Raw genomic sequence first — 72,089 nt, forward strand, 5'->3', positions numbered from 1 at the left:
TAAATTTAAAATAAACCAAATAACTAGATTTAATATTTATCTATTAATTAACTTTTAATTAATTTATTAAATCTTGTAAGGATTATCTAATTAAATTAAACAATTAATTTAATCCTAATCCATATCCCTTCTAGATTTCGAAAATATGGGGATAGGATAATTTCCTTATTTTTCTCAATTATCCAATAAGGCAACTATTATCCAAAGCAAAGAAACCCTAAAAGGGACTAGCAAATTTCGAAATTTTAAGGGAGGAGGCAAGGGTTTCCAAAACCCTAACCCTAATTTCGATTAGGGTTTATGGAGGCTAGGGTTTTTCGAAAACCCTTTGAACCAAAAACCCTAAAATCAAAAATTTTGGCCTTTAGGGTTTAATAGCTATAAACCCTAATTTGCAATTCAACTATTATAGCAATTCAATTTAAAACAAACAATGGCTCTGATACCACTGATGGGTTTTAGGTAAAACAAATAACCTAGAAAAACAATTCCTAAGTTCACATGCAACCTACTTTGGATCTATGTTTTAACTATTGAACATATAACTTTGAATTGCAAACAAGAACCCTAGAGGAGAGAGGCTAATTTCGAAATTAACAAACTAGGGTTTCAGAATTACATACCTTTCAATTGTTATAGCAAACAATTGTTAATCCTCTTGAACTTGATCTTCTTGGAAGCATAGCACCACAAATGCAATGCCTCTAATGGAATCACACCCAAGAACTAGCAAGAAGGAAACGTGAAGAAGAGAGAGGCTAGGGTATGCAAAATTCGGCCTAGGGTTTCTTCCAAGGTAGGAGTGCCCGAATTTAGGAGCTGGGAGGCTCCTTATATAGCTGAGGGATCTAGGGTTTAGGGAAAACCCTAATACTCCTTTGCGTGGGGCCTAAGCTAATCCAAAGGCCTTATCCAAAGCCCCTTGGACGAAAGCCTTAGGGTTTCCCCTATAGATTTCGTCCACCTCCTTCCAAGGAGGTTCTGGAGCCTTCCACTCAACTATTAGATAATTGCAAACTAGTCCCTACACTTTATAATTAATATTTTTAACCCCAAAATTAATTCTGATTAATTTCTGGCTAACTATTAATTAAACATAATGATTTCTAATTAATATATTAATCTTTTAACATATTAATAAATCATTTATATTAATTTATTAATCTTATAAATTAATATCTCTCCTTTCATAATTTCCTTGTCCAGTTGCTAGGTTGAGGGCAACCCAAAAGGACTGTGCTGCTATCAATTCAAGTACATACCAATTATAGTTATGGGCTTAGACACCTAATCCAACAAACCCGTCACTATTCATCATCATCTTCATAAACTTTCACCACCATCATCACCTTATGTCAACCTTATATCAACCTTATTCCAACCTCCAAACAACCTCAAAATACTCTCTAAACACCCTCCAAATACCCTCCTTAAACCTCCTCAAAAAACCCTTTTTAAATCACCTCAACTATCACCATCTTGCTGTTTTCGAGACCAGAATTTGCAAGTGAGAAAATAAAAAACCGGGAACAACACAGCAAAGATAAGACTAGGGAGATTTTCACCACAAATTCTTTAGAACCTTACCTACATCTAGGAATTTTCGTGGACGATTTTGACCACGGGAAACCCCAGAGAGACGCGAGAGAGAATTGGCTATCCAGAGAGATTTTCCGAAAACTGAAGGTTTTTGATCTGTGAATGCAAGGATCTGCGCGAACACGACCCGTTCTGTTTTTTCCTAAATCAACACGACCCGTGTTCAGGATTTTGACCTTGAAAACCTTCTAAAACCTCCTACACGACCCGTGTCACTTGTGCCTTATTCTACACGACCCGTGTTCAGGATACTCATCAAGAAAACCCTCCAAAACGCTCCTAAAGCTTCCTACACGACCCGTGTTACTTGTGCCTTATCTTACACGACCCATGTGCATGTTTTTACCCAAAAATACCTCAAATACAAATACATAAACTCATGTATTTTGTACTTTTATGTAAACACCTGTTTTACATAAAAACCGAGCTTTGAATGAACTTTTTGTTACTTATCAAATACCGGATTGATCTTTGAACAAATATCGACCAGTCGTTCCAAGAGTCCCAATATCGACCAGTCGTTCAAAGAGTCCCAATATCGACCAGTCGTTCCAAGAGTCCCAATATCGACCAGTCATTCCAAGAGTCCAAATATCGACCAGTCGTTCCATCAGTCCAGTTCAGTCAATTTATTGACGAACCTACTTGATATATATTTATATACTTATATACTTTATTATAGTTTTATGTCATTTAAATACAGTCATTTATATTACTTATAGCTTTACGTCATTTAAATACAGTCATTTATATTATTTATAGCTTTACGTCATTTAAATACAGTCATTTATATTATTATAGCTTTCAGTCATTTATAGCTTTCATATTTATATTTATTCTGCAATTATTATTCTTTATATATATCTACATCTTATATCTTAAACTTATATATCTGTCACACAGTAACTGGTAACCGATCCTTTTGTTGTGGTGATCAGATTTTTATATTTCCAACAATCGGTATCTGAGCTGATATAAAAGGAATAATATCCAACAATTGGTATCAGAGCTTGTGTGATTTACCTTGAAATTTTTGTCGAAAAACTTTTGGTTGGCATTTATAAACCTTCCATAAGCTTTTCTTTAAATATTTCATTTTAATATCACTTGTTCAGAATCCTTTCAAAAAAATTAACAAAAAAAAAACCAAGAAAAGCAAAGAGCATTGATGGCAATCCGTGAACCATGCGTGGAATATTGGCCAACTTCTGATGACGAAACTGACAATGAACCAACACAATCAAACTTCTGCTTCGTAGTTGGTGTTGATATACCTTCAAGAGCTCCCAACGTCATAGAACAGGTATGGTCTATGATCTCTGAACTTGGTTTTTCTAAAACAATTTTTGAGTCCCACATAACCAAGATTGAGAAAAGTCTGGAAGCAGATCTCAAAACATATCATGACACAATGGTCAATAATGATATTTTCAAATCTGAGTTACAAACCTTGCAACTCAAATTTGGAGAATCAACAAGAACAAAAAGCAAATTGGAAAGAGACGTTGAAAGAAAATCAGAAGATTATAATCACGTCTTGTAAAAATTAAATCAGACCCTAATTCAGAAAAGGGATTTGGAACAAAAAAATCACTCAGTCATTTCTTCTGAAATAAAAGATGTTTTAGAAATGGAAATCCTTCAGTTGAAACAAGACTTTCAAGAATCAACTGACAAATACAATATTTTAAATGAAAAACTGACTGATTCTTTAAAACAAATCAATTCTCTTGAAACTGAGAATAAAAGACTGATATGGAATATGGATTCTATCAAAGTTGCTAGAAAACTAAGCGATGATATTTTCACCAAGGCAAACACCTTAGGAAATGGCAAAATTGATACGAATTACAGACCAGGAATTGGAAGAGAATCCTTTGAAATAGAACAAGCAAAACAGGAAAACATGACGAATTGTGAAAACTCTGAATCCACTCTACCAGATCTTTTCACATCTGTTAATGAGGAAGATTCAGATGACGAAACAATTATCAACTATAGCCCAGATGATACTGCTTTCACTGTTTCCAAAAAGTCTTTCAAAAGAGTTGTAAATTCTGAAACAGACTCTGCTAGTTCTTTAACTCACCAAATCAAACATACCGACGGAACCACCAAACTCAAAAACTTTTTGAATGGAGAAAATTCCTCTTATGTGGATGGTAGTACTTCTGTACCAACTGCTTTTCCTACAATGAGTTCATCAATTGTTGGAAAAACTAGTCCGGGACAAAAATACTCCAAGAAACAACAAATAAGCAAAAAATCCATTCAAGTCAACAAAACCCCACTTTTCAAATCAAAAGCTTTTGAAAACAAACCAAAGAAACCAGTGCAACCCTAGTTTGTACCACATAAACAGGTTTCCAAACAAAAACCAAAACCTTTTCTAAAACCTTTTGAAAACCGCTTTCAATATATTACTTTTAATCATTCAAGGAACTTTCAAAAACCATCACATCAGAAAGTTTCAAACCATCATCATCAAAAATCTTTTCAAAACCGCCATTCACATACCAGATATGAAGAAAACTTTTCAAACAAACCTTCACATCTAGGATATCTTTCACCAAATCACAGATCTTATCAACCCATAGGTTTTCAAAAAAAAATCACATTTTGGGTAAACTTGATAAATCAAATCAAACCTCAACCATTCCATCCTCATAAACCAAACTCTTATAACAACACGAAGTTAAATGCTAATAGAATTTCATTAAGCAAAATAACAACTGACAAACCAGGACCCATTCAGATTTGGGTACCTAAACCTTCTGTCTGATTGCAGGTACTTAATGCTGGAGAACCCAATGATGATACATGGTATATTGATAGTGGCTGCTCCAAGCATATGACAGGAAACCGGAACTACTTACGTGACTTCAAACCAATCAAGATGTTACCTTCGGCAACAACATGACAGCAAAAATCAAGGGTTATGGAAACATAACAAATGGTAATTTTACCATAAAGAAAGTTGCCATTGTTGATGACCTGAAACACAACCTCATCAGTGTTTCTCAACTGTGTGATAACAATCTTGAAGTTCTATTCACCAAACAACGAAGCTTGATCATGGACGCCAAAACCAAAGATGTTATAGTTGATTCTGACGGTGTCGGAAATATGTATCCACTTGACATGGATCTTATCTATGGTAAACCCATTATATGTATGCTATCTAAAGCCCCAACAGATATTAGTTGGTTATGGCACCGCCGCCTTTCCCATCTAAACTTTGGGTACATCAACAAATTGATCGGCGATGATCTTGTTCGAGGGCTACCACTTCTGAAGCTCGATAACGAAACTCTTTGTGCCGCATGTGAAAAAGGAAAACTTTCCAAATCAACTCACAAAAGCATCTCAGAATCTAGTGTATCCGAACCACTAGAATTGTTGCACATAGACCTTTGTGGCCCTGCCAAAACCCAAACCATACAAGGGAAGAAGTACATTCTTGTTGTCATTGATGGTTTCTCGCGCTTTACTTGGGTCTTTTTCTTAAGACTAAAATCAGAAGCACCTGAAGATATGATCAACTTCATCAAACAAATCGAACTGAAGCTCAAAAGACCTGTTCGAAGAATCCGAAGTGATAATGGTTTAGAGTTCAAAAACAAGACTCTAGATTCATTTCTCAAAGACAAAGGAATTGAACATAACTTCTCAGCCCCATACACTCCACAACAGAACGGTGTTGTCGAAAGAAGGAACAGAACTCTATGTGAAGCTGCAAGATCAATGCTTATCTTCGCTGATCTGCCACATTACTTTTGGGCAGAAGCAATAGCCACAACTTGCTACACTCAAAATCGTTCCTTAATCCATAAACATCTTCATAAAACACCATATGAAGTCATTAACAACCGAAAACCAAACATCAAATTTTTCCATATTTTTGGTTGTCGATGCTTCATAAAGAACAATAAAGATCACCTTTCAAAATTTGAATCAAGGTCGGACGAAGGAATTTTCCTTGGTTACTCGTTTTCCTCAGCTTCTTATCGAGTACTGAACAAACATACCAGAGTAATTGAAGTAAGTACCGATGTTCATTTCGATGAATTTTATGTCAGGAAATTGGATCGTGAACATTTTGGTTCTAAAATGATTGATAATATTTTTCAAAATCCAATTCAACAAACACCTTCTCCTGACATAGACATTGAAATCGATCTTGATTTACTTTTTGAACAACCAAAAACCGCTTACAATTATGAACTTCTAACTACTTCAATTGATCCTACAGGAACACCCACTGAAGGAACTCCACAAACAAACCAAAATGATGCAGATCAATTCGAGGGGGAACCACCAACACATACTTCCTCTTTGGAACAAAAACCAAATCCTCCTTTGAACACCGCATCCTCAAATACCCAAAACAATCCCGATGCATCATTTATGGGGGAACCTTCAAACCTATTCCAATATGAAACCCCCGGAGAAGAACAATGGGATACTGAAACTCCAATTATTATAGCGGAAGAGAATCACTTAATAAAGTGGACCAGAAATCATCCTACAGACCAAATCATCGGAGATCCCAACTCAGGCATTCAGACTAGAGCCGCATCCACAAATGAATGTTTATTTGGAGCCTTCTTATCCATGACTGAACCCAAAACCATACATTCTGCTATAAAAGATCCAGACTGGGTAAAAGCTATGCAAGAAGAGCTAGCAGAATTTGAAAGAAACGACGTATGGAATCTTGTTCCTACTCCACCCGATGTTACTGTTATAGGTTCAAGATGGGTATACAGAAACAAGACTGACGATCAAGGAATCATTTGTCGAAACAAGGCACGTCTTGTAGTCAAAGGATATTCACAACAAGAGGGAATCGACTACGATGAAACGTATGCTCCAGTTGCCCGAATTGAAGCAATTCACATCTTTCTTGCATATGCTGCGCATAAGAACTTCAAAGTATTCCAAATGGATGTTAAATGTGCATTCCTACACGGAGAGATAGATCGCGAAGTATACATCCAACAACCACCAGGTTTCGAAGATCCCAAATTTCCATATTACAGCTTTAAATTGCAGAAAGCTGTCTATGGCTTGAAACAAGCACCCCGAGCCTGGTATGCCACATTGTCAACCTTTCTCGAAGAATCAGGTTTTAAAAGAGGTTCAATCGATCAAACCTTCTTTCGTAAAATCTTTAATAAACATCTATTAATCGTACAAATATATGTTTATGACATTATTTTCGGTTCTACTGATGAATCTTTGAGTGTTAAGTTTGTAGATCTAATGAAGAGCAAATTTGAAATGAGCATGATTGGGGAGATGACTACTTTTCTCGGACTTCAAATCAAACAGTCAACTGATGGCATTTTCATCAACCAAGAGAATTATGTCAAAAACCTACTCACTCGCTTTTCAATGAACAAATCCAATACCGCAAAAACCCCAATGGCCTTTGGATACAAAATTGATGCAGACTTAAATGGCAAACCCGTTGACCAGAAAAGATATCGTGGAATGATTGGATCACTCTTATACCTAATTGCCAGCAGACCTGACATCATGTTTTCTACATGTGTGTGTGCCAGATACCAAGCAAATCCTATGGAATCCCATGTAGTTGCTGTGAAACGCATCTTCAAATACCTTAAAGGCACTCCCAAACTCGGCCTTTGGTATCCAGCTAAATCCGATTTTCAGCAGAACGCTTTCACCGACTCAGACTACGGAGGATGCAAGCTAGATATGAAGAGTACATCTGGTAGCTGTCAATTCCTAGGAGGTAGACTAGTGAGTTGGACTTCAAAGAAACAGACTTGTGTGTCCACATCAACAACAGAAGCTGAATACGTCGCTGCCGCCAGCTGTTGTTCACAAGTCATATGGATGCAAACTCAACTGCGTGACTATGGCTTCAAAATCTCACAAATTCCCATATTTTGTGACTCGACCAATGCAATTGCCATTTCTCACAATCCCGTTCACCATTCCATGACAAAGCACATCGACATTCGATATCACTTTATCAAAGACAACATTCAAAAGGGTCATATCGAACTACACTTCATCAACTCCGAAGATCAAATTGCCGATGTTTTCACTAAGGCTCTCGATGAAACAAAGTTTCAATACTTCCTAGGCCGTCTAGGAATGTTAAATCCAGATAACATCCATCCTTAAACTTTTACTTTTTGTTTGTACAAAAGTGTGTTTACTTTCATTCAAAAAGAAAATTCAAAAACAATTAAAAATTGCTTTCTTTTCAAAAAAAACCAAAAACATTCAAATAACCAATATTTCCAAAAACATCCTTCTACTAAGTATAATACTCACAAAAATCGATATTTAAATATTAACACTTCTACTAAGTATAATACAGTGGTGGTTGACCGTGACAAAATAAACATATAATTTACAAAAAATTATATATATTCTCATAAATATTAACACTTCTACTAAGTATAATACTCACAAAAATCGATATTTAAGATTATTAAGTGATAAATGTGTTACCTAAATGGATGGTAACCGACGACGGTGGGAGATTGAAGACGGATCCAAGATGACAGTGGTGGTTGACCGTGAAATTCCGCAACACTGAGCAACTAAGTAATGATGTCAATTTCATAAAAGAAAGGTCCTAGGCTATAGGCATCATGAAATCAGGAAATTCTATCATACAATTATTGAATAGCCCTAGCCTATCACTAGCATGTTGTTCTAACATATCACAATATAAATAACAGTGTGGTATTTTCGGGTCTACTTACTGGCTCCGACTGATCGTACACCTTGCATCCTCCTCGATTATTTTGAAAACCATTTGATTTTTTTTAAATCTTTTTCCTTAGTTTGTGACTGGATTCACATGAGTGTTCCTCCAATTCACTCAAACCAAGGCTCTGATACCAACTTGTAACATCCATAAAATTCATGAAAAATTTTAAACTTTTAAAACAACCATTAATCATCAATGTTTACAAAATAGTTTTCAAACACATGTCTAATATCAGAGTTTGCCCAAAATCTCAAAAACAACACAAGGAGGTGCACGATCACGCCTTCGCCTTCCCGCGATCATCTGAGGTACATAAAACATAGTCCAAAACTGTAAGCCCAACGCTTAGTGAATTCTCCTAAAATACCAATACATAAACAAATAACACATATATGATAATAGCATGCAATGGGTCCACAACTAACATACTGGATTACCTATGAGCCCACATCATAAGTCTGGCTTGCCCTTGGCCCACAGCTTATGTTTGGCTTGCTCCTTGGCCTGGTCAGTCCTTAGATTGAATACCACTAAGCTCTCAGTACAAGTCTGGCATGCCCTACCAGTCCCTTAGCTCGTATCTGGAATGCTCATGAGCCCTCGGTATGAGTCTGGCATGCCCTACCCGGCCCTCAGCTCATATCTGGACTTCTCCAGGGTTTGTTGGCCACCGAACGGAGCAGTGAAACCTCAACACAACCCACACAATATGTCGACATATATAACAGATAATATCATGTACAAATAATCAGACAGTATCACAGGTAGTCCTACCGATCTACCAGACTAGCATATCGAAACTAGCATGCATATATATTCCATACTTAGCATATCAACGGATATCATGTTATCAAACCAATGGGCCGGCCTTGGTGCCTTCGACCCGTAAGTACAGTGAGGAAGACTCGCCTCACAAGCTGAACGTAACTGATAAGTTCCGACTCCGAATCTCACCTCTCTACTCAATGCCTACATCCACCAAGTGACCAATTCCATCAAAATCCTAAAATACCCAAAATATCCTCAAAGTCAAACTTGATCAAACTTGGTCAAACATAAAGTCAACTAGTCAAAATCAATAAACCCACTGAGTCAACCCAACCGAGTCAACCTAACCGAGTTAACTCAACATGGGCTGACCCATGCAAGTACGTGGGGCTTAATCTCGCAGACTTCAAATCCTCATTAAGTGCTTAATGGCTTAAGCATTTAACCTCATACTTCAGATCCAAGGTCCACAGGCATACTAGGGTCATAAAGTTTCCAACTTTATGACCTTACACGTCCATAAAGTCCTTAATACAAGGTCTTAGCCCATTAAGACCTTCTACAAGATGCATGGAGCCAAACTAGCTAAAGGGACCTCATTTTTATGGCTTAGAACCCTTCCTAGAGCCTAGAAGGACAACTCAAATCATCTGAAAACCAAACATGCATGAAATGGGACTTTTGGGACAAGAAGAACAACATAATATTACCAAAATGAGATCCAAGCAAACAAAGCATCAATGTGAAGACTTTTTACCTTCTTGATCTTCTCAAGAAGGTAATGATCCAAGATCCACAAGCTTGCTTCTACTTCTATGCTCCTTGATGCAACACCTTCTTCCTTAAGCACACCAAAACACACTTTTTAGCTCAAACACACTCTTTGGGGACTAGGGTTTGCAAAGGACGACTCAAAGGCTTGGAGGCTGAAAAGATGGGGGAAATGAGGCATAAGGATGCTTAAATACCCCTCAAACCCTAAAACTTAGGGTTTCATCTGGACATGAGTACGCCTAGTGTACATATGTGTACCGCCAGCGTACTAGGGCGCGCTCTAGTACGCTTAGTGTACCCACATGTACGCTTAGCGTACTCCTTTTTCTTTAAAATTATCATCCTTTCACTAGGGATTCTCATGGATAATTGCTTCCAATCCAAGGACCAAAATGACATAATTTAAAACCAAGGGATGAATTCAAAATACCTGAAAACCGGGGTGTTACATATATTATATCATATCTTAATATTTTAAGCCTTAATTATGCTCAGTATTAGGACAAAAGATACTTAATTTGTTATATTTTGTGTTGTAGCAGTAAAAGACATGCTTGGATCAGAAAAGAAGCAAATTGGAAGCTGGAAGCTATGAATTTGGATCAATACTAAAAGAAGAATAAAAGTTGAAGAAACACGACGTGGTCACATGAAGATTTCTGATGGAATAATGCCTTGCCGGATACGCAAAATTTGCCACCAACCACGGTGTGGTGGTCATAACCACGCTGTGGTGCACCTATTTTTGAAAACTATTGCTAAGATCAGATTTTCTCTCAAAAAGGGGGGATGCCAGAAGTTATTATCGACCCTTAGAGACCAGAGACGTACATTGAAGGCTGAGAAGTGCAGAATTCGATTACTAGCTTGATTTTTAAGAGATCTAAGGCAACACTACTCCTTTTTACATGTTTTACTTTGTTTTGATCATGACTATCAAAGTGAATCTTGTTTTTACATGTTTGTTTGTTGAAGTTATGGGCTAAACACCCTAACTTTCGTTTAGACTAGATTGCTTGCTTATTATGAGTTGAATTATGGACTCGATAATGCTAAGTTGATTATTTGTTATGTTAACTTATTAAAGAACCTATCTATGTTTATGATAGCTACTTTTCTATTTATTGTTGAGTTTAATTAAGTTTGCATGACCTATCATTCTTAATTGTCTTGATTCTTATGATCTTGCGATTTGCAAATTGTAGGACTAGTGTTTTGACCAAAAACTTGGGGTTAAATAAAAAAGTGGGTAAGGGAATGTAGGAGCTAATATATGAAGACCAATCATATATTATATTGATTTAATTAACCTAATAAGATCAATCCATTATAAGTCTCACATAACTCGAACCGAACACTAGTAAATTTGTTAGTTTATCCGCTTGATCACCGTATGAATGAACTTATTTGCTAAAGGATTATGTTAGTGAACATTAATTTAGTCACCTTAGGAATCGGTAATCAACGAAACATTAATCCATTAAACTTCCATTATATCAACCATAAAAGCAAGTATATCGAATCTAAACGAAAGTATCTTAATTATCTTGGTAAAAAAAATCGTCTTTTGTTTTCCTAGTTTTTCTTGTGTTTGCTAGTTATTTTCTTTTTAATTATTAATTAAGTGTATAAGTTTCTAGTCTTGCAAAACTAGAGAAAAGCCACCCTTTTTTTATTAATAGTAATTTATGTAACTTAGTAGATCAAATTAGCTAAATACTTGTGTTCCCTGTGTTCGATACCCGACTATTTGTGCTATTCTATTTCCCCTTAGGTGTAATAGTTAGTTAAGTTAGTTGGTTAAAACTGGTATATAAATTACGTATCAAGTTTTTGGCGTCGTTGTTGGGGTATGGTTCCAATAATTAGTTAGTTTATTTTCTAATTTTGTTATCAACCCTTTGTTTGGAATTTATTGCATATAAAGTTTCTTGTTTTTCAAATTTTCTGATTTTTACAGCTCACCACGGTGTGGTTCTACTCAACCACGACGCGGTGCTCGTTCAGTAAGTTTTTCGTTTTTATTCTTTTTACATTTTATTTTCTTTTTATTGCAGTTGATATATGACAAGAGGATCAAATTTTCCATTAACACCACCGCTTGAAGATCCGGAGTCAACGTCCCATAAAAAGAAGGGGAAAATGTAGGAGAATCATGCAATAAACTTGTACATGAAACCAAGTTTGAAAGCTTTGAGAAGACTCCTAAGAAAAAGGAAGCTGGTTACGAGCCCAAAACAGAATCAGAAAAAGGAAGTCAACCCGAAAGCGAGCCCAAAAACAACATGGAGGACATTGTTGGATGACGATGGAGGAATACAAGAGATGGATGCGTGATGATAACGGACCAGGTCTTGTGCAACCTGCAATTATTGCAACAGCCAGTTTTAAATTGAAAGGATGCTTACAAGCACATTGATGAAGTTAATGATATCGACGACTACTTCAACATCCCCAACGTATCACGCAAGACAGTGTTACTATGAATGCTCCCTGTTAATTTTAAGGGCGCGGAAAAAGACTGGCTAAAAGCACTTCCACCGGGAGCAATAACAACTTGGAAAAAATGCGTGAAGAGTTCATACAATAATTTTGTCCACCATCGAAGGTTTCAAAATTGAAAAAGGCTATCGCAAATTTTGAGCAAAACGTAGGAGAATCATTATACGAGGCATGGGAGCGCTATAAGGGATTACTTAGAAATTGTCCCCAAAACGATCTAAATGTGCAACAAGAAGTATCAATCTTCTACGATGAGGTAAACGTGACAACTAGGCAACTCCTTGATTCTCAAGGGTTACTCACAAAGAAAGCACCAGCCGTAATCAATGAGCTAATCGAAGAATTCTCCAAACACTTAAGAGAATATCACAACCCTCGACAAGACATAAAAAGGGGAATCGTGAATGCAACTTCAAATGACATGGCAGCAGTTGTGGAAAAGTTGGAAAACATGGATCGAAGAATGACAAGAATGGACCAAACCACCCATGAAATATGAGTGGGGTGTGAAAATTGTAACGGACCGCATTTGACTTAGGACTGTGACCTTGATGAAAATGGCAACCGAAAGGCCTAAGCTTGCTATTCGAGCGGTGATCGTTATGACGAAGACTGGAGAAAACCCAAAAAGAAATGGTTACCTTATGATGAATACAAGAAAGCCAAGGAAGAAAAATATGAACAAAAGGAAGAGTGTTCTATCAAAAAGAGGAACCGGCTCCCGAGAAGAAACCCAATTTTGAAGCAATTCTTGCTCGCTTTGCATCTGCATCCAAAATGAGAAATGACGATACCGAAGCAGTACTATGAAATCAGCAAGCCACAATCAAGAATATCAAGCAAAAAATCGGGTAACTCTCGAAGCAATTTAATGAAAGATTACCAGGCACATTACCGGGCAACACCGAACAAAACCCAAGAGGAGCCCACATCCAGGCCATAACAACAAGGAGTGGAAAAATTGTTACCCATTTTACTCCTATCACTAACACCAACCTGGATTTTACGCAGGAAAAAGAAGAAAAGAGCCAAGAAAAACACATTGAACAGTCGCCACGACGTAGTTAAGAGACCACGGCGTGGTCATCTACTGAAAACAAGAAGAGTGAACTCGTTAAACCATATCAGCCACCGATGCCATTTCCAATTCGAGCAAAGAATTATAAGCAGACCGAAGACTACCAAAAGTTCCTAGAACACATTAAATCCTTTCAGATCAATATCCCATTCATTGAAGCCTTAGATCAAATTCCAAAATAAGCAAAATTTCTAAAGGATCTCCTCATAAACCGAAAGAAGATGGGGGAGGTGTCTAAATTTGTATTGAACTAAACCTACTCAACTGCCATGTTAAACATGTTTCCAAAGAAGATGGGTGATCTGGGGAGTTTAATACTTCCATGCCAATTCGACAATTTAGCCACAAGCTACATTCTAGCCGACTCGGGAGCAAGTGTTAACTTAATGCCATATTCATTTTTCAAGAAGCTTGATCTCCCGGAACGAAGACGAATTCGCATGGCCATTCACTTAGAAAACAAAACGGTGACCTTTCCAAGAGGAATTTATGAAGATTTATTAGTTAAAATTAACAAGTTTGTTTTTCCCGCATGTTTCATTGTTCTAAATATGGAGGAACACAACCAAGTACCAATTATTCTTGGAAGGCCCTTTTTGAGCACCACCCGAGATTTGGTGGACATAAGAGAGTCCAAACTCACTCTTCGAGTTGGAGAAGATTTCGTAACTTTTGGGGTTAATAGAACAATACTGTTGGATTAGGTGTCTAAGCCCATAACTATTTTGGTATGTACTTGACCCAATTATGAGCATGGTCCTTTTGGGTTGCCTTCACCTTAGCAACTAATAGGATGAATTATGGAGAAAGAGGATTTATTATGATTTATTAATGTATTATAAGAATAATATATTAATTGAGAAATCATATTATTTAATTAGTATTGATCAGAAATTAATTTGGAATTAATTTGGTGATCAAAAGAGACTGATTAAATTAACAGGGACTGATTATGTAAATCAGTAATATTTATAGTTTGGGCTCATGGACCTTATTGGTATAGGGTGGACGAAATCTCTATGAGAGTCCATAAAGATTTCGTACAAGGCTTGTCCATTAAGGAGTCCATATGTTGCTTAGGGCCTAAGCAAGGGAATTAGGGTTTCCAAGTTGATAACCCTAGAAGCCTCAACTATAAAAGGACCCCATTAGCTCCCAAAAACGTGGCCAATGATTTTGGAGAGTACTAGACGTTTTTGAAGGCTATTCCTCTCTCTCATATTCTTCCTTGTTGCTAGTGGTGTTTGTGACTCCATTAGAGGTGCAACACTTGGGGCACTAAGCTTTCAAGAGTCAAGGACTTTGTGGATTGTTCTTGTTAGTACTACATAACAAGTAAGGTAAGATTCCAAACCCTTATTTACATATGAATTTCGTTCTTAGACATGTTAGATTAGGGTTTATGCTTTGGAAGATTGTCTGCATGTATAACTTGAGAAAAACCTAGATCCAAAGCATTAGGGTTGCATGTACACCATAGGAATGATGTTATGCTCATAACCCATCAAATACAACATTCAAGAATAAGTGATGATATGAACTTTTCGGTAGATATTTTCAAGGAAATTTTGGAAAAAAGAACTAGAGGATTGGAAAGAGAATGAAGTTGAAGGATGCATGGTTCTAAAAGAAACAGACCTTGATGTTGAACACGATTTAAAAGAACTCGACGAACTGCTAGAGGAAAGTGAGTACAAAGAATTGATAAAGAATTTTGAATAATCACCACGTCGTGTTCAAGATACCATGCGGTGGTAATCTGAGAAACCGCGACCAGTCGCTTAAAATGGACACACCACGACGTGTCACATAGAAAACCGCGCCCTGGTTAATCAACTGATGGCAAAACTCGAATTGAAAATTTTACATGAGCATCTGGAGTACGCCTTTTTGGAAGAAAATAAACAAAAGGCAGTCATCATAGCAGCTGGTCCCACAATAAAGGAAAAAGAAAGCCTAGTTGAAGTGCTCAAGAAACGCAAAAATTCCATCGCATGGAAAATCACGGATACCAAGTGTATTAGTTCGTATTATTGTTCACATAAAATTAATTTGGAAGAAGGAGAAAAACCTGTAGTGCATCGTTAATGAAGATTGAGCCCGAACATGCAAGAAGTGGTCAAGAAGGAGGTCGCCAAACTTTTGGATGCCAGAATCATTTACTCGATCTAAGATAGCCAATGGGTGAGTCTGGTGCATGTAGTACCCAAGAAATCAGGCATGACGGTGGTGACGAACAAAAAGAACGAACTAATTCCTACAAGAACGGTAACTGGTTGGCGAGTGTGCATCGATTATCGCAAGTTAAACGATTCCACTTGCAAAGTCCACTTTCCTTTGCCCTTTATTGATAATATTCTTGAAAGATTATCCGGTCACCTTTATTACTGTTTTCTAGATGGTTTTTCAGGATATTTTCAGATTCCTATTGATCATCAAGACCAAGAAAAAACCAAATTCACTTGTCCTAGCAGGACTTTCGCTTATAGTAGGATACCATTCGGATTATGCAATGCACTAGCCACCTTACAACGATGCATGAAGGTCATTTTCTATGATATGGTAGAGAAGTTCATGGAAGTTTCATGGACGACTTTTTTTGGGTCTTCTTTTTATGATTGTTTATCTAACCTCGATTTAATGCTTGCTAGGAGTGAAAAGACCAAGTTGGTCTTAAATTGGGAGAAGTGTCATTTCATGGTAAAAGAAGGAATTGTGTCGGGCCATAAGGTTTCCAAATCGAGGATAGAGGTGGATCATGCAAAGGTCGACACCATAGCTAATTTACCACCTCTAACAAATGTGAAAAGGGGTTAGAAGCTTTCTAGGTCATGCGGGATTTTACCGTCGGTTCATAAAAGATTTTTCAAAAATAAGTAGTCCATTAACTCAACTTCTTTTAAAAGATGCCACATATGATTTTTCTATGGAATGCCTTGAAGCTTTTGAAACATTAAAAGAAAAATTAACAAATACCCCAATCATGATTTCCCCGAATTGGAATCTCCCATTTGAGCTCATGTGCGATGCTAGTGATTTTGTTGTAGGTGAAGTCCTTGGACAAAGGGTTGATAGCACTTTCAACGCATATATTATGCAAGAAAAACCTTAAACCCGACACAAGAAAACTACACCACAACAAAAAAGGAACTTTTGGCCATTGTTTACGCATTCGATAAATTTCGCCCTTATCTAGTATTGTCCAAAACTATTGTTTTTATTGACCACTATGCTCTTAAGTATTTATTTGCCAAGCAAGATGCTAAGCCAAGGTTGATCCGATGGGTACTCCTCTTGCAAGAATTTGATATCGAGATTAGGGACAAAAAAGGTATGGAAAATGTGACGTCCGATCACCTCTTGAGATTGGAAAACCCGAAAATGGAAGAATTGGAAGAAAAAAAAATTGGAGATGACTTCCCCTAAGAATATCTAATGGTGCTCACGGGGGAAGAACCATTCTATGCGGACATGGTCAACTATTTAGACGATGGGTACTTCCAAAAGGTTTAACCCATCAAAAAAAGAAGAAATTGTTTTCGTAAATCAAATATTATTATTGGGATGAACCTTATCTTTTTAGAAGTTGTGCGGATGGAATTATTAGAAGATGCGTATTCGGGAGGGAAAGTTTAGAAATTCTAAAGCATTGTCATAGCGGGCCCACTGGAGGACATCTAGGAGCGCAATACACGACGAAAAAGATATTCGATGCAAGATTCTATTGGCCCACAATTTTCAAGGAGACCACCAACTATGTCAAAGAATGTGATTCGTGCCAAATATCGGACAATATTTATTCCCGAAACGAGATGCCCCATAATAGCATCCAAGTTTGTGAAGTATTCGATATTTGGGGTATCGATTTTATGGGACCATTTCCGGCTTCTTGAGGGAATAAATACATTATAGTTGAGGTCGATAATGTTTCCAAATGGGAGAAAGCACAAGCCTTACCTACAAATGATGCTTGAGTAGTTGTAAAATTCTTACAAAGATTGTTTTCTCGTTTTGCCGTACCGAATGCACTAATAAATGATCAGGGAACCCACTTTGCAAATGAACAACTTGGAAAAGTATTAAAAAAATATGGTGTACATCATAGGTTTGCAACACCATACCATCCTCAAACAAGTGGGTAAACCGAAGTCACAAATCAGGAATTAAAAAGGATTCTCGAACGATCAGTCAGGACTAACAAGAAGGAGTGGTCGGAAAAACTTAATGATGCATTGTGGGTATTTCGAACCGCCTTCAAAACACCAACTGGTACTACACCCTATAGGTTAGTATTTGGTAAAAATTGTCATTTACCGATGGAAATTAAACACAAGGCATATTGGGCTTTGAAGACATGCAACTTTGAATTGACCGAATTGAACCAATCGCCTAATGCAATTAAATGCCTTAGATGAGTTGAGAAATGAGTCAAACATAAACTCATTGATCTACAAAGACAAAACAAAAAGATGGCATGATGCTAGGTTTGAAAGGAAACAATGAGTTTGAAGTGGGTCAAAAGGTCATCCTTTTCAATTCCAGAATGAAGCTTTTTCCCGGAAAATTAAAGACACGATGGTACGGTTCGTTTGTTGTGAAGCAATTATTTTCGCATGGAGGTATCGAACTTGTAACAGCTCAAATTTTCAAACAAAATTTTCATTTTCAATTTCTCAAAACACAGTTCATAGCATAGCCTATGCCAATATGCAATTGTCAAATACAAAATATCATAAAACAAAGTCAAATATCCCAGAATTCACATAAACCCTAATCATCAGACTGGTGTGTACAATCATGTCGGCGTCTTCCTGCGATCCTGAGATGTACCTGAAACACATTTAATCAACATTGTAAGCAAAAATCTTAGTGAGTTTCCCCAAAATACCACATACACAAATAATAAGCCTCTCGTTACTAAATCTCGATAAGGAACCTCCGGTCATGTGTCTCAGTGAAGACCCTTCGGTCTCACGTCTCGATATGGAACGTCCAGTTATATCTCAACATATACACAGAATAATATAATAACATAAGTGACAAAGACAAAATGCATAATAACACATAAACAGATAAGACCCTCCGGTCAGTAATACAATTAATACCCTTCGGTCAATAACATGAACAAGACCCTCCGGTCACACATATGTTACCACACAGGGAAGTATAATGAGAAGACTCACCTCTCACTGGAAAGCAATCAATCTCGCACCCGAACTACCAGTCTAGACTCCGCCTAATAATGTCACATTTAACTCTAGTTAATAGTTAATACTAATAACCTCAAAATGCTAGACCGGGCCCCTATACAAAATCTCAGGAGGGTGAAAAGACCATTTTGAACCTCCTTGGCCAAAAGTCCACAAATTGACCAAAAGCTCAAAAGTCAACGAAAGTCAACACCCAGTGAGTACGTTGGGCGTACAACCCTTTATGATGGGCGTACAACCAACCATGCATGCATCAGGGGGGGGTCTCAGCGCTACGCTGCACGTAGCTAGGAGTACGCACAACGTACTCCTCAGACTTCCTCTCCTCACTTCACTTGGTCTTAATCTGTTAAGACAAATGCTACAGCTACAAATCTGAACTAAATAAGGCCTATTACTTCATAAATTTGTGGACTTTAAGCCTTAGCATGGCTGTTCAAGACCCAAACTCACAAACTCTAACCTTCTCAACACAAAAGTCCACATACCTCATGCATGGAGAGGTTTAGACTACCAAGTTATCATTTTTATGATTCAAGACAACCCAATACACTTAAAAGGACAGGATATTTGCTCTGGAGTTCACTAAACTCACAAAGCTCCAATCTTGGGACATAAAACCCTAAAAATGGAACCAAAACAAGAACTAGCACAACAATGAACAAGTTTCGAACTTGATACCTCTGGAAGATGCACCAACAAGAGTAGAGTTCAGATCCAAGAGCTAGAAGCACAAGCTATCTTTCCTTCAAGGCTCCTTCTTCACTAAAAGCTTCGCAAGAACACTCAAATGAGCCACAACACTCATACAATCTAGGAATACGAAATTAGGGTTTGAGGGAGGTTGGAGGCTGGAAATGGTGGCTGGAAATGAGGCCATCATGTTCCTTAAATAGGGGCACAAAAGGGCATTAGGGTTTTACTTTGTGCCTAGAACGCCCAACGTACCCTCTGGTACGCCTTGCGTACTAGGTGGCCTCCGCACTCATGCAAAGTGCATGAGTACGCTGCACGTACACACGCGTACGCCCCGTGTACTCAATTGCCAACTTTTTTCAATAAGGACTAGTCTTGACAAATACATAAAAGATTAAGGTCAGAGAACTATACCTCTTTTCGGGACGTTACAGAACTAATCACAGAAGATGACACCATTTTCAAGGTTATGGATATCGAGTGAAACATTATGAAGAAGGAATGCCAAGTGAGGATAAAGAAAGAGAAAATGTGTAATTGGGGGTGCCGCAACAATGTAAGGCGGGAAGGAGTCCGGCTCCCGACTCCTTAAAAAGAAGCGCTTCCGGGAGGCAACCCGTGATTTTGAGTTTGCATTTTGCTTTCCCTTTCCCTTTTCTTTTGCTTTTCGTTTTATTTTGTTTTGTTGAAAAAGGATTTTGATTCTTGTCTTTCTGTTACTAATTAATTTTGTGAGGGAAAGCTTGGAAATAAGTGTGGGCTATGGTGATATTTCATGAAAAAAAATCGAAAAAATGGTTAAAACTAGAACCACGGCATGAATGAGTTGTTCCCACGCCATGGTCAGCTAGATTTAATTGTTTTGCGAGGATTTTGCCAAAAACACTGTGTGTTCTCCGTAAACACGCCGTGGTGTCATTTTTTACGCAGTAACTTAAGTTTAAACCCTAAATATCAAAACCTTTTCACAAATCACTTTCACTCTACCCCCACACGTCGAGTTTTCCCCCACCATAAATTCCCTCTTCGAATTTCCTTCAAATCTTCACGTTTTCCTTCAAAAAGGTAAGAGCTTTCCACTTAAAATCTTTTATTTAACACGATTAGGTGTTTTTCCGGCACTGATTGGGTGTTTAGACATATTTTGAGGATTTTTATTGGATTTAGGGTTTTAAATGTGGTTTGGATTTGGGGTATTTTCGTTCGAAATTTACATGAAATCATGACTTATGTTGTATTTTGGTAATTCCTTGCAATTAATTTGACTTAATCTTGATGGAGTTCATACGATTTGAACCCCGATTCCTGACCCTGTTCGTCAAACACAACGTGTTGGTCCACAACCACGCCATGTTTGTCTTACAGTTAGCCTTAATTTTTCGATTATGATGTATGTTTTGCTTTTGGATTGCTTTTGTTGTCTTGTTTTATTTCAGAAAATAAATAGAGGACAAAGAAGTCAGCAACACGACCAAAGGGAGCACCCAGAATTCCCTTGGTATAACTTTCCCGAGGTGGTTGCTCCCCCGGTATTGGTTGACTGGAGAAACAGATTAACAAAGCTACAAACACAGAAAATTCAAGTGTTCAATGAAATAGATTGGGATTAGATGCAAGAGATCAGTTTGGTTGAAGCAATTGACCCCTATTTGATTAGAGCTTTTGTTTGGGACAATCTTAATCTTACATGTACGACTTGGAGAAGACTTTTCCGATTACAAGAACCGGTGTGTAGAGAGCTTTGTATGGAATTCTTGGCAACTATTTGGTTTAGAAAGAGAAGTGAAATATATGATCCAAAAAATCTTACCTTTTGTTTGGGTGGTGAAAGACGGGAGTGCAGTTTGGTAGAGCTCGCTTGGAGGTTGGATTTGTATGACCAATCTGACATTATGGTTGATGGGTTTGATGTTTTTATTGATCATTTACATAAAACTCTTCCGGATGTCATCAATGAGATAACTTGGTGGACCACAATAGAAAATGGGTTTTATATTCCCGGGACCGCACAAGAAGGTGACATTCGGTCACCTGTTCATCGCCTTCTTGACCGGTTGATCACTTTTACTATCAACCAGAAAAGGATGAGGACAAGCTCTCAAATCTTGATATTCTCTTTGATGGGTTTTACACAAAAGAACAATCCTATGTGCTCATGCAAGAACCCTAAAGCTTTGGATCTGGGTTTCTCTATTGTACATGCAAATCATCCAAAGCCTATAAACCCTAGATCTAGCATATGGAATTGGAAATTAACAACTAAAACAAGTTTAGATGATTACCTTTCACAAGTAGCAAGAATCTTCAACTTCAAGAGCTTAGTATCACAATTGTAATACCTCTAATGGCTTACAAACACCAAGGCAAGAAGATGATCTTGAAGAGAGGGAATGGAGGCTCCAAATTCGGCTCTAGAACTCTTAGGAATAAGTGGTAGCCGATTTTGGGTGCCCTAGGCTCCTTTATATAGGTGTGCTGCTAGGGTTTTAGTAAAAACCCTAATTGGATAGCTTAGGCCTTAAGCAGTCCAAAGAACCTTCTGGAATAAGGCCATGGACGAAATCATAGTGGGCTTCCACTCTAATTTCCGTTCCCCTTATATCCGTAAGGATCTACAACCCAAAATCCAATTATCTTATAACTGCAATACCGGTGCCGTTTATTTAATTAATCTCTTTTAGTCACAAATTTAATTCTTAATTAATTCTTGACCAATATTAATTAAACAATATGATTTCTCTTTTAATATATTATTCTTATAATATATTAATAAACCATAATATCCTCTCTCTCCATTAATCATGCATTCAAGTTGATTTGGTGAAGGCAACCCAAAAGGACCATGCTACCATCGGGTCAAGTACATACCAAATATAGTTATGGACCACAATAGCAAATGGGTTTTATATTCTCGGGACCGCACAAGAAGGTGACATTTGGTCACCTATTCATCGCCTTCTTGACCGGTTGATCACTTTTACTATCAACCAGAAAGGATGAGGACAAGGGCTCGAATCTTGATATTCTCTTTTTATGGTGCATCGTTACACCGAGAGTTTTTTGTAATATCCCTCATTGTATATCGGAATTCTTGGCAAAAAAATCAGGAAAAGATAGAGCAAGGGCACCAATATGCGAGGGAATGTTGATCACAAAATTAGCGCGGTCTTATGGCATATTTGAAAGAAGGGAGGCTAATTTTCTAACTTTGGAACCGGCTCGTGGCTTTTACCACATTTTGTTTAAACGGGCACATATAGTGCAAGATAATGGTGGCGGTAATTTCTCTATTCCCGATGATGATCCGGTAGGACAACCGGAGGGGGGGGGGGGGCGTCGGGTAAGGCCACGTCCCCATGACATGCACGAAGAGCCCTCGGTGATCCCCGAAGAAGATGAAATGCCAATGGATCCTTACAATGTGTCAATGCGTCGGTACCAAGACAACTTGGCCCGGGGTGTTAATTACTCAAACATGAATATTGATTTGATGATGCAAAACATGCAAATTTCACACCCGAAGGGATACCCTACTTCATATTCATATATCCCGACTTGGGATGAATTGTGGGCCGAAAGTCGAGGTGGTGCCGGAGGAAGTGGTGGACTTGATGGAGAAGATGACGAGTGACCTATATTTATTCGTCATTTATTTGCATGATTTCTAAGACAATTTTTTTTATTTGTTTCTTTTTCGTTTTCTTGGTGTGTTTAATTATGTAGGATTATGGTAATCTAGGATTTAAGTAATATGGTGTGTTTGTTTCCTTTTTATTACTATTTTTGTGTTTTTAGATCTTGCAGAAATAATGTTTGATGAGAGATGCATATTCCATGATGCGAGAAATATTTAGTGAGAAGTGAAGATTACAACGGAGGAGAGATATTTGAGTGAAGATATAAACATTATGACTAGAGGGACACATTTTCTGGAAGAAATAAAGGGAATACTATACTGGTACCCCTTATCTTCTGAAAAATGTGTATGGACAGAAAAGAGTTTGCTGATTAACCACAAACACGACGTGGTCATTACTAAACACACTGTGTTATAGTCAAGAAACACGACACCGTTTGGTCAACAAAAGAACACGACGTGTTATCCTCTAAATAAACTGTGGTGCCACCTCAAGTCAACCTTTCAGTTGTTTTATTCACATTTCTTCCAGTCCATTCTTTAATGTTATTGGAGTTCAGTTCCTTAGCTGTCCGAGAGTCATGTATTCCAACATTTTTGGCAAGATGTCCACCACACGAGACACAAGTCCAACCTTGCCACTTCTATCCCAGGGAAGTATGTTCCTTTTTCTCCCTCTTTATTTTTTATGTTTATTTTTCATACCATGCAATGGAGACATTGCATGAATTAATACCTCTAACCAATAAAGGTTGAAGTTAAGCTCCCTTGCTTAAGCATGTAGGATTTGTGCGGAAAAAAGTGAGATATAAAAAAATTGAAAAAGTTGAAAGAATTTTGGAGCTATCAAATTACGAAGATCAAAAGATCAAAAATTCTAAAGAAGAAAAAATTGAAGATACCAAAACTCGAACAAAAAGGTTTGAATTCGAAGAAATCAAAGAGAAAATATCAAAGAAGAGGTGAATTTAAAGAGCCCCATTGTGGTATCAAAGTTGTAATCTTTCTTTTTAGATAATATGTATGCTTGGGTAGCTTAACCAAAAATACCTTGAGGTTAAGAAAGACTTTTGAGGATGGATTCGGATGGTTGCAAAAATGAGTGTCGTATAAACTAAATGGTGAATGTTCATACGGATTGTGATTATTTAGGATTGGGATGTTTTTAGGAATTATAGACACAAATACATGCATTGCGGTCTTGGGATAATGATTGGGTTTAAAATGGATTGTTTTATGCGATATTGGTAAGTTAAAAATCATTTTTCTTAGGGGCAAGGTTAAGTGTGGAGTATTTTGATATGTGTGTGTGTATATATATATATATATATATATATATATATATATATATATATATAAAATATCATATCTTAATATTGTTAACCTTAATTATGCTCATTATTAGGACAAAAGATAATTAAGCTGTTATATATTGTGTTTTAGCAGTAAAAGACATGATTGGATCGGAAAGGAAGTAAATTGGAAGCTGGAAGCTAGGAATTAGGATCAAGACTAAAAGAAGAAGAAAAGTTTAAGAAACACGGCGTGGTAACCCTCACCATGACGTGGCCACATGAAGATTCATGATGGAATAATGCCTTGCCGGATACGCAAAATTTGCCACCAACCACGGCGTGGTGGTCATAACCGCGTCGTGGTGCATTAAATTTTGAAAATTATTTATAAGGTCAGATTTTCTCTCAAAAAGGTGGGATGCCAGAAGCTGTTATCGACACTTAGAGACCACAGCCATACATTGAAACCTGAGAAGCGCATAATTCAATTACTAGCTTGATTTTTTTATATATCTAAGGCAACATTACTCCTTTTTACTTGTTTTACATTGTTTTGATCATGACTATCAAAGTGAATCTTGTTTTTCCATGTTTTTTTGTTGAAGTTATGGGCTAAACACCGTAACTTCATTTAGACTAGAGTGCTTGCTTATTATGAGCTGAATTATGGATTGGATTATGCTAAGTTGATTATTTGTTATGTTAGCTTATTAAAGAACCTCTATATGATTATGATAACTGTTTTTTCTGTTTATTCCTGAGTTTAATTAAGTTTGCATGACCTATCATTCTTAATTGACTTGAATCTTATGATCTTGTGATTTGCAAATTGTAGGACTATTGCTTTGACCAAAAACCTAGGGTTAAATTGAAAAGTGGGTAAGTGAATATAGGAGCTAATATATGAAGACCAATCATATATTGCATTGATTTAATTAACCTAATAAGATCAATCCATTATAAGTCTTACATAACTCGAACCGAACACTAGTAAATTTGTTAGTTTATCCGTTTGATCATCATATGAATGAACTTATTTGCTAAAGGATTAGGTTAGTGAACATTAATCTTGTCACCTTAGGAATCGGTAATCAACGAAGCATTAATCCATTGCACTTCCATTAAATCAACCGTAAAAGCAAGTATATTGAATCTAAATGAAAGTATCTTAATTATCTTGGTAAAAAAAACCGTCTTTTGTTTTCCTAGTTTTTCTTGTGTTTTCTAGTTATTTTATTTTTAAGTGTTAATTAAGTGTTTAAGTTTCTAGTCTTGCAAAACTAGAGAAAATCCCCTGTTTTTTTTATTAATAGTAATTTAGTAGATCAAATTAGCTTAACAATTCTGTTCCCTGTGTTTGATAGCCGACTATTTTTGCTATTTTATTTTCGATTAGGTACACTGCCTTAGGCGTAACAATTAGTTAAATTAGTTGGTTAAAACTAGTATATAAATTATGTATCAATAATCATATGTGATTGATATATAAATTAGGTTTATGTGTCAAATTACATGCGATTGATGTATAAATCATACAATGTTCATAACATATGCAAATCATATGTCCTTGAATTTCTTTATTTATATTACATATGGTAATCACATGTGATTGATTATACTAGAGTACATATGTCATGTTTTATGTGTTTAATGATATTTGATTGATAAATAAATTATGTTTGTGTGTTTAATCCATGTGATTGATGTATAAATCATAATGTGTTCATAATAGATGTAAATCTTATGTGATTGAATCTCTTTGTGTATATTACAGATGGTAGTCACATGTGATTGATTATACCAAAGTATATATTTCTTGTTTTTATCTGTATAATCATATGTGATTGATATATAAAATATGTTTATTTTTCAAATCACATATGATTGATGTATAAACCATACAATGTTTATGACAGATGCAAATCATATGTTATTGAATCACTTTGTGTATATTACATATGGTAATCACATGTGATTATATATAATAGATTTTTATGTGTCTAATTACTTGCGATTGATGTATAACTCATATAGTTTTCATAAGATATGCAAACATATGTTAGTGATATTATCATAGTATTTATATATTGTTTTATATGTATAATCATATGTTAATGATATATAAATTATGGTTATATGTCCAATCACATGTGATTTATGTATAAATCATACAATGTTCATAACGGATGCAAATTATATGTGATTGAATCTCCTTGTGTATATTACAGATGATTATCATATGTGATTGATATATAAGTTATGTTTATGTGTTTAATCAAATGTGATTGATTTATAAATCACAGAGTGTTAACTACAGATGCAAATCACATGTGATTGATTATACCATAATGTATATATATGTGATTCATAATAGATGCAAATGATATGTGATGTATAAATTATATGTGTCTAATAATGTCTTATTGAATCTCTATGTATATTATAGATGGTAATCACATGTGACTGATAATACCAGAGTAAGTCTGTATGGTTTTATGTGTTTAATGATATGTGATTGATATATAAATTATGTTTATGTGTCTAATCACATGTTATTGATGCATAAATCATACACTATTCACAACAGATGCAAATCATATATGATTGAATCTCTTTGTGTATATTACAGATGATAATCACATGAGATTATACCAATGTGTTGGTCATTTATGTATATAATTATATGTAATTGATATATAAATTATTTTCATGTGTCTAATCACATATGATTGATGTATAAATCATACGGTGTTCATAACAATTGCAAATCATTTGTGATTGAATCATATGATTTTTTAATTATGTTTATATGTATAATCATATGTGATTATACAATTAAATAAATGATATTTTTGTATTAAGCATAAAAGATTAAGACTTTAATCACATATGATTACAATTAAAATCACATGAGATTGTACAAGTAACAACAAATTTTATAAGTTTAATTAATTAAAAAAAATCATATGTGATTAAACTTAAAAATTATCTAAACTTTAATCAACCATTAAAAAATAAAATTTTTAAACATATTCATCTAATTAAAAAGTAAATATTTTCTTAATAAAGCAAGAAACAAATTATATTTTCTACATCGGTTACACACAAAATCAAATCACCATAACCACATTCACCACGTCACATCTACAAACGTATACACCATAACACATCATCTTCAAATATCCCTTTACAAACATATCTACTAACATCCTTACATCCACCATACCAGCATATTATATACATCTTCAAACATCCACATTATCAACACATCATATCCGTCTTCCAATATCCACCATATCTATTCCATATTCAAGTTAACATCTTTAACATTTGTTATATCTCATTATAAGATTTTTTTTGCACCATTTATTCTTTTCTCTTTACCTTATTTATTGTATTGATATAAAAATTACAAGTTTGATCCTTCACGTAATTTATTTCAAAAATTGCCATTGTATAACCATATCCACTTCTTACCCAATCCAACATCGCGTCTTGAATTCCTTCTTTTGGAAAACATGTTTTGTATGTCCCATATCTTTTCCCTTTATATGTTTCCATATATCGGAGGACAAAGTCTCCACAATCTGTTTTATTATTTCTTGTTTTTCGTATCAGATCCGACAGATTTGGTTTGATACGTGGGTCTTCCAAGGCATATGATCTTGGATGTTTTATATCTTGAAAATACCATGTGAAGTAATTCTTCTTAAAATTAAAAAATAAGAAAGTTAATCATGTGTGATTACACACAGAAAAAATCTTATTAACATGCATATAATCACCTCTGATTACAAGCATAATATTTTATGCTTGAACTTAAACGTATAATCACATGTGATTACGAATTTTTATTTGTATTTACATAATCACATGTGATTTGTACATGTAATCGCATGTGATTACAAATATTTTATTCAATCATAAAAATTTATGTTTGTAATAACAATTAATTTCAAATAATCAACCTTTATATATGATTATGATATATAATTTATAAATCAAAATTTGTTTTTATTATTAAAATAATCAGATTTTACTTACACGATTTTTAAGTATAGGCATGTACTTGTCCTGGATTGTTGCATTAAATACGTTGTTGTCTAGTATTACTATGCTTGGATTTTTAATGTTGAAAACAAATAGAAACATATGTGCACTCCGGAAAATGAGGAAGAAAATTTGTATTTAAATATGTATTTTCATATTTTGAAAGATATAAACTATAATAAGGTTTTAAATAACTTACGAGGTCAACTCATTTCATTTGAATTTTTTCTTCATCTCCATTTAACTAGTCGACAACGTATTGTTTGAAGAGATTGTATCTTGGCTTATCTTTTTTCCTTTGCTTCCGGTTCAAGTTTTTCTTTCATATCTTTATCTATTTTCTTTTTCTTGTCATTTTTTTGGTTTGGTGACTGACTCATCTTCAATATAGCTTGTCTACATGGTTAATCATGTGTGATTCGGTGTATAATCATATATTAATTTCAACAACTATTATTAATTTATTATTAGAATCATATATGTATAAATTACTTTCATTTGTATGTTGAAGAATACTTTATATGGAGAGTTCTTTATATCTCTGTCATTGTCAAAATAGTTGATCAATTCAGCCCAAGAATCAATGATATCAGAAAAGAGATATTTTCCTTGATACAAGCTTTCAAAGACATAACGAAATACAACCTTTTGTTTATTGTTGACAATATTTCATCATTGTAAATATAGAAACCATTTTACTTCAAATTATTTTATATTCATAATTGCAATCACAAGAGATTATTTTTGTAATCACATGTGATTGATCAATGTTTATCAAGTATGTTCAGCAGAACTCTAATCACATGTAAGTGATTAATGTCAAACAAGTATGCTCAACATAAGTCGAATAACATGTGTTTATGTTTGTAATGACATGTGATTGATCAATGTTAAACACATATGCTAAGGTGATTTATATAAGTGTTAATCACATATGAAAAACATACTATTCGCTACCTTGCAGGTTGAATAGCCTTTCACTAAACATTTCTTCTTCTGCTGTCAGCTTAGTCTTCAAGCAAATAGTTCTTTCTTTGTGAGGGGACCTCTTGCTTTCTGCATGCTTTATTTTCCTTTTTTGTCAAGGTTTTTTCGTGATGTTTTTCTTTTCAGAAACTTCAGTCATAACTTCTTTTATATCATTTTTTAAAGAAGACGTTTCAGTATTTTTGGTTTCGGAGTTGGAACTTCATCCGTTGTAGCTTCTTTTTTCCCTTTAAGTTTTTTCTTTTTCAGTAGGATTATGTGATTCATATGTGATTATAATTGTTAGAAATATTGGAATCATATGTGAGTATACATAAAACATAAAATTATATTATATTAAAAATTGATAATTACTAGTAAGCACATGTGATTATAAGTTTAAGAAATATAGAAATCATATGTGATTATAGTCCTAAATATATGAGATTGTAAAAGAAGAAATATTATCTATTTTATTGGCTCTTTGTTCTTGATAAGATTTTATTCTAGTGGTGTCAGTTGGCTTATGTTGAGATCGTATGATGGCATTAAGCTCCTCTCTTTCTTTTCTTTCTAATCATTCATTACTTTTTCATAAATAGAGTTGACTTTATCATCATTTATAATGTGTGATTCTGGAATTTCTTATGTGTTCCCAAGAATATTTGTCACAACAGTAGGTATAATTTTGTCGACATATTCTTTGTAACATCCCGAAATTTAGGTAAAGCTATTTAACCCTTCTATCTTGTCAAGTTGTCAAGATTAGTCCCTTGAGTGAGTTCTTGTACCAAACGAGTACGCTGGGCGTACTGGGAAGTACGCTGCGCGTACTCATGCGCTAAATTTGGATGCGGACTCGCCTGGGTACGCTGGGCGTACCCAAGGTTACGCTGGGCGTAACGGGTCCAGATGCAAACCCTAAATTTTTGGCTTGTGCACTATTTAAAGGATGCTAAGGCTCATTTCTCAGCCTCCATATCAGAGAGTGAAACCCTAAGAGAGCCTTCCATCGTCCTTAGCTTGAGTGTGTGTGTTTTGGAGCTAAAAGTGTCTTGGTGTGTTAGTGAAGAAGAAGGAGAGGAGCTTGTGGAGGCTAGGGCTTGAAGTGCAAGTTTAGATCTGAGATCTTCAGAGAAAGGAGCTTCATCTAGAGGTATAAAGTTCAAAACTTTCCTCTTTATTTGGTTTGATGTTTCATGGACCATTTCTAGGGTTAAAAGTCCCAAAGGTGGAGACTTTATGAGTGTAATGGACTCCATGGACCTAGATCTGTCCCATTTCAGTGATATTTGTGTTATAGATCCATAAAAATCCCAACTTGGTCGTTGTTATGAGGTCATGCTTGAGTTAGGAGCTTTCTAGGGATTGGAAATGGAATGTTATGGGTGTTGGTGACTTGTCCAGCCATGCAAAGGCTTAAAGTCACCAACTTTATGGATTAAGAGGCTTAGAAATGGTCAGATCTAGAAGTTGGACGTGGGTCTTAACTGTTTAAGACCTCAAGAGCTTAAGAGTCTGAAACTGGGAGTTACGCGGGGCGTAATCCCAGTACGCACGACGTAAGGGGTCGCGCACCCCGTTTCTGTGAGGACGCGGGGTACGCTCAGCGTACATGTTTGGTACGCGCAGCGTAACCCGGAGGGTTGACTTTTGTTGACTTTTAGGGTTTGGTCAACTTTAGGGTCTTTGAGCCATGAGAGGGGTAAAATGGTCTTTTACCCTTCTGAGAGTACCAAGAGAGGGAATAGTATAGCCTTGAGAGATGTATTGATTAAGAGTATTTATTTCATATGATTAGGCGGAGGCTAGGCCAGATTTTACAGAGTTCGAGATTACCGAGTTACCCGAGGTGAGTCTTCTCACTATACTTTACCTAGAGTGGTAATTAGAGTTATGTGGCAGAGTATTTTGTATGCTTTTACATGATGTGATTTCTATGTGATTTATGCTATGTATGTTACAGAGTTTACAGAGTTAGGACCGGAAGGTCCACAGAGTTACGGCCAGAGGGCCCACAGAGTTATGGGACTGGAGGGTCCCACTAAGACACATTGACCAGAGGGTCAACAGAGTTATAGCCTCGAGTGGCTAATATGCGTTGTGTGTGGTATTTTGGGGAACTCACTAAGCATTTATGCTTACAGTGTTGTGTTATGTGTTTCAGGTACCAGTGAGGATCGCGGGAAGGCGCCGGCTTGATCAGTACACACATGAGGAGCTTTTACATATTATGATCTTGGGATGTGATGTTATGAATTGATTTTGTGATACAATGATATTTTTATAACAATTATGAATGAAAGTGCGTTTTTAATTTTGTGAAAAATTACTTGAAAATTTGGGTGTTACAAGTTGGTATCAGAGCCTTGGTTTGAGGGATTCGGGTGCACCTTCGGGCGTATCTGAACTCAAACTGAGGATTTGAGAGATTTTCAAAATAAAATTCACAAAATTTTCTCAAGAGTAAAAAGTTTTTGAAAGAACAGAGCAGAGCAGTGTGTACGATCAGCCAGCGCCCGAATGGTGATTTCCCAAAATACCCTTACATTATGAGTTAAGAGATATGTTATGATATGTTATGCATGCTAGAGTAGGCCAGGTATTCTTATTAGGACTAGAGTGGCTTGATTTGTGATGCCTTAGCCTAGGGGTTTTGCTGCTAGGAGATGCTTGAGAGTGAATAGATAGCAGCGAGGAGCTTGTGAGAGATCTGCTAGAGAGTAGACTATGTATAGAGAGAGTAGAGTACTTGGGACTTGGGGTCCTAGGAGGAGGACTTGGGGTGAATATTGATGAGGTGTGGACGGTAGTATTGGGCCCGTACTACCGAAGGCACCGGACCAGTGCGCAGCCCAAGTAAGAATCCTTAGGGTACCAGGGATCAAGTAGGAATGGGATATCGAGTGTGTGTACACTCGGGCGAGTCTATGATATCTTGTGTTGTATTTCAGAGAGACATCATGGTTGGTACACGCCACAGGCCAGGGACTAGCGAGGGGGTGTGAGCGATGAGGAGCTCTGCCAGATGATTCATGATGAGGTGGCTGCTGCCATCCGCGCTGAGATTCCAGAGATGTTCGGGTCTATCAAGACCACACTGATTGAGACTTTTCATGAGCGGTATGCTGCACTTACTGATGCTGTTGTTGCTGCAGCCACTGCAGCCGTTGCTGCTGCCAGGCCGCAGGGGGGTGACGCGTTGCTGTACCGGGAGTTCAGCAACACGAAGCCACCAGAGTTTGATGGGACTCAGGATCCGATAGCCGCGATGAGATGGATCTCTGACATTGAGGGGTGCTTCTACACATGTTCATGTCCGGAGCATCTGAGGGTACGGTTCGCTTTGAACCTGCTTTGCTTGGGAGCAAAGGACTGGTGGAAGTTTGTGACAGCACACTTCACTTCTGCAGAGCTCGCTGCGGTGACCTGGGAGAGGTTCACCACTATGTTTTGAGATGAGTACGTTCCCCCGGTGGAAAGGGAACGTTTGGCCCAGGAGTTTTTGACCCTCAAGCAGGGTACCGAGTCTGTTATGGTGATCACCAGGATGTTTCATGAGAGGGCGATGTTCTGCCCTGAGCACGTGTCTTCCGAGCAGGCACGCATGAGAAAATATTTGAGTATTTTGAGGAGAGACATCCGCAAGTTCGTGGCGAACTCGACGTACCGGATATTTGCCGTGCTTCAGGCAAATGCCCGGAAGAGGGAGATTGAGCTAGAGACTCAGGCCAGGGAGGAGGCGGAGTCTCAGGGGAGGGATCGGCGACCGGCACAGTCCCAGCCGGCTGCCAAGCGGGCTAAGCCCGCCAATTCGAGATCAGGGAACCAGAAGGGCCGCACTTGTGGCAAGTACGGCAAGGGTCATGAGGGGGTTTGTAGAGCAGGGTCTTGCTACAAGTGTGGCAAGGAGGGGCACATGGCCAAGGATTGCCCCAAGGGGTTTGCAGTCTGTTTTCACTGCAACCAGACCGGACACCGGAAGGTCGAGTGTCTGCAGTTGTGGGGGTCACCCCAGGGAGCATCGCAGGGATCTGCCCCTGCTGCTGTTCGAGCTACCGTGAGTCGGCCAGTGAAGGCCAAGGCGCCAAAGGCTCGCGGGAGAGCCTTCCAGTTGACAACGGAGGAGGTCCGCGCAGCGCCAGATGTTGTGGCTGGTATGTATTCTTTCATATGTTTATTTTGAGTTTGTGGTGTTATGCTTATATTATGATATGCGTAGGTACGTTTCTTGTGAGTTCTGTACCTGCTTTGGTGTTATTTGACTCGGGTGCGAGTCGGTCTTTTGTGTCGTTAGCCTTTAGTCAGCACATTAGTATTCGTCGTGAGGCGTTGAGTCGACCTTTGCGGGTTTCCATAGCTGACGAGAGAGCAGTGTATGCCACTGATGTGATTTGAGGATGTGTACTCGAGATCTTCGGCGTTGAGTTTCCGATTGATTTGGTCCCGATTGTTATGGGAGATGTCTGTGTCATTGTAGGCATGGACTGGTTGAGTAGATTTGGAGCGGTTATCGACTGCGAGCGACAGCTGGTGACCATACGAGACCCTAGTAGGGGAGTTCTCACGGTTTATGGCGAGGGTACCCGTTCTGGGTCAGCATTTTGTTCAGCCACGAGAGCGAGGCAGAGTCTACAGCAGGGCTGTAGTGGGTTTGTGGCTTATGTGGTGGATACGAGAACAGATGCAGAGAGACCGAGGTCGGTCGATGAGGTCCCGATAGTGCGTGAGTTCCCGGATGTTTTTCCTGAGGAGTTGCCGGGAGTGCCTCCCGAGAGGCAGGTGGAGTTCCGTATCGATTTGGTTCCAGGGGCAGCGCCTATCGCCAAGGCGCCCTATCACCTCGCACCTCCAGAGATGCAGGAGTTATCCTCGCAGCTTCAGGAGCTGCTGGGGAAGGGGTTTATACGGCCGAGTAGCTCGTCGTGGGGATCGCCGATCCTTTTTGTCAAGAAAAAGGATGGTTCACACCGGATGTGCATTGATTACCGGGAGTTGAACAAGCTGACGGTCAAGAACCGTTACCCCTTACCGAGGATCGACGATCTGTTCGATCAGTTGCAGGGAGCGTCTTGGTTCTCCAAGATTGATTTGAGGTCTGGATTTCATCAGATGAGGGTGCGTGATGAGGATATCCAGAAGACAACGTTCAGGACTCGTTACGGGCATTACGAGTTCGTGGTGATGCCTTTCGGGCTCACCAATGCACTGGCGGCGTTCATGGATCTCATGAACAGGGTGTGCAGGCCGATGTTGGATAGTTCGGTGATCGTGTTCATTGATGATATATTGGTGTATTCGAGATCCAGAGAGCAGCATGAGGAGCATTTGAGGGAGATCCTCGGAGTTCTGAGATCGGAGAGGCTTTACGCCAAATTCTCCAAGTGCGATTTCTGGTTACGAGAGGTCCAGTTTCTAGGACACCTCGTCAACCAAAATGGGATATTGGTTGACCCGGCCAAGATTGAGGCGGTGGTGAGTTGGGAGGCGCCGAGATCCCCTTTGGAGATCAGGGGTTTCCTGGGGTTGGCCGGTTATTATCGGAGATTCATCCAGGATTTCTCCAGGATTGTTGTTCCTCTCACCAGACTGACCCGGAAGGGCGTGGCTTTCAGTTGGGGCCCGGAGCAGCAGGCCTCATTCGAGACGCTTCGCCAGAGATTGTGCGAAGCCCCAGTGTTGGCCCTTCCGGAGGGAATGGAGGACTTTGTGGTATATTGTGACGCATCGATATCGGGACTGGGTGCGGTGCTGATGCAGAGAGGGCATGTGATAGCATACGCATCGAGGCAGCTGAAGCCTCATGAGACGAGGTATCCTACCCACGATCTGGAGTTGGGGGCTGTGGTTTTCGCCCTCAAGATCTGGCGTCACTATTTGTATGGGGTTCGGTGTACCATATACACGGACCACAAGAGCTTGAAGGATCTGATGGATCAGCCCAACCTGAACATGCGTCAGAGGAGATGGTTGGACGTGGTAAAGGATTATGAGTGTGAGATCCTGTACCATCCGGGCAAGGCTAACGTGGTAGACGATGCCTTGAGTCGCAGGGCAGAGAGTGCCCCATTGCGAGATGTTTGTTTGAGGTTGACAGTGATGACTCCGGTGTTGGACACCATTCGGGAGGCCCAGGTAGAGGCCATGAGACCGGAGAACCGCAAGCGAGAGCGGGTGATCGGTCAGATATCTGAGTTCATTGCCGATAGTCAGGGGCTTATGACCTTCCAGGGCCGGATTTGGGTGCCATTTGAGGGCGGGGCATGTGCCATTCTAATGGAGGAGGCGCACAGGTCGAGGTTTTCGATCCATCCCGGGGCCACTAAGATGTATTTGGACCTGAAAAGAGACTATTGGTGGCCCTGTATGAAGAGGGATGTGGCATGGTTTGTAGAGAGGTGCTTGACCTGTCGCAGGGTTAAGGGCGAGCACCAGTGCCCACATGGCAAGTTGCAACCACTTGAGGTTCCCTAGTGGAAGTGGGAACAGATTTCCATGGATTTTATCACCAAATTGCCAAGGACTGCGAGAGGCGTCGATGCAATTTGGGTGATCGTCGACCGGCTGACAAAGAGCGCTCATTTTCTTGCTATCAGTGAGAGCTCTTCCGCAGAGAGGCTGGCAGAGGTGTATGTGAGGGAGGTGGTATCGCGGCATGGTGTACCGATCTCGATCGTGTCAGATCGAGATGTGCGTTTTACTTCCAGGTTCTGGAAGAAGTTCCATGAGGAGTTGGGTACTAGGCTGCATTTCAGTACCACTTACCACCCACAGACGGACAGACAGAGTGAGCGGACAATTCAGACGCTCGAGGACATGCTTCGGGCATGTGTGTTGGACTTCAGAGGGAGTTGGGACACGTATCTGCCTTTGGCTGAGTTTTCCCATAACAACAGCCACCATTCGAGCATTGGTATGCCTCCCTTTGAGCTGTTGTATGGGAGGAGGTGTCGGACTCCCATCTGTTGGGGACAGGTAGGGCAGCAAGTGATGGGCAACACTGAGATAGTGCTTCAGACGACAGAGCAAATACAGCAGGTTAGACAGAGGTTGCTGACGGCCCAGAGTCGCCAGAAGAGTTACGCGGATAGGCGTCGATCCGAGCTCGAGTTTCAGGTTGGAGATTTTGTACTCCTGAAAGTGTCTCCTTGGAAAGGAGTGATCCGATTCAGGAAAAGGGGCAAGTTGGGGCCCCGGTACATTGGACCGTTTAGGGTGATTGCGAGGGTAGGCAGGGTAGCATATCGTTTGGAGCTACCTGCAGAGCTGCGCCAGATCCATGATACCTTCCACGTGTCTCAGCTGAGGAAGTGTATAGTCGACGAGTCGGCAGTGGTACCGTTGGAGGATATCCAGGTGGACGCGAGTCTGAATTATGTTGAGAGACCGATCGCGATCTTGGACCGGAAGGTCAAGGTTCTGAGGAACAAGGAGGTGCCTCTGGTTCAGGTCCAGTGGCAGCATCGAAAGGGGTCCGAGCTGACTTGGGAGCCGGAGTCAGATATGCGGGAGCAGCATCCGGAGTTGTTTTCGGCATGAGACTTTGAGGGCGAAGTCTGGTTCTATTGGGGGAGAATTGTAACATCTCGAAATTCAGGTAAATCTATTTAACCCTTCTATCTTGTCAAGTTGTCAAGATTAGTCCCTTGAGTGAGTTCTTGTAGCAAATGAGTACGCTGGGCGTACTGGGAAGTACGCTGCGCGTACTCATGCGCTTAATTTGGACGCGGACTCGCCTGGGTACGCTGGGCGTACCCAGGGTTACGCTGGGCGTAACGGGTCCAGATGCAAACCCTAAATTTTTGGCTTGTGCACTATTTAAAGGATGCTAAGGCTCATTTCTCAGCCTCCATATCAGAGAGTGAAACCCTAAGAGAGCCTTCCATCGTCCTTAGCTTGAGTGTGTGTGTTTTGGAGCTAAAAGTGTCTTGGTGTGTTAGTGAAGAAGAAGGAGAGGAGCTTGTGGAGGCTAGGGCTTGAAGTGCAAGTTTGGATCTGAGATCTTCAGAGAAAGGAGCTTCATCTAGAGGTATAAAGTTCAAAACTTTCCTCTTTATTTGGTTTGATGTTTCATGGACCATTTCTAGGGTTAAAAGTCCCAAAGGTGGAGACTTTATGAGTGTAATGGACTCCATGGACCTAGATCTGTCCCATTTCAGTGATATTTGTGTTATAGATCCATAAAAATCCCAACTTGGTCGTTGTTATGAGGTCATGCTTGAGTTAGGAGCTTTCTAGGGATTGGAAATGGAATGTTATGGGTGTTGGTGACTTGTCCAGCCATGCAAAGGCTTAAAGTCACCAACTTTATGGATTAAGAGGCTTAGAAATGGTCAGATCTAGAAGTTGGACGTGGGTCTTAACTGTTTAAGACCTCAAGAGCTTAAGAGTCTGAAACTGGGAGTTACACGGGGCGTAATCCCAGTACGCACGGCGTAAGGGGTCGCGCACCCCGTTTCTGTGAGGACGCAGGGTACGCTCAGCGTACATGTTTGGTACGCGCAGCGTAACCCGGAGGGTTGACTTTTGTTGACTTTTAGGGTTTGGTCAACTTTAGGGTCTTTGAGCCATGAGAGGGGTAAAATGGTCTTTTACCCTTCTGAGAGTACCAAGAGAGGGAATAGTCTAGCCTTGAGAGATGTATTGATTAAGAGTATTTATTTCATATGATTAGGCGGAGGCTAGGCCAGATTTTACAGAGTTCGAGATTACCGAGTTACCCGAGGTGAGTCTTCTCACTATACTTTACCTAGAGTGGTAATTAGAGTTATGTGGCAGAGTATTTTGTATGCTTTTACATGATGTGATTTCTATGTGATTTATGCTATGTATGTTACAGAGTTTATAGAGTTAGGACCGGAAGGTCCACAGAGTTACGGCCAGAGGGCCCACAGAGTTATGGGACTGGAGGGTCCCACTGAGACACATTGACCAGAGGGTCAACAGAGTTATAGCCTCGAGTGGCTAATATGCATTGTGTGTGGTATTTTGGGGAACTCACTAAGCATTTATGCTTACAGTGTTGTGTTATGTGTTTCAGGTACCAGTGAGGATCGCGGGAAGGCGCCGGCTTGATCAGTACACACATGAGGAGCTTTTACATATTATGATCTTGGGATGTGATGTTATGAATTGATTATGTGATACAATGATATTTTTATAACAATTATGAATGAAAGTGTGTTTTTAATTTTGTGAAAAATTACTTGAAAATTTGGGTGTTGCATTCTTCAATTAAATTTTCTATAAAAATCACACGAATGAAATTTTTTTAGTTTTCATCATATGTGGATTTAAGTGTTAAACACATTATAATCATATATGAGTTTAAAAACCATACAATATTCATATCAGATTCTAATCATATGTGATATCCTTATGTATACAAAAGATGTAACCACATGTGATTAAACAATAATTTTGGTTGTTTATATGTATAGGTATATGTGATTGATGTATAAAATTTATTTTTCTAATCATATATGATTTTGATCATATATGGCTAAAATTTTTAATCATATGTGATTGAATCTCTTTTGTGTATTTTAAAAGTTGTAATCACATATGATTAGATGTGACATCCCCAAATTTTCAGAACCGATTAAAACTTTTTCTTTACGTCTTAAAATAATGATTTGTCTTTGTTGCAGAAAAATGCTAGTTCATTGAAAGATTTTGAGATAACAAAATATTATTTTATAAAATTAAAACACCAAGGATGTCATAATCAATATCCAACATAGGTTACAACGTAAATACTAAAAGGTCATTAATACTATTACAAGCTCATCTATTATTTCACTCAACATCTTAACTAGTTTCCAACAACCTACAAAACGAACATACCTAGATAGTATAAATATAAAAATCTAATGTATATATCCATAATACAGTCTACCTAGCCCAACTGATTCCCAAGAATCCAAAATCAACGATCATCTGGAAGAATCACCTTACCTGATGAATCGTTTGAGCAACTATTTGACTACACAACTAGGGGAATCCTTGGCCGGTGTAAGTCATGTTAAAGGCAACCAATATTCTGAGTATTTGATAAATATGTTATCATGTTTTATCTATGTATGTTGGTTATAAGTATACATTAGCAGCATAAGTCACTAGACTGGCTAGAATTGCCAAGTTTTGTTATCTATTATGGTTGATGACCCAGACATACCCACCGGTTGTCTGATCTAGACCCATCATTTCTGGTCATCTAAGAAGAGGAGGACTACTACACACCGTATTGATCTCACACTCTACCCCAGGATGAGACCTATTCAATATCTAGCTTAATTTGGACTAAGAATCCTTTACAAGCCTTATTTTATAACTAAACAAGACTAAAAGCAACCGAGTTCTAACATAATTCCTATTCAAGTAGTACTATCATAGTTTACACAAATAGCATAAAGTATAATTAATATAATTAACATTTAATAACTCTTCTAGATAATAAATACTTTTATTAAATTATGCTCTTGAAAGTAACTACAAACTCACCTGACAATAGTAGGTGATTTGAGGTTGGGGCTTCCCTTTGCCTAACACCTTATCCTTTCAAAAGACCTAGATTTAAATAACGCTAATTATTAGTCTAGTTTCATAATCCTTGTGACTACAATAACGATAGTCTAGATTCCTCAATAATCCCAATGTCTACATCAAAATCTATCAAGTAAGGAATAACCAGGTAGGATTATAACGGAGGTAGGGTCCGTTTGGTATATAAAATATATTGTTTGGAAATCCGATTTTAAACACCTCACTAGATCCAGCCTAGATATCACTCCCGTAAGTAGATCAATTTGTATTATAACTTAGAATCACTGATAAATCTTATTTATAAGTTCATAATAATGAATATGACTATAAATAAAAGTTACACTTAAAGTATAATAAGTGCAACTTAACTTACAGAGATTTCTAACAAGAACCGGTAACGAGGGCAGAATTCCGACCCCGGAGCTTCTATTTATCCGGCTCTCTGATGCTACTCGGGAACTAGGGAGTCTTGGGCTAGGGGTGTGATCGAGGTCGTTGCCTCGGTCAAAAATAAACCTCACACACACACTAGATAGCTAGGGTAAGTAAGGGTCGAATCCACGAGGAGGTTGTGGTCAAACTTTGTGTTAAAATATTTAACGAAAAACTACTAGCAATTGTCACGAAAAAAGATTAAAGCAAAGATCAAACAAAAAAGTTTGGAAAATTATTAATTAAAACGAAAATCTCAATGAGAAAAATAGAGTACTCCCGGTTCAGTTATGGACAGTTTATATTGACACACTTTCTTCCCTAGAATCCTAATTCAATTACTTAGATGCAATTGGGGTTTATTATCTTGTAACACATAATTTTGGGCACACGATATGTTCATTCAACTAGTTGTCTTACTACGTATGTCTCAATGGATTAGGAACAATTAGTAAACTAGCAATAAAGTGTCTTACAACTACCTATTACAATATTAAGTTTCAATATCATAAGTTGGAATAATATATGTTGATTCAATCACTTGTCTTTATTCCTAAACTAATTGAACTTGGAACAAATGATGAATTGACAATAAAATATTTTAATTATGACATCTAACAATTCATACAACCCAATTTCAATTATCATTACCAAATATCATCACATGTAACATAAAACAACAATTAAAATTAACTAGAATCAATTAATAATCAAGTGTGTTCATTCAAAAGTCCTAAACATCCCCGGAAGTAACCCAAATGGTTTAGCCTTCCATTGAGTTCATAAAACAAATAACTTGAATGAAATGAATAAAATGCATAATAAAATCCAATAACAAACTTGAAATCATGAAACAATTATAACCTAATGATTAACAAAGTTTGAAACAATAAAACCTTGAGGGACAAGTAAGGAAATTCTGAAGTTGTAGTGGTGATGATGAACATCCTTGGTTGAACAATCTTCTAATGTTGAATCCTTATGAACTTGATGATTTCTCGTCTTGAAACCGGATTAGAGTGATCAAAAACGTGTTTGGAGAAGGTTTGAATGTGTTTGGAACCCTCCAAAACACGGCAAAATCGCAGGGGAGAAGTCCCCATTTGATTAGGGTTAAATCTCCTTTAAATAGGTGTTGAACAACTGATTTTCGAAGCTGTTTTCTGCATCGACGTCATAGTGAGCATCTTAGACGTCATATAGGACGTCTAGGAGTCCTTCGGGACATTTTACATGTCTTCTTCCGTCCTTGATTTACGCTTAAAAATGACCTAAAACGGGTAGGCGTCCTAGGGGACGTCTTAGACACATTCTAGGACGTCCTTCATCTTTGGTGCCCCTTTCGGTGGATGAAAAAGATAGAATCAGCAAAAACGCAAAACATGAAAGTTGTAGGAAATTTTGTCTAGTTTCCAGAACTTCTTTATTCATGTCAATCGGAGCTCTAGATCTTGATATATGATCAAAACATTGAAGAGTGGTCAAATTTATCAGCACCATTTTTCTTCATTCCTTTAGCAATTCGTCTCCCATGCTTGTTAGCTTCCTTTTGCTCGTTTTTCTTGCGGGTTCCGCCCACTTTAGCACTAAGTAGTTTTCTGCACATAATGTTCAACATTGTATCAAAGTAATGTCATTCTTGGACAATTATACATCAATTCAACAGATTTATGACAATTTATTGTGCTATAAATATAGACCGATCAGGGTGGAAAGGATTTCCAGAGGATTTGGGTGAAGAATATGTGAGAAAATGAGCAGCAAAGCAACATATTTATAGGTTGGAAAGAGAGGCACGTTGTGTGTTTGGTCTGGTGTGCGTCGTGCACTTTGTTGGGGCCATTGACGTGGTTCCGTTAGAATGCTACCACACGTCACAAAACGAGTGGGTCGTGTCGACTGTCAGTGTCACACACTGGTGTACCACGTCGCTTCGAAACTTTAAAAAATAATAGCTTCCTCATACGAAGTCAGATTTAGGCGTTCTATATATGAACGCTTTAACTTTCTTGATCACGATGACTTTTGTTTAGATTATTTATCTTAAATAATCTTTTATTTTTAATATCTATTTTAGTCTTATTTATTAAGTTTTGACGTAAGTTTCTACACAAGGATTATATACACATAATATCTATAAAATTTCAAATAAACACACACACACACATGCATACACACACACACACACACACACACATATATATATATATATATATATATATATATATATATATATATATATATATATATATATATATATCACTTTCATTTATTCTCAAAAGATTCCAATCGTCGAATGACGTAAATACAGATTCATAATTATGCCTAGCGAGAAATGCGGATGTTACATTAAACTAGAGTACGAATTATTTACTTTTATAATCATATATGATTATAATCATAAGTGAGAATAATCATTTAATCATTTGTTTTTATAATCATTTAGTTTGTGATTATAACCATTGTGCTTGTCTATAATATTGATATGTTTTTGTATAATCATATGTGATTATACAAAAACATATCAATATTTACAAACAATATTGAAGGAATAGTTTCATAAAATTAATAATATGTTATTATAATCATAAATGAGTATAATCATATAATCATTTGTGATTATAATAATTTAATCACATTTGATTATATATAAATATCGATATGTTTTTATATAATTATATGTGATTATACAAAAACATATCAATATTTATAGACAATATTGAAGGATGAGTTTCACATAAATTAATCATATGTGATTATAAATTACATCCAAAATACTTTAAAGTGTACAAATTGCATGAAAAAGACTTATAAAATAATTTATATATAAAAAATTGTTTTTCAATACAACATTCTTAACAGAAAATAATGTTCAATACCCTCTTGTTCACCAACATTTTTCTGCATCAATTATGTATATATAAGTAATATATGTTAATAATCATATGTGATTGTACAAATAAATTTTTAATAATTATATCTGATTTAGAAATATATACTCATATTTACCTATTCTTTCAAGATTATTGTAACATCCGGATTTTCAGGGATATTGTGGTGTATGTTAATCTTGAGATTTAAGGAGAGATTCGACGAGTTGAGGGTCCAACTCGCCGAGTCGAGTCGAGTTGGTCGCGTGGATTTAATGAGTGGACTCGACGAGTCAGAGGAGGGACTCGCCGAGTAGGTACTGGGCAAAGAAACCCTAATTTCCCGGGTTTGGGACCTATTTAAGGGCACTTATAGCCTCATTTGCGGCTACCTTCCCCTGTGAGCAAACCTTAATTGCTATTTGAGCTAGAGAGTGAGAGAGAAGCTCATATTGTGGTTCTTGTGCATCATTTGAAGAAAAGGATGAGGTTATCAAGCAAGGAGCTGGAGGTGAGGCTGTTGGATCCAGTGATTTCCTGTCCAGAGCTCCTGAGGAAGGTATAAAGTCTTCACATTTCTTCTTATTTTGGATAGATCTCATATCTATGGAGTTTTAGGGCTTTTTGTCATCTTTTGTTTGGGTTTTTGAGTAGCATGAGTTATCAAAGAGTCTAGACCTCAGATATGGACCTTGTGAGGTCCTTAGAGTCTAGGTGTCCCAGCTTTATTCATCCATAGGAGGGTTTTTGGGCCTAATCACTCTTGAAGGGCATGTATTAGCATTTTTGGAGCAATAACATCATGCATGAACGTAAAGATCGAAGCTTTACGTGACTATTGAGCATTGAGATGACAGATCTAGTGTTTGGAGTGATAGATCTGTTTTAAATCGTCTGAATGAGCTTTGGGTCTGAATGAACTCGCCGAGTTGGTGAGACGACTCGACGAGTTGGTTAGGGTTTGTCCCGAAGAGATGAATCGTGCGATGACTCGGCGAGTTGGGAGTCAACTCGACGAGCTGAGTCAACCTTCGCGAAACTTCTGAGTAAAACGATGGGACTCGACGAGTCATAAAGGTGCACTCGGCGAGTCAAGTCAAATTCGGACTGTTGACTCGAGTGTTGACTTCTGTTGACTCTGGGGTTTTGGTCAACATGAGTAATAAAGACCATGGAGGGGTAAAATGGTCTTTTATCCACTTCAAAGAGTTAGAAAGAGAAAGGATAGTCTTTGGTTGTTTGAATTGTGAAAAGAGTATTAATTAGAGATATTCATCCCTTGTGTTAGGCGGAGACTGTGCGAGGTTATCTACTTGTTGTTTGTCAGGTGAGTCTTCTTACTATACCTTATCTAGAGTGGTAATTATGTGTGACCGGAAGGTCTTATGTGGTTATAAGGGTTATGAAATGTATGTTATCTATGTGATATGTATATGCTATGTCCTGAGCTTGTAGAGTTTGGACCGGAAGGTCAACAGAGTTTGATGTATGTTATCTATGTGATACGTATATTGTATGTCCTGAGCTTGCAGAGTTTGGACCGGAATGTCAACAGAGTTTGATGTATGTTATCTATGTGATACGTATATGCTATGTCCTGAGCTTGCAGAGTTTGGACCGGAAGGTCAACAAAGTTTGGACCGGAAGGTCAACAGAGTTAGGACCCTAAGGTCATCATGGGTAGGACCGGAGGTCTACCAGAGTTGTGGGACCGGAAGGTCCCATTGAGACATATTGACCGGAAGGTCTTACAGAGTTATAGCCTCAAGTGGCTAATATGTTGTATGTGGTATTTGGAGAACTCACTAAGCTTCGTGCTTACCGTGTTATGTGTTATGTGTTTCAGGTATCTCAGAGGATCGCGAGAAGGCACCGGATTGATTGTACACACACACCAGTAAAAGAGTTACGTTTTGAGGATCCTGGATTTTAACCGAGCAATTGTGCAATTTTGAATTGTAAATCTAATAAATGAGATTTTTATAAGATACATTATGAAAAATCTGTTTTGAAAATTTACGGTGTTACAATTATGTTCTTCTTCACGGGTTTTTCCTTCACATTTACCAACATTCTTCCCCTCCACACCTGATCACTCAAATAAATCCACTTTGTATTCATCGTACAAATCATATTCTTACCCGTTTTTTTTCATTCAAATCGGTTTTTATTGACTTCATCGATTAATTGATCTAAAGAAATATCGCTCGCAATCGATTCCGCAGAAGATCATAAAATTCATAGTCTTTGATTTTATCGATTCCAAAATCAGTTTGTAACGATTCCAAATCAGTTTGTCGTTGCTCTTAATTGTGAAAATCGATTTCATTACGATCTGATTACAATCGATTGAGTTCTCAATTCCAATGATTGATTTTAATTATATCCTCTCATCATTCACGAAGTACATTTGAAGGTTTACTGATAAATTGAATGATTAGAGATTTTGTCTTAATTTTTTGGCTGCCGAACAATTGAAGAACAGTCAAGAATAAATGAAGGTGAAATTTTTTTGGTTTCATCGATGTATTGATCGGAAAATCAATTTGAAGATGATGAATTGGTGTTTGTCGGGAATTAGGTTCTGATGGTCATAGGTAGCTTCGTAATTGAAAGCTTCTGATGGATGATTAATTCCGACTTAAACAAAGTCAAACCAAAAAGTCAAATTTCATGTTCTTGTTTATTTTTAAAACGAAGAGGGAGATGAATTGGAACGAAGGCTGTGATTTGGGTATGTGTATCGCAATGGTGGTTTCTCAGTCGAAATTTAGACCTTGATTGTGCGAAGGTTATTCTGAAACTATTACATTGCTTCGCAGTGATGGGTCTTGGAATCGCAATTTGAGGTTCGTTGTTGATCTCACAATTTGGAACGAATGAGGCTTCACAGTTGAGGCTTCACAATACGTTTCTCATAGTTTCAGAACCATGGACTTGTAGTTTGGTGCTTTGTAGCGATGATCGTATTTTATGGGTCTTGCAAATGCTGATCTCGCATCTCGTTCTCGCATCAGACTCGAAATTGATACATTGGCTTTGCAGATTGCAATAGTCTCGCAAGTTTATTTGCCATCGATTCGCAGATTGTGTCGTAGCTGGTTCGACATCAGTTCCCGGAATCAATTCTGGGAAGATGAAGGTTCGACATTTGATAACGAAGGTCTAACAGTTTGGTGCTTCGCAAATTGATGGTTCGTCATTGAAGGTTTCATATAGGATGAGAAGTAGATTGCGAAGGAATATTTTTTTTTTGGGGGGAAGCTTGGACTTCTCCATTGAATATGGTTCACTATCGTTGCCTACTGTTGTGGGTGGTTCGCTATTGCTGATGCTTCGCTATTTTGCAACTGAACAGATTTGATGATGATGTGGTTCGACGGAGGGTTGTTGGAGGGCTGTTGGAGGATTGCCTACATGAGAAGAGGGGGTGGAGAAAGAGGGATTGCATTTGACGGAAGAACAAGGGAGATGAGTGTCACTAGAATTAGGGTTTAATTTTTTATTTATTTATTGTCTTTTTTTTAGGTAAAAGACTAAAATACCCCTGGCATATGGGTAACTTAACAGAAAAACAAAGGGACAAAATGCATAACTTTTAAACATATCATACGGTTCCAGTTAATTTTTGAAAATAGAGATTGAACTTGCATTTTGGCACCTGCGCAAGAGACGATTCGTATAATTAACTCCATTATTAGTAAACTTTTATTAAATTTTGTTAATTAGGATATTTTATGTTTGTTAATTGTTGATTGTTTTTGTTCAACTTATTTTTTTTTTTTTTTTTTTTGATATTATGTGTTTATTAAGATATCTGTAACAATTTCTTTTTTTATTTTTATTTTTTGAATGGATTGTTAGTGGTTATAATTTAATATCATAAAGTTAATAGAAATTGTTAACGCCCATTAAAACCTAGACTCTCAATCTAAAAGACAAAGGCTCTACCGAATGAGCTAGTCCTACATTCACACTTATGAATTTGTTAATTTGTTAATTGAGATTTTTGTTATTTATATTATGTAACACGGATGTAAATCTGCCATGAATCTGTCGTTGCTAGCTTATGATAGTAATGTTGTGAAATCGTGGGTTTATAGATGACAGAGCTTTTGATTGCCTGCAATCCTTGTTTTCTATAGATTGGTCATATAGTTCATTATATAAATAATTTGTTAAACCTTTAATATTAAATGAACCATTGTTTCTTGCTTTTGTTTTCTTCGATGAGATATAAATGTAAAAATAACCATGAAATCCAGAAATCATGACCACTTCTTCCAAAGTAATAGCCAAATTTGATTTTCTACAATATATGTTAAACTTACAACACGTGTATATACATAAATATATTTGCATATTCATCAAATATGCATTTAAAAAAAAACTTTTAAACAAAGCCAAAAAAATATTTTCGTGAAGTTTTTTTTTGTTTTTTTTTGTATTTTTGTATAATTCACAAAAGAACTTTTGGTGCATATATAAAATTTGATTTCAAAATTTCATTTGAAAAGAAAATTTCTGTAGTTCCTTTTGGAATATTGAATATATTCTAATTAAGTATCCCATATATATTTACTAGAAATATAACCACTTACAAAAAATAAATATATAAAAAATAATAAAAATTCAAAACATGATTCGTTTATATATAATAACACTTGAAAACGATCCCTTCCTATAAAGTTCATCCCTGGATATAACCTACAGGTTTTTCGAATCTTTGACTTGATCAAGTCAAGTAGAGAACAACTTTCCAAATAATTATCATACATAATTAGTAACTAATTAATCTAATCTCTAAATCAATCTATAAAGTATTTTTTAAATCATCGTTTCATTCCGAGTCATACGTATGATTCCCTCTCATGTCACAATCGAGATCTATAATTTTTGTCTTTTAAAGAACTTATAGCTTTAATATTAACTAGGAAAGTCCGATGTTTCGCATGGGTCAGGAGTTTTGTTTTTTTTATAGTCTATCTAATTAGAAAAGTTTGAATTTCCATTTTATTGTTGAATTTCCCCAAAACAACAATAGGGGAAATAGTGCAGGCAGAAATAGTGTTGTTTTCATGTACTAACGCTGCTGTTATTAAACCTGAATGGATGTAGTTGTTCTTTTTGACGAAAAACCACATGTTATCCACTATGTCTACTTAAAGCTCAATGACTATGTCTATTATGTCTACTTAAAGTTCCGTAAAACAACAAAAATATATTAACAGAATAATCATACGAAAAATACAAACACAGTAAATCGATTATTGAAGATTGGGGTTACCCTTATTGCACTAAACATATTACATCAACTTAGTTTCAAGATCCCAACCTAAAAAAAAAACCTCTTGTGTAACATTCCTTTTATATCCCCATGGCTGAAATTGATCTGCACCAGAATTGAAGCTAATTACTTGACTTACAGACATAGTTAATCACAGAAACATACACATACACACATAAGAAAAACTTTAATATATTCAGCATTCACAAATACTATCAACTGAGTCCTAACTCACCTGGCCCCCAACTTTTGTACGGGATACGTTTTTGCCGATGGTTTTGATAATTCTGGAACATTGCACACCTTCAAACTGAGAGTCGCTTCTTCTGTTGAAGAATTGTTCAAATTCAAAGCTTTGGTACACCTAAAAACACAAATACAACAAAAAATTTAAGGATGAAGTAGAATAAGTAAGAAAGAAATTGATTGTTGGTGTAAAGGAAGATCACCTTGAGTAGGTGGAAAGGAAAAGGGAGGACAGTGAAAAGGAAGATCACCTTTGAGAGTCTTCACACATCTGTCCTCCATAATCTATTTTTCTTACACTTTTGCCCCTGCTATAGTCTTGTTATCCTGCAAGAACCAAATAATTCAATTTTTTAAAGGATTAAAATTGAATTACCCCTCCTTTCAAAAGTGCTTCAAAGTTGGCTGTACTTTAGTTGTGAAGAAATGGTATGCGATCTTCTCCATTCACTGTGTATCAATAGATTTGGAAATTTGAATACCACATAACTAATTCAGAAAGATTATAAAAATATGTATAGGAACAATGCATGAAAGTTTACCTCTTATTGTACAATAATAGGAAATATCTACAACCTGTAAACAATTAAAAAAGTAAAATTATTCAAAAAAAAAATGTCTACAACATCATAAGAGGAATGATAAAAGAAGATTGTAGTAAATAATTAAATAGAATGGTTAATGCGACTCACGACCACAATTCATGAGTGAATGTTTTAAGTTTCAAATATGTGTTCTATTCAATTTCGGGAGCATATTTGCATCTCTCTCTTTCTCTCTTTCTCTATCTTTCTCTCATACACATACATGATTCTGCTTTTACTATTGTTTATTCCTTTACTTAGTTTTGAGATTTAGCCATTAATATTTTATTTTTTTCTAATTAAACCATAAAAATCTCCATGGCTAAACAACGAAACGCTTCATCTGACAACTTTTTTGTACCTCTTGCTCGGCATTCATAAATCTGAATAGTAAGTGGTGTGTATAATCGTTTGTGATTCTGAGAACATATCATCCTGCTACCATGCCATCATAAATTACTATGTTTACAGACTATAAATATAATTTACTAAAGAAAAGGGTTGTAAATTGAAAATACCTTATTTTGTGAAAGAAAAAGAAAAGTAATTTTAGAAGAGTGTATGTACTATAGTTGAGATTAAAAGGCGAAGAAGCAAGTCCAATTCGTGGACAATCCCAAAACTAAGTGTAAGAAGTTTGACATTAAAAGTAAAGTACTTACCCAATTAAATAACTAATAATTTGGCAACATATGGTTTTGATGTTTACCTTCTTCACCCAAAAATTAGATTGTTGCTTTATTCGTCATGGCCTCTGCAAACATACATAAGCCAATTGTCTTTTAAGTACAAGTTTTTATTATTAACCATTATACTTTACAAAATGTAATTATACTTAAAAGACAATAAGGTAATACATGAAACAAATAAAGAGATACCCGCAACCAATGAGTTTATTATGCAGGAGGAACAGGAAGGCATGGAATATAGGTCAAATACGGTCAGTTCTGTAAAAAAGAATATAGTTTTACATAAAACTGCAAAAGAAATCAAAAGAAAAATCCTTAAGGTTAGGAGTTCAGATGGATACGTATGTCTTGATCCAACAACCTGATAGAAAGATACCTTCCGGCCTCACCAGCTCATCAGTCTGTAATCTACCCAATTCCAGCTCCGAAGAAGGTTTAGAAACCTCTTCATATGAAAAAATAACATGATTGATGATTGATAACATATAATAGAAACATGTACAAACCTGCAGCATATTTGATCTATAACAGATAATAGAAACACATTACGTTCTCTTGGGCATTTCCACAAACACTGCATGTTCACTTTCCTTTAGCATATTAACAGCCTCTATACACCAATCTTTTTCAACCGACATGTAGAATATATAACCTCCTGGAAGAAGTGAAGCATAAAAAGATGTAACAATCGATCAAAGAAAGGTCATAAAAACCTAAGAATTGACTAAACAAAAGAAAAACTTGACAATTAATCAAACAAAGGCCATAAAAACTTAGGAATCACTGATTAGGTAAGTCAAAAAGAGGAGAGTCGTGGTGGTGTTGGTGGTTGCGTTATCTGAATTATGCGGCAACCCCAATTTCAACCAATTTGGTTGCGTCATCGTTACAGACACGTCAGACGCAAGTCTTGGCGTCAACAAAGGCGTATAACGATATTCAGGGGAAGTTGTCGCTCAAACGGTGACTCTCGATCTTCCTGTCGACAGAGGCTCTGAAAGAGGGAGGTGATGAAAAGGTGGCGTGTAGGGCGGTGGTGGTGGTTATGAGATGATCAGAGAAGAAATTTTGAGACTTTGAGGATGTCAGTGCTCACTTCTGAATGTAAGAGAAACACAGGGAGAGAGAGGCGGTGCAGGAAAAAGGTATATATGAAAGGTAGAAGGCGGTGGAAGGAGTCGGTGCATAATCTGATTGGATGACAACGGCGGCGAGGGAGACAAAGGTAAACTCCTGTGGCAAATCTATGAAGGAAAGAAAAGTATGTGGCCAAAGTGTGAATGTTAAAAGGTTCCTGTTCAAACATCCCACGGGATTTAATATATATATATATATATATATATATATATATATATATATATAGAGAGAGAGAGAGAGAGAGAGATAGACCATCTCTTGAAATTCAAAATAAAATAAATATCTTGACATTCAACCTTAGCTACATAATTCACATCTGTCACTCTAACCCTCCGTCCTACCGGCACAGCAGGCAATTATAATCATAAATGATTATGTAGCGCTGTCTGTACCTTTCACTTCCGCCACCATACCCACCACCATAACCGCCACCGTTACCACTAGTATAACCGCCACCGTTACCACTAGTATCACCACATCTGCCACGAACCGACCCCACCACTGCAACCTCCGTGTAACGACCCAATTTTCAGAAGAAAATTTTCATTTTTAAATAGTCAATTTTTTTCCATAAACCATAAAATCTCAAATACATTTGTTTTCAAATTCATAACAATAACAATATTATTCCAATCATCAGAGTGTCTCATGAAAACGCCTGAGAGAGAGTGCATGTCGCGTCATCAAGCCTTGCCATTGCCCTTAGGCTCAAATGTACCTTAAACAAATCCACAAACTGTAAGCTAATGCTTAGTGAGTTCCCCAAAGCATACCCCACACAATCCATATAATCACATAATCATATTAGCTATAAAAGCTACATAAACCACATAACCCATGCATATAAACATATAGGGACGTCGTGGAAACCATCCAAGATCTTACATCAAGTGCCACGGGAAACCCCCACGTGGTCTTTACTAGCCGCCACTGGAACCCCCACGTGGTTTTGGCTCATTGTCGTGGGAACCTCCACACGGTCTTCCCTAATCATAGAAATATCATACGAACTAAACATGTAAACATACTAGGAAGCCGTGGAAATCGTCCAAGGACTTATACCATATGCCATAAGAACCTCCTCATGGTCTTAACATATTGCCACGGGAACCCCCCGGGGACTTCCATACAAGTGTCATAGCGACATATCATCAAATCTACTATCCATCTATATATATATATATATATATATATATATATATATATATATATATATATATATATATATATTATAAAATGGGCCGGCCTTGGTGTTTTAGACCCATTGGTATGGTGAGAAAACTCACATCTCGCGAATGTCGAACTGACAAGATAAGATCAGATAAGTCCCAACGCACAACTCTAACTCAACTGCCTATAATCATCATGTGACTAACTTATCACAATCCCGAAATACCATAAATACCCTCAAAGTCAACCCTGGACAAAGTCAAGGTCAACAGTCAAGGTCAACAATCCATGTTGAGCTCAACTCGTCGAGTGCATCCAAAAACTCATTGAGTTCCTTCAGAGTCCATACAACTAAAATCCCGAGTCAACTCGCCGAGTCACCTGAGTAACTCGTCGAGTTCCTTCAATGTCCAGATGAGCGAAAACTCATGCAGACCAAAAACCCTAATCCCTCACCGAAATCACTCATATTCTTGAAAACGAGTAAACCCTACCCGACTCATCGAGTTGGCTAAGCAACTCGTCGAGTCCCTTCAGCTCTTTTTGTGTTCAGTCCTTTCCAGTGGAATACAAGGCTCCAAACTTCAGATCCAACCCCTTCTAGTGTAGTTACCACGTAAAGTTACCAACTTTACGTGCATGCAAGGCCTTAAGAGGCTAAAGCACTCAAAAATAAGGTTTATACCAAGCTTAGGGCATGGAGAAAGGCTAAGGCTGGATAAAGTGAGCAACTTTATGTCCATAAAGGTCTAGGGATGTCCAGATCTGAACTCTATTCTCATAACAAGGTCCAATCCAAAAAGTGACATCATTATGCATCAAAGGTGACCATTTACTTCCATAAAATGAGATCTAAGCAACTAAAGGTCAAGATAGTGACTTTATACCTCAAGATGGTCGCCAATACAGAGTAGATGTCGGATCTACTGCTTCTCTCTTTGCTTCTTCTTCTTCAAGCTCCAAAATCCTTCACAACCACACCAAAATCACTCTCAAAAGCTCTCTCTCTCTCTCTCTCACTCAAGATGGTGCAAGGCTTGAACTAGGGTTTCTTTGGGCTGTAAGAACGATGAAAGAGGCTGCAAATGAGCCATAAGTTCTTTAAATAGGGTACAAGTCCCTGAAAAATAGGGTTTCTCTTTACAGTGTCTACTCGTCGAGTTGGGGCCTTCCAACTCGTCGAGTAGATCCGAAGTCCCGCGTCCTCATAAATGATCTCTACTAGACGAGTTGGAGCTCCCCAACTCGTCGAGTCCTAGCACAAAACCCTAAAATCTAGAAAATTAAATGATACCTGGAACATGTGTTACAAATCTCCCCCACTTGAACTAGACTTCGTCCTTGAAGTCTGCTGACGCAAATAAGTCTGGATAGTGATCTCGCATCTCATCCTCCGGCTCCCATGTCCATTCGGAACCCCTTCGATGCTGTCATTGCACCTTTACTAACTTAACTTCATTGTTTCGAAGAACCTTGGTCTTCTTATCCAAAATCGCAACGGGCCTCTCAATGTAGTTCAGGCTCTCGTCCACCTGAATGTCTTCCAGAGAAACGACCGCGGGCTCGTCGGTGACACACTTCCGAAGCTGTGACACATGGAAGGTGTTGTGTATCTGGCTAAGCTTGTCCGGCAGATCCAAGCGGTAAGCCACCTTGCCCACTCGGGCCAAAATCCTGAACAGGCCAATATATCGCGACCCCAACTTGCCTCTCTTCCTAAAACTGATGACTCCCTTCCATGGCGACACTTTTAGTAACACAAAGTCCCCCACCTGGAACTCAAGATCCGATCGCCGTCGGTCAGCATAGCTTTTCTGACGGCTCTGTGCGACTCGCAGCCGGTCGTGCACCTGCTGAATCAACCCGATAGTCTTGAGCACTACTTCGGTGCTAATCATGACTCGGTGTCCAACCTCGCCCCAACAAACTGGGGTCCTACACCTCCGACCATACAACATCTCAAACGGAGGTCGGTCGATACTGGCATGGTAACTATTGTTATATGAAAACTCTACTAGTGGGAGGTATGTATCCCAACTCCCTCCAAAATCCAACACGTATGCCCGAAGCATATCCTCAAGTGTCTGGATCGTCCTCTCACTCTGGCTATCTGTCTGGGGGTGGTACGTCGTGCTGAAATGCAACTGAGTGCCCAGTTCATCGTGGAACTTCTTCCAGAATCTAGATGTAAATCGAACATCTCCTTCAGAGACTACCGACACTGGAACCCCGTGTGTCTAGCCACCACCACTCGCACATAAATATCCGCCAATTTCTCAGCGGAGATGCTCTTGGAGATCAGAATAAAGTAGGCACTCTTCGTCAGTATATCCATAATAACCCATATGGAGTCCACGCCCCTCGCTGTCCTCGGTAACTTCGTGATGAAGTACATGGTGATCTATTCCCACTTCCACATGGGAATGGGTAGTGGCTGAACCTTGCCATGAGGCCGCTGATGCTCGGCCTTGACCTTCCGGTAGGTCAAGCACCGCTCCACAAACCAGGAAATCTCCCGCTTCATGCATGGCCACCAGTAACTCAGTCTCAAGTGTCTATACATTTTTGTAGCCCCTGGATATATAGAGAACTTGGACTTGTGTGCCTCCTCTAATATATTCTGACTCACTCCTCCAGATGTTGGAACCCACACTCAGCCACACTGGGTCAATAGACCCCGACCATCTCGGACGAATAAAGGAATCTGACCCCGTATCCGCTCTAACTTCCAATTTTCCCTCTTCAAACCTTCCACTTGAGCCTCCTTGATCATATCCAACAGTGGAGAGATCACTGTCATCCTCAAACAAACGTTCCCAATCGGGGAACCTGCCGTCTTGCGGCTCAAAGCATCGGCCACTACGTTGCCTTCCCTGGATGGTATAAGATCTCACAGTCATAATCTTTTAGTACATCCAACCACCTCCTCTTTCGTATGTTGAGGTTTTGATGATCCATCAAATACTTCAAACTCTTATTATCAGTATGGATAGTGCACCGTACTCCATACAAGTAGTGTCTCCATATCTTGAGGGCAAACACCATTGTCCCCAATTCCAGGTCGTGAGTGGGGTAGTTCGCCTCATGAGGCTTCAACTGCCTCGAGGCGTAAGCAATCACATGCCCCATCTGCATCTGTACTGCACCAAACCCTGAGATCGATGCATCACAATACACTACCAAATCATCCAGTCCCTCCGGTAGTACTAAAATCGGAGCCTCACATAACCTCTGTCTCAAGGTCTCGAAATCCAACTGCTGATCCGGGCCCCATTGAAATGTCACATTTCTCTTGGTCAAACGGGTCAATGGCACAACGATCGTGGAGAAATCCTGGATGAATCTCTGATAATAGCCCGCTAAACCCAAGAAGCTACAGATCTCAGATGCATTCTTCGGCACTTCTCACCGCATCATGGCCTCAACCTTAGTCGGATCAACCGAAATACCCTCCTGGTTGATGATTTGCCCCAAAAACTGCACCTCTCACAACCAGAAATCACACTTTGAGAACTTGGCATATAATATTTCCTTCCTCAGTGTCTCTAGTACCTCCCTCAGATGTTGCTCGTGCTGCTCCTTGGTCTTCGAATAGACCAGGATATCCTCAATGAACACGATCACCGACCGATCCATCATCGGTCTACACCCCCTGTTCATGAGATCCATGAACGTTGCTGGGGCATTGGTGAGCCCGAATGACATCACCACAAACTCATAATGCCCGTACCGAGTCCTGAAAGATGTCTTCGGTATATCCTCATCCCGAATCCTCATCTGATGGTACCTCGACCGAAGATCATTATTGGAAAACCAAGACACACCCTGCAGCTGATCGAACAAATCGTCGATACTCGGTAACTGTCACACCCCCGAACCGTTGGAACGGACGGCGGAAACGTCCGGGGGCGGGTGACGTCATGCGTAGTATCACAACAGTTGTATCATAGTAAGCGTAGTAAACACAACCATTACATTATAATATGAATATTTACATTGTTTGAAAACATAGTTTGTTTGTATCAGTATATAACAAAAGTAAAAGACGTGACTCCAAAATGCTCCGTCTTCTCCAAAAGTTTGCAAGAGTACCTGTCTATTGTTGTCCTGAGAATACAAGCAGTTTTAAAATATCAGCAAAAAGCTAGTGAGTTCATAAGCGTTTAGTTCTGGTAAAAGAAATGTTTCTTTGATCCTTTGAAAAGTGTTTCCCAAGAAAATCCTATATTTTCTTATGAAAGATGTTTGATTATCCGTTAATTGTATGTTAAACAGCCTGTTTATGTAAGGTTGAGTTATCCCAAGAAAATCCTATATTTTCCTTAAAAGTTGATAGTTGGTTATCTGTTCTTGTCTGAGGTATACAAGTATCTATCATACTTGTATCGTTAGGCGTAGTTTCCTTGAAAAACCTTGTTTGCTCTCTGAGAGGTGTATTAGTCTTATTACATAAATAAAACTAATAAATAAGTAGTGAACTAAATCCTAAGGGTATTACTAATACCCTCTAGTAATCAAATCGGTTATTACTTTGAGGTTAGTTCACTTGTTTCATTATTACAAAAGTAAATTTCGTTATCTAGGTTGCGAGTGTCATAACCGTACTTAGACTTGATATGGCACGTAACGGGGCCAGTATCATTTTATGACTTTGTCACCCGTAGACCTGACGGTCCCACTGTAGCTAGCAGCGAGGTGCGGGATAGTCAGTCCCGTATAGATCTATACACAACAGTCACACTCTCCCTAAAAGAGATTATGGTTACAAGTGGTAGTCCTACACTCTCATATCCGGTGGGAGTGTTACCAAGGACGTGTCTCCAACTTAAGACTAACAATTTGCATGTAATAATACTAAAAAATCCTGTTTATGTTTTGTATGAATTCTTTATAAAATATCACATTTTATGACAAGATTCACAAGTTCCTTGCTTTAGTTTTGAAAACTGTTTCTACGAGTTGATTTCTTAATCGTTTGGTAAAACTGTTTTCTGTGTTAAAAGCATACTGAACATATAATTATTTTAAACAAAATAATATACTTTGATTACAAGTTTCCTTGTACTTTTGCTTGTATTCCCCCCCCCCTGAAAACATGAAAAACTCGGAAAAGCGTAGGGGTATGAACTCACTGTTTGACGTGGGATTCGAGTGTAAGTTGCTAGGAATTGTTGAGTGTCAAATAAAGCCTCGGGCACAAACGGATCCTATTTAGCATGTAAAAGTACATATATGCATTAGGTGAGGGCTTAACACTATTTGTTATGGAAGGAAATCATCCTAGGGACCAGAAAACACTTAAAACTAAGTGTTAGACTCACATATGATTTGAAAATGGGGAGTTTGCGGTCGTAAAAGGAGTGTACGGTCAAGGGTTTGCGGCCCAACAGGGTTTACGGCCCATATGTTTACGGCCCAAGTGTTTGCGGTCCATGGGTTTACGGTCCATGGGTTTACGACCCATGGGTTTACGGCCCATGGGTTTACGGCCGTAAACACTTGACGAAAAGTGCGATTTTCGGTGTTTCAAGGTCCTTTCTAGCCTTCTGGAAGTGTTCTAAGCCTCGTGACCAGCTCAAGGAAGAGTTTAAAGGTCAGTAATCGACCAAAAATAGAGTTTATGGCCATTGAAGGGTTTACGGCCGTAAACACTCAGTTCATGCGTTTCAGGTCGATTTTTAGGCGAAAATCAATGGTTTCTAGTAGATAACAAGTACAGATGATAGTTACTTACTGTTAAGAAGCTTGGAATGAGGTTTTTAGCGACCAAGAACTAGTGTGTGTTCTTGGTGTTCTTGGTGAGAGAGAAAATCTAGAAAAGATGAGTTTTAATGAGATAGGAACATGGATTCATCACTAGAAATGGATTTGTAATAACATTCAAGGTGGAAAAACACTTACTTCTTGAAGATCTTGGAGAGAATTCGAAGTTTGTAGAGAGAGAGAGATAGAGAGAGAGAGAGAGAGAGAGAGAGTAGAGAGAGAAAGCTTCTGGAGTGTGTAAAGTGAGATATGAAGGCCACTCATCCCTTATATAGGGGTGAGTTTACGGCCAAGGGGTGAGGTGGAGGGTTTACAGCCGTGAACAGGATTTACGGTCGTAAACAGCGTTTACGGTCGTAAACTGAGTTTGCGGCCGTAAACTCCTCTCGAAGGGTTGTTTGGCCCGGATGCTATGCTTTGACTTAGAAAACCTCGTTTTTGAATCCAAAACTCGATTAAACTGAGCTTAGAAAATTCCGTTAGACCAAAAATAATACTAACATGAGCGGAAATAAATCAATTCGGATTTATTTAGAACGTAAGGTCCTTCCCAAACTAAGAAATTTGACGGAATTAAATAAAAAACCCAAATTTTATTAACGGTAACTGGGTAAGGATAATGGAAAAAGTTTCGGGTTGTCACAGTAACGGATAACGGTTTTTCACCGTTAATTCGTTCAGCTCTCGATAATCAATATACATCCTGTGTGACCTGTCCTTCTTTTTCACGAACAGGATCGGAGCTCCCCACGGGGAACTGCTCGGACGGATAAACCCTCGGTCTAGCAGCTCCTGAAGCTATGTAGATAGCTCCTGCATCTCGGGCGGAGCTAGCCGGTATGGTGACTTGGCTATCGAAGCGGCACCCGGCACCAAATCAATGCGAAACTCCACTTGCCTCTCCGGAGGCACTTTAGGTAACTCCTCGGGAAAGACATCCCGAAACTCCTGTACATCCGGTACACTGCCCAAATCCATCGGGGTCTCAACCCTTGTATCCGATATATATGATGAGTTTTGAGCATTATAACACTCTTATGGTGTACATGCAACCCTAGAAACCTTGGATCTATGTTTTACTATGATACATGCAAATTTGATTTCCAAGGTTTATAACCTATCTAGCATAGCATGGGGAACTTTTAAACATAAATGCTAGTTGTAGAACATACCTTATGTTGTTTGGATTCCTTGAAAACCTTGTGAGCCTAGCACCTCAAGTGTGATGCCTTAAATGTCTCACACAACACCACAATACTTGGAATAACCTTGAGAGAAGTTCACTAACACCTCATAATCGGCTAGCCCTCTTCCTTGCTTGTACAAGTGCCGATTTTGCTAGTCTAGGGGTCTTTTTATAGTTGTGGCACAATTAGGGTTACACCATGTAAACCCTAATTGTCATGGCTTTCCATATTCCATGATCCATGGGTTTGTAACCTCCATGGACTATCCATGGAGCACCTTATGGGTTTTAGCCCAATCCAACAAACCATGGATCATTAGCCCACTATACAAGAATAGATAATTTACACAATCAACCCCATATATTTAATTAGTCTTTTTTTGATCACTTAATTAATTCCAAATTAATTCTTTGATCAATACTAATTAAATAATATTATTAATATATTAGAACTTATAATATATTAATAAACCTTAAGTGTCCTTTCTCTCATTTTGGTCTATCCAAGCATTACAATGCCATGCAACCCAAATGGACCATGCCAACCGGGTCAAGTACATACCAGAAATAGTTATGGACTTAAACACCTTATCCAACAGTCTCCCACTTGGATAAGTCTAATAACTATAACTGCAAGTATGACTTCAGGAACCGATCAGCAATCGTAGCTCTTTCAAGGTCTCCCGGAACTGAGATGATGATGATACGCCGTTTAAGATAAGTGAGCATATAATCCTCTGCTCTCAAGATATCAGCCAGACAAATACATGGAACATGGTCTTACTTATTGTCCATCATTTGTTTCTCGATCTCTGATCTGTTTGACATAGAACTAAATTGAACACATCAATTAGGTTCTGACCGGGCCCGGTACATAGGTCAAAACAAAATCATCGAGGGGCCCAGATATCGCTTCTAATCCTAGAAGGAACAGATAAACTTCGACTCATATGCTTGTACTGACTACTTGTTGAATTATGCACAAAAGCACGTTTTATAGCATCGAGTTACCAATGCGTTTTCGTACAATCAATGTATAACCAACTCATAGTCAACAACTCATATCTCTAGGTTTGAAGATTTATATGATATTACTGTCTCACGATCACTCGAGATAAATTCCATGAAGTGATACAAGTGAGTGTGGGTTGAGTCCAATACTCAGGCCTTATGAGCACTCATGAATGTTGCAGCAACCATTGCTATGTCCAATACACCTTAGACAATCTACAAACCCAATTCATGACAGTCTTAATTCAATACCTACTTCCAAAGTATGACTGAATGTGGAGAGTTTGAATAATATAATTATTCTGGAAGTCAAAACATGCAAAGTTGAAACAATAGTAAACGATTAACATAAGATAGTAACACTTTACTCATAAATAAATAACAACTTTTATTTAATCATCAAATTTCAGTTACATTTTACAAGTTTCAAAAAACTATCTAATTATTAAAACTAATATCATCCTTCAGCCTGATGCGCCTCGCATGCTGTAAATGCTTAACCCTACTCAGTCCCTTCGTGAGGGGAACTGCTGGGTTCTCATCTGATGATACCCTCTTTGCCACGAGGAGTCCTTCTTCTATTCGATGTCTAATGAAATGGTATTTTCTGTCAATGTGTCTGGATCTCCCGTGATCCCTTGGTTCCTTAGCTAAAGCAACCGCACTTTCGCTGTCAAAAAAAATTTCCATTGGCTCTTTTATAGTTGGTACAACTCCAAGGTCTCCAATGAAGTTCTTTAGCCATATCACCTCTTTTGCTGCCTCGCTTGCTGCTATATACTCTGATTCGCAAGTTGAATCAACTACCGTCTCCTGCTTGGAACTTTGCCAAGTAATTGCTCCTCCATTTAGGATAAAGACCCAGCCTGACTGAGAGCGGAAATTATCCCTATCAATCTGAAAGCTAGCATCGCTATACCCTGCCACTTTCACGTCATCACTGCCATCAAGGGTAAGGACCCAGTCCTTAGTCCTTTGCAAAAACTTGAGAATGTTCTTTACCGCAGTCCAGTGAGCCATGCCAAGGTTCCCTTGATATCTACTGACCATGCTCAAGGCAAAGGCCACATCAGGGCGAGTACAAGTCATATCATACATGATCGAGCCCACAACGGAAGCATATGGTACATGACTCATCTCAGCCTCTGTACTCGGACTCTGAGTCTTACTCAGTTTGGCGTTACTCTGGATCGATAATTCCCCTGTCTTGGAATCCTGCATACTGAACCTCTTCATCACCTTATCCAAGTAAGTACTCTGACTAAGTCCAATTAGTCTTTTATGCCTGTCTCTCAAAATCCTTATCCTTAGGATATAGGCAGCTTCTCCAAGGTCCTTCATAGCGAAACACTTCCCAAGCCAGGACTTAACCTCCTGCAAGGTTGGGATGTCATTTCCTATGAGTAGTATGTCATCCACATACAACACCAAAAAGCTAACTATACTCCCACTAGCACTAACATATACACAGGACTCATCCTCGCTCCTCGAAAAGCCAAACTCTTTGACTTTCTCATCGAAGCAAAGATTCCATCTGCGAGGTGCTTGCTTTAATCCATAGATGGATTTCTCAAGCTTACACACTCTATTAGGGTACTCTACACTGACAAAACTCTCTGGCTGACTCATGTAAACATCCTCAGCCAACTTTCCATTAAGGAAGGCGGTTTTGACATCCATTTGCCATATTTCATAGTCATGAAATGCAGCAATGGCTAGCATAACCCTAATAGACTTAATCTTTGCTACTGGTGAAAAGGTCTCATCATAATCCACTCCCGGAGTTTGTGAAAAGCCCTTTGCAACCAGTCGCGACTTATAAGTGTGTACATTACCATCCATGTTGGTCTTCTTCTTGAAGATCCATTTGCACCCGACTGTCTTGCGACCTGGTACATTGTCAACCTAGTTCCAAACTTGATTGTCATACATGGACTGTATCTCGCTGTCCATAGCCTCTTTCCATTTAGCAGCCTTAGGGCCTGCCATGGCTTCCGTGTAGCTGTTAGGTTCATCTAGACTTACCAGTGTACTATCACTGATAAGCGTATCACCTTCCGCAGTAATATGGAAACCATAGTAATGCTCATGTGCATTCCTAACTCTCGTGGAACGCCTCAGAGGTATGGGCTCGTCAGTCCGATCAACAGGAGTTTCCTCCTCAGGTTGATTGCTCGGGTTTGAGGTTCCTTCACCACTTGACTCTTGAATTTCTTCAAGGTCAATTTGCCTCCCACTATTTCATTGGCTTATGAATTCTCTCTCACGAAAGACTCCTCTCCTTGCTACAAAGACCACATTATCACTGGGTCTGTAGAAGAGGTAACCAAAGGATCTCTGTGGGTAGCCGATGAAAATACACCTCTCACTTCGAGGTTCGAGCTTATCGTGAGTCTCGCGCCTCACGAAAGCCTCGCAACCCCAAATCTTGATGTGGTCCAAATTAGGAAATTTCCTAGTCCACATCTCATGAGGTGTTTTGGAAACCTTTTTAGTAGGGACTAGATTCAGGATATGGGCGGCAGTCTCTAAGGCATACCCCCAGAATGATATTGGTAACAAAGCTCGACTCATCATGGAACGAACCATGTCCAACAAGGTTCGATTGCGCCTCTCAGCCACACCATTCAGCTGTGGTGTCCTAGGAGGTGTCAATTGTGAGACAATCCCACATTCCTTAAGATAGTCAAGGAACTCGATACTAAGACACTCTCCTCCCCGATCGGATCGGAGCATCTTGATGTTCCTGCCCAATTGATTCTTCACTTCCTGCTTAAACTCTTTGAACTTTTCAAAGATTTTCGACTTATGCTTGATTAAGTAGATATATCCATATCTACTATAATCATCAGTAAAAGTCACATAATAGCGATTAGCATCTCTTGTGGCGGTTTTGAAGGGTCTACATACATCAGTGTGTATGAGGTCCAACAAACCCTCACCCCTCTCACAAGTACCAGTGAAGGGTGACTTTGTTATTTTTGCAAGTAAACAAGACTCGCAACTACCATCCGACTTTAGGTCAAATGATTCCAAAACTCCAGCCTTTTGGAGTTGGTCCATGCGCTTCTTGTTAACATGTCCAAGACGACAATGCCACAAGTATGCTTTGTATAAACTATTTGAAGAATCAATACACAACACATTATTTCCTAGATTATCTACAACATTCACAACTTCATATACACCATCACAAGGTAATGCTATAAAGTAAAATACATCATTGCAATAAACATTAATAACACCATTATCATTATCAAATGAAAAAGTAAACCCTTGTTTGTACAAGCCATGAAAGGAAATAATATTTCTCGCCATTTTAGACGAGTAACAACATTTATTCAAATCTAACATAAACCCATTATTAAGAAATAAAGAATAAACTCCTATCTTGGTAACAGGTGATGCTTTCCTATTCCCCATGATTAAGTTTATCTTCCCGTGCTCCACTTTCTCACTTCTTCTTAGGCCCTACAAATCAGTACAAATGTGAATACCACAACCTGTATCAAGCACCCAAGAGTTATTATGCAATGAGTTATTAGACAATATAGTGTAAATACCTGCATGGGTGGGTTTAACTTTCCCATCCTTTACATCCTGCAAGTATTTGGGGCAGCTTCGCTTCCAGTGCCCCTTTTCCTGGCAGTAGAAGCATTGTGCTTCCTTTGGGTTTGAAGAAGGAGGAATGGAACCTTTCTTGGTTCCACTTGAAGAGGAGCCATCAAGAGACTTTCCCTTGGTACCCTTAGAAGGGGTCTTCCTCTTTTTCCCCTTTCCTTGCCCAATTGCCAGGACAGGAGCAGTAGTAGGAGTTGGAGTAACAACTGATTTACTTTTAAGACCACTTTCAGCGGTCCTTAATAGTCCTTGAAGCTTACTTAGTGTGACTTCCTCCTTGTTCAAATGATAAGTCATACGAAACTGGTCATAACTTGGAGGTAAGGAATGGATAATGATGTCAATCGCCATGTCCTCAGGGAAGTCCACATTAAGCTTCAATAATCGGTCCACAAACCTTTGCATTTTCTGCAAGTGACCGGTGAGGGATTCTCCCTCCTTCATCCTAGCTATTATCATGGAGGAAATGATTTCATACCTTTCCTGACGAGCACTCTGATGGTACCTATCCATCTGATTGTGGTGCATCTCAAAAGGGTAGAAATCTTCATAGGATTTCTGGAGTTCTGCTGTCATGCTGGCCAACATGATGCAAGACACCTTAGTGGCATCTTTCTCATGGGTAGTGTACTCAGCAATCTCCTCAGGAGTAGCAGTCGACTCATTGATAACCTTTAGCTCCTTATCGAGGACATACTATTTTCCCTCATAACGAGTAATCATTCTGATGTTCCTAATCCATTCATTAAAATTGGAACCATCAAAAGTGACTTTCCCACACAAGTTCATTAGGGAAAAGGAGCGTGTAGGGTTTGAGCCAGTAGCAGTGTTGGAAGACATCTGAAAGAAAGAAAGACAAGTTTTAATAGATAAAGAATCCTTAATAAGTCACCCAAAATGAAATATTAAGGCTAGGACCCAACAAACTATTTATAGTTGGAAGAGGGATGTTGTAATCCAAGCTATAAAACATTTGAAGGTAGGTAAATGACGATTTACCAATTTCCACCACAAAAACGAAATAGATTATTAAGTTTTATTGGATTGGAAATTCCTAGATATTTTGAGATACATTGAACTTTCAATGGCATGTTTGAATCTCGATTGTGCCCTCTCAAGTTTATGATTGGATGCCGAGGATCACAAACAAGGTGTGAATAACCATGCAAATTGACTTGGTACCCTTAACTTTTATCACCTAATCGATGTGTCGGTTAACCACACACGCTCCACCGATCTATGATAAAATTAAGTTACCATTTGCCACTCTTACTAGTCCTTGTTAGTGTGCCGGTTAACCACACACGCTCCACTAACGACTTGGTAAGGTACAAAGTGTAATTTCATGGGCTAGCACCTATTTCACATTTTTTCTAAAGTAACTAAGATTTGGAATTATTAAAGTATAGTTACTTTATAATTTCATTATACTTTTAATAAGCATTAAGGTCCTATCCTACCCGTTCGGCTAACGACCCTCCACCAGTCAAGGAAGTGGTGGGTGAGAGTGGACACCCATTAAACTGCCATTTTATAGGCAACAACCTTATACCCCCCTTATAGACCGGCTTCGTGAATGAGGCCAAATAACGGTAAGACTGACTTATTCTTATACATATCTATATATTTAAACTTTTAATATAATAATAGTATAAGGGTTGAATTTTAAACTTTTAAAACTCTAAGGTTCAATTTGAAATTAAAGTATTAGGGTGTAAGACTTTACAAATTCCAAAACTTGAGGGCAAGTACTGAAACTATTCAAGACTTTTCATTTCATAACTTATGAGTTTAATGGTCCATTAAAATGAAGACTCTTCATTTTATGTAACCTCTTATTCTTTAATGACACTTTTAAGGAAGTGACTTTTGGTTATCCATAACTTGAGGACAAGTTATAGACTCCATCATTAGGCATTAAGATCAAGAATCATATTAACAAGCAAGTTACACATAATTCCTATGATCTTCTAAAACTCATAAGAACATGAACATTCATATCAAAAATTCAAGAATCATATTAACACATATAAAACATGGAATTTTGATATTAGCCATTGTAAATGGATTAGCATAAGCATTACACCATCTAAAACAAGTTTTAAAACACCAAAACAGTTTAGGGTAATGTTTCTAGTCCATTTCCAGCAGCAAAACTCGAAAATCTGCATTCAGGGGCTCCTACTCGTCGAGTGCAAGAACCTACTCGACGAGTAGGATGAATTAACTCATGGACTCGTCGAGTCCCCCCATGGACTCGGCGAGTTCATGCTGCAGAATGCAGAAAACTGAGTTTTTTCAACACGTTTGCATCAAGTATCAAACAAACAAGCCTAGGCTCTGATACCACTGATGGGTTTTGAGCATTCTAACACTCCTATGGTGTACATGCAACCATAGAAACCTTGGATCTATGTTTTACTATGATACATGCAAATTTGATTTCCAAGGTTCATAACCTATCTAGCATAGCATGGGGAACTTTTAAACATAAATGATAGTTGTAGAACATACCTTATGTTGTTTGGATTCCTTGAAAACCTTGTTAGCCTAGCACCTCAATTGTGATGCCTGAAATGTCTCACACAACACCACAATACTTGGAATAACCTTGACAGAAGTTCACTAACACCTCAAAATCGGCTAGCCCTCTTCCTTGCTTGTAGAAGTGCCGATTTTGCTAGTCTAGGGGTCTTTTTATAGTTGTGGCACAATTAGGGTTACACCATGTAAACCCTAATTGTCATGGCTTTCCATATTCCATGATCCATGGGTTTGTAACCTCCATGGACTATCCATGGAGCACCTTATGGGTTTTATCCCAATCCAACAAACCATGGATCATTAGCCCACTATACAAGAATAGATGATTTACACAATCAACCCCATATATTTAATTAGTCTCTTTTTTATCACTTAATTAATTCCAAATTAATTCTTTGATCAATACTATATAAATAATATTATTAATATATTAGAACTTACAATATATTAATAAACCTTAAGTGTCCTTTCTCTCATTTTGGTCTATCCAAGCATTGCAATGCCATGCAACCCAAATGGACCATGCCAACCGGGTCAAGTAAATACCAGAAATAGTTATGGACTTAGACACCTTATACAACAATATATGCCAAAAATCCCGAACAACCCTGCTGCAGAAGTCTTCTAGCCCTCGCAGTTGAACAGAGGGTTGGCCCCTGCGAGGCCCTATCCCCATGAATAACCAGTTCTCCCCTACTTGGGGTTCGAAACCTCACCAAATGGCGCTCGCAATCTATCATGGCCCCATTGGCCCCCAACCAGTCCATCCCGACGATCACCTTCAGCCCTCGCAACGGTATCGGGACTAGATCAACACGAAACCTCTCCCCAAGGACATTCAGGACGCAGTCCCGATACACCCTCGCAACACTCACAGTTTGGTTGTCTGCAATCTCAACCTCAAGCGGGGAATCCAAAGTCCCCGGCGCATCCCAGAACTTCTTGCTAAGCGCAAGAGATACAAACGATCGAGTAGCACCCGAGTCGAATAGAATGTGAGCCAACATACCATTGACCAAAAAGGTCCCTATACACGAGTATATATATGCATAAGCAATACAAATTAATATCAAGCAGGAAAGATAAATACATACCATCCACAACATCTGGCTCTGCCCGAGCCTCCTCGGTAGTCAACTGAAACATGCGACTCTTCACCGTTATAGCCTCCGCCTTAACAGAGCGGCCATCAATGATCCTCATTATGGTGGGCACAGGCGCAACCACAACTCCTCCTCCCTGCAACCTCGGGAAATCGGCCTTTTTATGGCCAGCCTAGTTGCAGTGGAAACATATCAAGCCCTTCCTAGGGCAATCCCTGCTTGTGTGGCCCGGCTGACCAGATGTATAACATACCGGGCCCGACCCTCGGCAAAATCCATTGTGCGGCTTCCCGCATTTGGTACACCGGCCACGGCCCTGCTGGCCCCTACCCGAAGAATTAAAGGTCTTAGGCTTTTTAGCCTGACCCCCAGCTTCCTGAACCTGCTCCGGCTTTCGCTTAGTGCGAAGCTCTAACTCCATCTCTCGCTCACGGGGATTTTCCACCATCTCGTTCAGGGTTTTGCACCCTGTAAAGCTCACAAAATATCGGATATCATCCCTCAGTATGGAATGATACCTCGTCCTCCTCATGTCCTTATCCACAGCGTACTGCGGGATCAGTAGTGCTCGCTCCCGAAACTTGGCGGTGATCTCCGCCACAGTCTCGGTGGTCTGCTGGAGCTCCTGAAACTCCCTCACCAACCGTTGCACCTCAATAGATGGTGCAAACTCCAGATCAAAGCGTCTGACAAACTCTGCCCACGTCATCTAAGCCACACCGGCTGCTCCCACCTGGCTAGTAACCTCTCCCCACCAATCCCGGGCTCGATCCCTCAGCATGCACGAAGCAAAACCCACCTTCGCCGCATCAGGGCAAGAACTTGTGTGTTAGGCATTCTCTATGTCCGCCACCCAGGGTCGGCTAACTATGGGGTCCCTGACCCCGAAAAACTCTAGCGCCCCGCATGTCGTGAACTTCCAGAACGAGGGAGTTCGTGCCCCGACCTGGCCCGTAACAATCTCGGATCTGAATGCCCTGAGCCTATCCTCCATAATCTCCATCATACCTTCCTTGACCGTCCCAAAAATCACTGGGTAGCGTCAAGGATGCCCCTCGTAACCTCGGCTGAAATGAGCTCACGCAGCCTCTCATCAATGGGATCTGTAGTGTCACCCGACCCAGATCCTGATCTTGATCCCCCTGCTCCAAATCGTGTCACCACCATACTGAATTGCAATATCATAAAACGTAATGATCAGGATATCCAAAAAGGGGATCCTCCCACACCGGTTCTCGTTAGAGCTTCCAGATCTACATTGGTTCGGGTACAGGTCCTGTGCTTTCAGTAGTACGGGCCCAATACTACCTTCCACGCCTACCTGTACCTTCCCCAAGGTTCTACCTGAGAACTCTAATTCGTCCCAGACCAAATCATATCTCACAGGCTACCGCATAGCTCAAATCCTAGGCTAACCTAAGATTTCCTCCATCCATATCAAACCAGAACTCAATCATAACAGGTTGCCTTATGCATGCAAATTATACACAAAACATGATCAAATAGACTTTCGAATAACAGACTCTACCCTAAGATCACAACCATACAAGGAACAGGTAATAAGGCCAAATCAATCATTCTGAGGCTATAAGACCCTAACAGTATATAATTTTGCAAGCATACACATAGCAAGATTTATACGATTATCATAATCCAAATATCAATATAACATGGCTAACATATTGGGGAACTACTTACTTGGCTCGGCCGATCACGCGCATTGCACTCTTGGATGTAAATCAAGTTAGAAGTTGAATTATAAGAACATTGGACAATTATAATTTATATTATGCTACAAAACGACATAGTATGGTGAGTTTGGGTATCTAAGTTTATATACCCTTAAGGGTATATTCATTTTTCCCATATATATATATATATATATATATATATATATATATATATATATATATATTAATTGGAAGGATAAATAAACAACATATATACCCAAAAAAATACCCTAGAAATACCTAAAAAAATACTTTGAGATATCTAATCTTTTTTTTTTTGACTTTACAGGTCTAAAAATCATCTTAAAAATGCTATAATTTTTAGCCTTTTAAAGTAAAAAGAAAAAATAGATATCTCAAAGTATTTTTTTTAATGTATTTCTAGGGTAACTAGTATTTTTTTTGGGTTTATGCATTTTCTATTGATCCTTTTCTATATATATATATATATATATATATATATATATATATATATATATATATATATATATATATATTGAAATGAGTGCATGTACATCACACCTCCTACGGTGGTTGCCAAAGCTCCGAGTGAACCCGAAATAGGCCATGGACTTGGATCTACCAAATGATAAGAGTGCCTCTGAGATTCAATCATAAACAACTTTGCCTCGGTTGCATGTAAACCCCCCGAGAGAAGGCAGTGAACGGAGTTGGCGGTTCGAGTTCTTCGCAGGACGGATGGGACCCAGAGTTAACAAGTAGCTTGGCTCAACCTTCGCTTTCCTTTGACAAGGCAGCTAAGGCTCCAGCTTCGCTTTCTACTTCGCTGCCTTTCTCTAACGAGACAAGTAAAGTACCTTAATTCACTTACAGCAAGATAAGGTATTTCAGAAATTGAATCAACGGCATCGAATGCAAGCTCTGATAAAGTTTGATTCTTCTTTATGGACTACAACGACCTAAAGTAGCTAAATAAGTAGTGAAAGTAAGCTCCTGGCTAAAATGAGTCTTGGTTCTACCCACCGGCAAGAATTTTTCGACCTGATTAAATGATTGTAGATTGGCTATTTCGGGGTTCCATGCCCATGGATTGCCTTATTATAGCTTTTTTGATTCATCGGGTATGCTGGCTAAGAGAATCGCTTCTCGCCTTGCTTGCAAGAGTATAAGCAAGCCGTAGCATTTTGACCCAGATAGAACTCTTTCAATTCATGAGAGAAAGTGCTTTAGTAGCGATTTCCCTGTTCTAGTGCAAGACGCTATATGGGGCATACGAGTCAGGGGGAGCTAATGCTTGTTGGGTATTACCATGGAAAGTAAGGACGTTTAATTTGGTGATCGTGATAGGGATGAAGATCTCGATTATTCAGATTATGATCTCGATCTAGTCGACTCTGTTTATTCAGTAGATCTGGCCGGTTGAACGCTTTCTAGCAGCACCAAAAGCTTGGGTAGTGGGATGGGGGTGAAACCTGTTCTGGCTCTTGGTTTATGAAATCCCGATTTGAAGACTAGGGCCCTTCTTCTCTTCTTCTTGTGAGCTAGTAGCAGTTTTATCAGTTTATATATATATATATATATATATATATATATATATATATATATATATATATATATTGAAAAAGTCAAGCAACCAAGGGACATTTCCAAAGAGTCGAAATCTAAAGCGATAAATGACAAAAAAAATGGTTGTAGACTTTTATATAATGGATGCGCATGTACCAGATTATACCAAAACTCACTTCCTTTTTTAGTTTAATTTTTTTAGACCATCTTTTTTATTGGAAAAAAACGAATATACAATTGTTCGTGATTTTTCGTCATCTTTCATAGTGATTCATATTGACATATAAAAAACGAGTCTTTTTTTTTCAAAAAAAAAACATATTTCATTTTCTCTGTTTTTTGAAAAGTTAAGGTCTATTTTTTATCGAAAAAAATTAATAAAGATATCAAAATTTATATTTTTTTAATACTTTTTAAACATTAATTCAAATTGATGTAAAAAAATCAAAATTTTACCTTAGATATACATTGTGAATATGCTAATGTGAAGTGTTCAGATTCACATTGTGAATAATAGTAAGTTAGATTTAAATTGTGAATTCTAAAAACTAAATTATATAGAGTTCAGATTCACAATGTGAAGAAATCTGTTTGTTGATTTTACAAAACTAATTTACAAGTAATCAAAACGTTAAAATATTATAAAATTACGTGAAAATATATTTCGATTCATATATAAATTTTACGAAATAAATTTGTGAATGATCAAATAGTTAAAATAGTAAGTCAGATTCACACTGTGAATGGTAAAAGTGAAATATTTACAGTTCAGATTCATAGTGTGAATTTAAACACATCAAAGTTTTTTAAACGATATTGATGTTTATTAATACAGGACAAAAAATTGAGATTTTTGTTATATTTAGTTTTTTTGGGATAAAAATAAACCTAATTACTGAAAAAAAAAACTACAAAACGAAGTGAGTTTTTTTCAAAAAAAAAATTGTTTATTTATATATCAATATGGATCTCTATGAAAAGAGGAAGGAACATCGTGAACAATGGTATATTCGGTTTTTTTCAATAAAAAAACATTGCCTAAAAAAATTTAATCGAAAAAAGGTGGTGAGTTTGTTGGTATAATCTGATGTATGTGTGTTCAATTTACAAATCTACAACTATTTCCTTGGCCGTTGATCATTATAATTTCCGACGCTCGTGATTGATTCATCGGTCGTTGTTAATAATGGCTTTTTATTGAACCACACCATATATATATATATATATATATATATATATATATATATATATATATATATATATATATATATATATATATATCGCTATGTTATAATGTGGATGATAACTATTA

At 38.3% G+C, this 72,089-nt stretch overlaps 1 long non-coding RNA gene and 1 other non-coding gene across 8 annotated transcripts; both read right to left on the reverse strand.

Moving 5' to 3' along the window:
* Positions 1 to 12,512: 12,512 nt before the first annotated feature.
* Positions 12,513 to 12,619, reverse strand: LOC145118050 (small nucleolar RNA R71). Its single transcript, XR_013713034.1, has one exon. It is a non-coding gene; the product is annotated as a small nucleolar RNA R71 (small nucleolar RNA).
* Positions 12,620 to 48,380: 35,761 nt separating this feature from the next.
* LOC145116134 (uncharacterized) lies at positions 48,381 to 51,261 on the reverse strand. Of its 7 annotated transcripts, none has more exons than XR_013711881.1 (8): positions 50,535 to 51,261; positions 50,347 to 50,430; positions 50,006 to 50,243; positions 49,255 to 49,731; positions 49,124 to 49,162; positions 48,916 to 49,039; positions 48,702 to 48,830; positions 48,381 to 48,571 (listed from the first exon to the last, which is right to left on the reverse strand). It is a non-coding gene; the product is annotated as an uncharacterized LOC145116134 (long non-coding RNA). The 7 variants fall into 7 exon arrangements; XR_013711884.1 differs by having other exon boundaries at positions 50,006 to 50,050; positions 50,175 to 50,273; positions 50,362 to 51,261; XR_013711883.1 differs by having other exon boundaries at positions 49,255 to 49,288; positions 50,006 to 50,050; positions 50,175 to 50,243; positions 50,347 to 51,261.
* Positions 51,262 to 72,089: the final 20,828 nt, after the last annotated feature.

The sequence above is a fragment of the Lactuca virosa genome, chromosome 5 (assembly GCF_052849685.1).
Source record: "Lactuca virosa cultivar CGN04683 chromosome 5, Lactuca_virosa_CGN04683_v6, whole genome shotgun sequence".
Classification (NCBI taxonomy): Eukaryota; Viridiplantae; Streptophyta; class Magnoliopsida; order Asterales; family Asteraceae; genus Lactuca; species Lactuca virosa.